This window comes from Phoenix dactylifera, unplaced genomic scaffold (assembly GCF_009389715.1).
Source record: "Phoenix dactylifera cultivar Barhee BC4 unplaced genomic scaffold, palm_55x_up_171113_PBpolish2nd_filt_p 000664F, whole genome shotgun sequence".
Taxonomy (NCBI): domain Eukaryota; kingdom Viridiplantae; phylum Streptophyta; class Magnoliopsida; order Arecales; family Arecaceae; genus Phoenix; species Phoenix dactylifera.
Window position 1 is genome coordinate 141,099 of NW_024068051.1, and position 61,141 is coordinate 202,239.

General features: G+C 39.5%; 5 protein-coding genes and 1 long non-coding RNA gene across 11 annotated transcripts; 4 read left to right on the forward strand and 2 right to left on the reverse strand.

Annotated features, from left to right (window-relative positions):
- Window positions 1-11,434: 11,434 nt before the first annotated feature.
- LOC103720314 lies at window positions 11,435-19,055 on the forward strand. Of its 3 annotated transcripts, XM_039119943.1 has the most exons (6): window positions 11,438-11,599; window positions 12,292-12,718; window positions 12,806-12,985; window positions 13,140-13,193; window positions 13,330-13,514; window positions 17,820-18,220. In XM_039119943.1, the coding sequence occupies exons 2-6, from the start codon at window positions 12,349-12,351 to the stop codon at window positions 17,904-17,906; spliced, it is 876 nt and encodes a 291-aa protein (XP_038975871.1). In that variant the 5' UTR covers window positions 11,438-11,599; window positions 12,292-12,348; the 3' UTR covers window positions 17,907-18,220. The 3 variants fall into 3 exon arrangements, with proteins under 3 accessions (XP_038975870.1, XP_038975871.1, XP_038975869.1); XM_039119942.1 differs by having other exon boundaries at window positions 11,435-11,599; window positions 12,292-12,985; window positions 17,837-19,055; XM_039119941.1 differs by having other exon boundaries at window positions 12,292-12,985.
- A 6,547-nt stretch (window positions 19,056-25,602) lies between these two features.
- LOC103720323 (probable beta-D-xylosidase 7) lies at window positions 25,603-30,697 on the forward strand. The gene is made up of 6 exons (XM_008809967.4): window positions 25,603-26,066; window positions 26,704-27,000; window positions 27,077-27,246; window positions 27,648-27,745; window positions 28,424-29,188; window positions 29,828-30,697. Exons 1-6 carry the CDS (start codon window positions 25,668-25,670, stop codon window positions 30,412-30,414), a joined length of 2,316 nt encoding a protein of 771 aa, XP_008808189.2. The 5' UTR covers window positions 25,603-25,667; the 3' UTR covers window positions 30,415-30,697.
- A 5,573-nt stretch (window positions 30,698-36,270) lies between these two features.
- On the reverse strand, window positions 36,271-36,936 carry LOC120106849. The gene has a single exon (XM_039119950.1). It carries the CDS (start codon window positions 36,934-36,936, stop codon window positions 36,271-36,273), a length of 666 nt encoding a protein of 221 aa, XP_038975878.1.
- Window positions 36,937-39,953: 3,017 nt separating this feature from the next.
- Window positions 39,954-42,440, forward strand: LOC120106844. Its single transcript, XR_005508851.1, has 3 exons — window positions 39,954-40,205; window positions 41,076-41,174; window positions 42,267-42,440. It is a non-coding gene; the product is annotated as an uncharacterized LOC120106844 (long non-coding RNA).
- A 5,488-nt stretch (window positions 42,441-47,928) lies between these two features.
- On the forward strand, window positions 47,929-52,278 carry LOC103720316 (probable beta-D-xylosidase 7). The gene is made up of 6 exons (XM_008809961.3): window positions 47,929-48,405; window positions 48,837-49,133; window positions 49,218-49,387; window positions 49,802-49,899; window positions 50,142-50,906; window positions 51,364-52,278. Exons 1-6 carry the CDS (start codon window positions 48,004-48,006, stop codon window positions 51,948-51,950), a joined length of 2,319 nt encoding a protein of 772 aa, XP_008808183.2. The 5' UTR covers window positions 47,929-48,003; the 3' UTR covers window positions 51,951-52,278.
- Window positions 52,279-52,382: 104 nt separating this feature from the next.
- LOC103720315 (annexin D7-like) lies at window positions 52,383-59,750 on the reverse strand. Of its 4 annotated transcripts, XM_039119946.1 has the most exons (7): window positions 59,325-59,750; window positions 58,497-58,921; window positions 56,117-56,199; window positions 54,355-55,743; window positions 53,488-53,639; window positions 53,187-53,405; window positions 52,383-53,105 (listed from the first exon to the last, which is right to left on the reverse strand). In XM_039119946.1, the coding sequence occupies exons 4-7, from the start codon at window positions 54,422-54,424 to the stop codon at window positions 52,569-52,571; spliced, it is 978 nt and encodes a 325-aa protein (XP_038975874.1). In that variant the 5' UTR covers window positions 54,425-55,743; window positions 56,117-56,199; window positions 58,497-58,921; window positions 59,325-59,750; the 3' UTR covers window positions 52,383-52,568. The 4 variants fall into 4 exon arrangements, with proteins under 4 accessions (XP_038975874.1, XP_038975873.1, XP_038975875.1 ...); XM_039119945.1 differs by lacking the exon at window positions 58,497-58,921; XM_039119947.1 differs by lacking the exons at window positions 58,497-58,921; window positions 59,325-59,750 and adding an exon at window positions 57,486-57,826.
- Window positions 59,751-61,141: the final 1,391 nt, after the last annotated feature.

Genomic DNA, 61,141 nt, shown 5'->3' on the forward strand with positions numbered 1-61,141 from the left:
AGTGCTCTTCCTCGTGGTTCGAGCGTCTTGGATTTGAGTTGAGAGATTTCTTTTTTTTTCTGGTTCTAATTGATATGGAATTCTTTTTATTACCCCACAAGTACGATAGTGCACTCTTCGTGCACCATCCAAGATTCATCCAAAATCCAAATCCACTAGTGCTACTATTGAAACATGCCCCAATCAACTTGTCAGGCAAAAGATTAATTCAGCAAAAAATAAAAATATGTAAAGTTAAAGTACCTATGCTTGACCCATTACTTTGTGGAACCGCAGATGAATTGAACTGCCGATAATAAGCTCGAAACGGGTTAGGACCATTCCCTATCTTGTACTATGGTTAAAATCAAGTATAGTTTTGTTGATCTGCCTATTCCTTGAGGTTCATCTATGGTAGCATACTCTAAGATTCGGTGTCCAAATAAAGTGTATACTGCATTTATAGATACAATCAATTAATTGGCAAGTGGATTATGAACCTGAGCTTCGTAAATTTGTTGTATGATTTAATATGAAAGAAAGGATAACCAGATTATGTATCGCATAAAATGGTTAACAGTTGTTATTTTTAGAATATTCTAAATCTCTTAACCATGATTTTTCTAACTCTTTTTTGACATGTTTCTCAATCACAAGTTCTACATTTAGAAACAATTTAGTAGATTAAAAAATATCTAAATCAGAGAGAAAATGACATGGAGATGCACCTAGTGCTCGTAATTAATTCCAGTAATCTGCATACTGAAAAAAAAAAAAAAGAAGAGAGAGAGAACATAAGACTTATTCTTGTGTAGATGATAAATAACTGCAAAAACACTGTCCCAACAACTAAAATGTGACTTGGTAGATTGCAACATACAAGTTTCTATTGCATAATCCATGACTTAATTGTGAATAGATCATAAAATCCATGCAAAAAAAAAAAAAAAATCAAGTGGATCTTAATGGAATAGAGAAAACCATGAATAATTGATGATTTTTAAATAGTTTGGATAGGCGTTACTTCAAGCGTGAATTTCCAAGTGGCACTGTTTGGATTTGATGTTTTACTTTCCCCGGCCATATACGGAGCTTTGGCAGGTGTGCAGAGCAACGTCCAAAAGGCTCCATGCTTCAAGGCTTACATAAAAGAAGGAAGAGGGACGCTGGTATCCACTGTACACCGAGGGTCTGAACCCCACGAGCTTATCACGAGTGACTTTTTATTTGTTGTCATGGGTGATGACAGACGAGGAGGGGGCACGTCAGGTCAAAAAAAAGTGTAAAGGGAAAAGAGAGTTGGTGGCTGCTCGATTCAGGGTCAGGTCCAGGCTTTGATCAAATATGTCTGCAACCTGCTAACCTGCTTTGCAGGACATTGCTGTGGTCATGGTTTAATATAACAGCTGTTAGAACAAGTTCAGATGTCCTCCGTTTGGTTAGACCTAAATGTTAAAAAAAAAAAAAAAAATCTAAAGATTGCTCATCATTTTACCATTATATGTAGTTGTAACATCTGATTCATAAACTTCAAAAAGTTTCCATGCTGGGATTTTTTTTTTTAATACTGTACATTGATTTCAAACAAAACTACTAATCTAATCAGAATGGAATGGAGAAAGAAGATTAGTGCAGCCAATCTTAACTAGTTTATAATTTAAGCTTAGCCACTTGAATTGAGTTTTGTTAAACTATGATTCTTAACTAATAAATTTTATATGAAAAAATTTATCATTATATTTTTTTTGATGTAGTTGGATTTGTTTTTAACTTGGATTATTGTGTTTGTTGGATAATTGTATTATTATTTTTGGTTATATTTCTTAGTTGAATTGATATATGAAAATTATAGATTATATCGTTAATTTAGTTATTTATATGTGAAAATTTTGAAATGAACAAAAAAAGTAAAACGACTTTTGGTTTTCAGTTTTGGTTTTGGAGAACAATGATGCATTTTGGGTTCAGTTTCCACTTTTTCACTGAACACATCGAATCCAGCCCGTTGGTATCCCTAATATCTCGGGATCTTGAGTCTTTTTTATAAATGAAGAATTTATGTCCTATCAAAGTTGGACTCTTTAGAGTCCGAGTTTTAGTAGGAAACTATTTTCTAGCTTTTCTTATCTAAATCAGCCCAAAAATAAGAGTCCCATTAAAATTGACCTTTTGGTGATATGAGCTTCTTTTTGTAGAATGATCTACTAGATATATCGGCTTAGATAGCTTGGTATAGCTTATTGGTCAGCCTTTTTGTTGACTTTCTAGTTGGTCTTTTGCTGGTCAACCTTTTCTAATTAGCCTGATTTTGGTCAACCTGCTTTCTAGTCAGCTTGCTAGAGGCTGGCCCCTCCAATCTTGCACATCCTTTGACCTTGTTAGATAAAGAAAGCAGTGTGAATCCGTTATGTTTGGAGCCGAAAATCAAGAAATGAGGCATAATCGTTCCTCTTTATGAACCATAACCTCCTTTCCTTAGATAGATTTTCTAAATTGTGGAGCAGTAAATGCCCGAAATTCAAATCTATTTAAAATTGGTTACCAAGTGTCAATCTTTGATAGGCAGGCTGAATATAGTCCACAGCGGTGCCTATTCTAAATTCACGTGTGCGAAATTATAAATTCCTTGTCTTGTGCCTACTTTATACCCATGTAGGAAATTGCTTGCTTAATTGGCCATTTGAAAGTGATCTTTCTTTAAGCATTGGAAAACAACTCGGTCTTGGTATTTCCAAATTGTTCATGCAGTGATTGTAAAGGCTGACAAGATCTCTTCATTTCATTGCTTCAGAATTTTGTTCGCCCGATCCACAAAATTTTCGGTTTCATTATAATGAGACCACATGCATAAAATAGAGCAAAAAACAAACTTGCTTTGGGCGAAAGGGCAGTCTTTCAATACGACAACAATTTATTCCATGAGACTTTTGCGTACTTCATGATAGTCTTCAATCTTTATATTCCTCCAGAGCACCTTCAAAAAATAAAAAAGGTCATCCGAATTTGGCACCCTCCATCCCATGCAACTCACAAGTGAGTCTCGATCTTTTGAATCCCTTTAGATTTCTAGAAAGTCTTCAAAAAGGATATAGTTATTGGAAATCCATTAATTGTTTCTCGTACTGATACTAAAATTATATTTTTTAACTTTATTTTACTTAATTATTTCAATGTTATTTTATCTAGAATAAATATTTCTGTCATTTCGTAAGCATTAAAGTTCGGTTTCAAAATTTTTTTATATCTGTTGGGGGTGGTGGAGGATGAGATTGATATCAAAATGTAAATAAAAAAGGGAAAAGAGTTTGAGTTTGGTGGTGGCCTGGGTAGGATTTAAAAAACAAAACGGGTTTTGGGGTTCGGAAGAGAAGAGTTTGTCGGTCACGGGGAGTCCTCAGTGGGAAGCGGCTTGGAGTATATTTTTTGGAGTAAAATAATAGGGGAGAAGTTAGTGACGTGAGGAGAGAGGAAGTGGTGTCAGGCGCTTCTGTTTTTTTTTTTTAACATGTGTCGGCCTCTTTTGGTTCCGTGGTTTAGCGTGGCAGCTTGAAAGAGGGAGGCGCTCGGTCAGAATCAACTTAGGAGTCGCTCTAGGTAAAACTGCTTTAGAAATCGTGCGCCCTTGAGGTTTTTTTTTTTTTGGGGCGAGCAAGTGGTGATCGGCGATGGTGGTGGACCATAAAGGCAGGCCGGAAGGGATCTTTCAGCAGTGAGGACTGGCCGGACTAGGAGCAAGGCGTGGACATCTGGACGTGGTCCGGAGTAGTGCAAGTGTCCCTCGACAACCCTAGTGGACGAATCATCGAATTTCCGAGGAGGAGATCGAAAATCTTCGTCGCTATTTTGCGGATGTTGTGGAGCTGCTAGTGGAGAGGATCGAGGCGGCGAGGCAAGCGTGGGAGACGATGGCGATCATAGCTCGAAGCCTTGGGAGGAGGGTTTCCGTTGAGTGGGTTTTTTGCAATTTCAAAACTTGAAGAAAGTTGGAGTATGATGTGGAGGACTATCCGATGGCGGAGAACTATTGTGTTCCGTTTCCGGTGCAAAGATGATTGGAACTTGGCTCTATCCGATGGGTCATGGGTTGTGGCCGGCCAACTCCTGGCGATGGAGCCATGGAGACCGAATTTTAGACTCGATGCAGACAAGGTTAAGAAGGCAACAATTTAGGTCTGTCTCCCTACTCTCCCTTGGGAATATTGGGAGAAGGACTCGATTAAGGAGAGAGTAGCAGTGGCCAGCCGACTCCTTGCTCTGCTTGGGTGAAGATCAAAATCAATGCCCTTGATCCGCTCAAACCCAAAACCCTAATCAGGGGGCGAGAGATAGTCTTTTGGCAGAGTTTTGTTTATGAGAACATCCCTACTTTTTGTTACCTTTGTGGTCAGATCGGCCACTGGAAGGATGACTGCAATCACCCACCACCAGTACCGGCCCTGGGGGAGGAGGACAGAGCAAGATCTCCCTAGCTTTGATGTTGGTGGAAACGGTGGTGACCGACCCAACAGAGGAGGGGATGGGGCCAGCGAGGAAGCTGGTGTTCGGCTTGTGGCTGGCTACGACCAGAATCCGGCAGCCGCAGGTCGTCGGGAGCATGATGCGACCGAGGAAGAAAGACGAGTCCACACCTGAGTCAACTATAGGAGGCTCGTCCTGTTAGGACCGAGATCCCCAAGGAATGAGCCGAGTTTGCTGAATTTTTCACCAGCTTCTGATGGATGGCAAAAACCATCTAAGGTGTCTCGCCGGAGCTCGCCGGAGAAGGGGGTTCTTTCCTCGGAATCGGCATCGATATGGGTGGGCGAGTCAACCTAGCTCTGACTCAGAGTTGGGGGCCGAGTTGGGTGGTGCTCTGGGCCAGGCCCAATGATGTGGCAGAGTGGACCGGGCCAGCGGGCAGCATGCTGGGGATGTGGATATGGTTGAGGCAGGCTCTGGTGTGGGCCAGAACAAGCAGGACAAGAGCCCACCTACGGATTGTTCATGGGCAAGCCGGGAGGAGATCAACCCAACCCATGTAAGGGCTTTGTCTCCCCTTCGAAGCCCACATTTCTCTCCCCCATTCCAGATCACAATGTTCTCAACTATTCTCGATCATCTCCAGAGGGGCCTCCTTGACGGAAGGTCTAAATCCCATTGTGGCCAGTGGTGGGGGGGACTGGAGGAGGCGGTGACGAGTGGGAGGGCCGATGCTATGGAGCCCAATGGGCGGCGATGCTTGGAGGGTGAGTTTGTGGATGCAATGAAGGCAATCCATCCTGGTAGAGGAGTTGCAATTGACGGTACGGGTGGGTCAGAGTGGCAGGACCAGAGAGTTAGCTCTAATGTAGGAGTCCACCAGCCAGGGTTGGGCTTATCAGCATTGGAAGGAGGGCACGACTGTTCGAAGGCTGTGCCCGAGCACGTGGAGCATGTATCTACTATGGGTGAGTCAGCCTTACTCACCTAGGAGGAGCCAACCGGTGAGCACGTCCAAGTAGTCTTGCAACTTAAGGCAGCCTTGGTGTCACAGATCCTTAGATTGGACGATGATAAGGAGGCGTAGGGAGAGGCAGCAATTGATTTATGTAAGATGAGGGCCGACAAGGAGATAGTGGGTGTAGGCCAGCCTGTGGACCCTCCTTCGTCAGCATGAAGTTGCTGCTCTGGAATTGCAGAGGTGTTGGAAAGCCTTCCTTCTTAGCCACATTTAGGAGGTTAGTTCACTTGAATGACCTAGATGTTTGTGCTCTGTTGGATATAAGATTGTCAGGTCGAAGCCTTCAGCGAGCCAGATGGTAGTTTCCTCCAACCTAAAGCTTTTATGCAATTAAGTCTCGGAGCTTGTTGGAGGGTGTAGATGTGGTGTGGAAATAGAGCTTTGCCAATTTTGATGTATTGCATAGATGTAACCAAGAAGCTATCATGGTGATTTCTAAAGGTAATAGCAGTCCTTGATTTTTGTCTGCGGTTTATGCTAGCACTGAGTATAGGGTGAGATGGGAGTTATGGAGTGAGGTGTCTTTTATAGTCCAACAAGGCTACCCCACCATTGTGATTGGCAACTTCAATTGTATTGAAGGGCTGCAGGAGAAATAGGGAAAAGGGCATTCTCTAACAAGGTTGAGGTTAGGGAGTTTCAAAATTTTATTGATGCTAATAGATTAGTTGATCTCGGGTTCACTAGGCCAAGGTTCACCTAGTGTAACAACCACCAGGGTTGAGCAAGGGTTTGAGAGAGGACTAATAGGGCATTGCCACGGCAGAGTGGATCCAATAGTTTTTGGATTACCATGTGCGTCATCTACCATGTATTGGGTCGGACAATTGTCTGATCCTTATTAGTACGTACTCCATTATCCCCTACTGGTGCCCCTTTCTATTTGAGAAGATTTGGCTTTCATACCTGAGATCCTGGGACATTATCAAGGCAGTGTGGCGTATGGCGGTGCAGAGTGATGCGATGTATCCAATAAACCACGAGCTCCAACTACTTAGACGTTGGCTTCAGAGGTGGTACAGAGTGGAGGTGGGAGACATTTCAGGAGACTAGAAGAGGCTGAAGATGCGATTGCCTCCCTCCAGTCCAAGAGGCAAACAGGGTGGCAAGTTGGGTGGCATCCTTTGTTGCTCAGCATTCCAGTAGTCTATTGTGGGATCATCTAGAGTCTTCTACCCTTGCCCTTCGCCCTTCACCCTTCTAACTTTGTTTGTTGTACTTATACTAGGATGGTACGATACTATCCATGTTATCAAATAAAAAGGCATTCGATATATTATAAAGAGACAATTTTTATATATTTTTTCCTCTTGCCTATTTTTTTATCCTTTTTTGCTCCTTGTCTTAAGTAGCGAGATTAATTCAGAGCATGTCTAGATGGTGTATAGCTTTGATTAGATTTGTTTAAAGTACAATATTTAACTTGGTTATTTATAATTTTTTATTAAAAAATACTAGACACCTCAACCTCGGGCCTGACCGACCTTCCTGTCCTTGGACATAAACTAAGATGAACAACTTTGGTTCTAATCGAGGAGTTGCTAGCCGCGGAGAACAATCGGCATATATCGAAAAGGGCTAACAACCCCAACAATCAACAACCCTACATCCCGCGTCAGACCTGCACCGCACTCTGCTCACACAAACTGACCCCCGCACCTTGGTCATACCACCAGCCCCTACCTGGCATTATTGCATATCACGTTGGCCCAAATAAAAACAAAGTTGGCTCCTTTATATAAGAGGAACAACCTGGGGGACTTGAGGTACACAATATGCTACCCTTCTTATAGAGCCCTCGCTTTGCTAAAATCTTTCTCTTCCATACTCTTGTCTCATTGTTCTGACTTAGGTATTGGAGGGTCTTCCACCGAAATTTTTTTGACAAGTGGACTTCTTGTAGGCCATCCAACGGAGGAGTCTAGCACCCAACGCCACAACTAGCCTGCTCATTTCGTCTCTAGCCGTCTTTAGGGTTCTCCGAGCTGCACTTCTACCTTGGTTCTATCTCAAGATCATGTGAACCAAAATCATCGATATATGATACATATACATAATAAAGAAATATATATAAACACACACACATATAGGTGACATGAGACAAACGATAATCTTATCCCTTGCACAACCAAAATCATCGATATGTAATACATAAATACAGACATTATATATATATATATATATATATATATATATATATATATATATATATATATATATATATATATATATATATATATTCATAAAGGTATTCATGTATGGGGGATCTTATAAATTATTTATTTTAATCATTAGAGTATGGGGTGTGTGTATATATAATATCCATAATTATGCAGGTGATCATGTATAGGAATCCTTACCTTTAGCAACAGTGAAATCCAAATAAATACTTACTGGATCCAAAGTGCACACATAACATATCCAATTAACTAAAAATCAATATTTGACATAATTAGAAAACCAACCTGCATATAACCAACCATATACAATCCTAATTTAATTATCTTTTTACTAATTTTCTAATTCGAGATTTTGATGTTGAAACTCCTCAAGCCCCAGATTTTCTTACCTTACACCGAAACATACTAATCACCAATTATATAAATAAAAAGGTGAGGGTTTTACACGAACTAAAGGACTAAAATGTACAACCTTTTGTTGGACCTCTTCTTGTTCGAATGATTACAGCCTTACACAAAATCAAGACCAATAATTAGTGGAGGTTTGCAGTGGGAATAAGGGTACAACAATGAAAAAATATGAGGAAGAGGTAAAAGAAGGGCAAGACCGACCTGATAGTGGTGTCTAGTAGCTTGAATCAGTTTGATCTAGGCAATATTCAATCAGATCGCGAAAAAATGGAGTCCAATTAGGGCAAAGATAACACAGCATGGGTTGTTAATAGTGGGATCTTGTTGGCACTCTTTCCATTTCTCACAAGCTAGATTGTGAGTGTTGGTGTGCACAAACGTGCATTGATTTGGAATTAGCCGGAAAGTGGTCGAAGGGATGATAAAAAGTAGGATGGATCCATATGCTTTGACCATCAAAGACTTTTATTATTGTTACACCATCGTTCGATAACGATGGATAGAGGATGTAGTGTTGGCTACAGTAGACGTGTAATACCGGGTTACGGTAAAAATCTAAGTTACAACTACTTTAGGATAAAAGAATAGAGTAAAACGAAGATAAGATAGAGATGCATTGGATTGATTGTCAAAAGATGCCTTACAAAGTACAATTTTCACTTATTCATACTCACAAATAATGGCTGCACACTTTGATGGTTATCACCACATTTGGCTTCCACTCTTGGCATTCTTGAAAATTGTCGCCCATTATCCTCCACCATGCATGTTCTTCAGCACAGTTGCTTTGTAACTATCAAACCAATAATCACATTTTTTTTTGACCTAAGGTACAGTTTTGTATTTGAAATTATCCCTATGACTACTTAAATCACCTCGGTCTATTTCCATATATTGTTGTTAATCTTGGTTAAGTTTTAGACTTAACCTGCTTTTAACCAAACTCTTCTTCTTCAGTCTATACTCCCAGTCATGGCCTTGACACTAGCCCTGAGCTCTGATGCTTTCGATGCCACTGCCAAATATTGTACCTTCCTTTGTGCAGCAAGACGCCCCCGTCTGCTGCTTCTCCTCAACATCTATCTTATGGCCTCACTCGACTCCATCCTACCACCATTGCCATCTACTCCACCGCTCCTCGGCCTAGCATCAAGTTCTCACTTGAGCCGCCAAGTGAGCAGTTGGAGGATGAAGTAGGGGAGAGAGAGAGAGAGAGAGAGAGAGAGAGAGAGGGCAACTCCAGTAAGGGCGATCTCAAGCGGTGAGCACAAAGAGATACGAGGTGCTACCATGCTAGGGCTGCTAAAAACCTGAACCATGTACTGATCGAAGCATAAAAGCAGTAAGTTAAAAAAAAGCCTAAATGAAACCATACCAATATTTCTAATTCAAAGATTTTTTGAGCTAAAACCAAATTAAATATAAACAATTTTGTGTTTGGCCGGTTTTCTTGCACGCTCCATCTGCTAGGGTCAACTTGGTGACACATTGAGTTAGAACGAGTGGAAGGGACCCTCTAATGGGTCCACCCAAATTATAGAGAGAGAAAGATGGGGGAGAGTAAGCGAAATAGAGATTTTTTCTCCTAATTCTTTTTTTTTTTTTTTTGTGCATGCTTCCCATTGAACGCCAAAGAAAGCACGGAGGGAAGCGAGCGAGAGAAGGAGAGGAGCGAAGGCTTAGGCTCGATGGCGGCAATGATGGGTCAAGGTTGGACGACCAGCGACAGACGGTGGTGGAAGACCAGAGAAAGAAAAAGGAAGAGAACAGGGGAGACTGAAACAGGGGTCCCCACGGGGCTCAGCGTGAGCCTCAGCTCACTCCGGCGGTGGCTAAGGTTCAGCCGAACGAGCAGTGACAGGATGTTGCAGGCTGGGGTGGGAGCCGAAAAAATAGCATGGTAATGTGAAACAAGGGAGATGGGGCCCAGGTGAACTCTGGCACTTTTATGACGGTGTATGGGCCGATGGCGATAGTTCTACCGGGATGGGCATGGGGTGTTGGTGCCTCGTGTCAGGCGAGGTTACTATAGTATTACCCATGACCCACTACCATCTATCTTGGTCGTTGTGGTAGCCTGTTCAAATATCCATGTAGACATGTTCTTCCCCTCCATCCCATCCCCCCCAAAAATAGAAATATCATACAATATCATAAATAAAATAAGAGAGTTTGATCTAGGGTTCTGAATTAATTTTAAGAGGTATTTGATATGGGTTGATCATCCTAAGATCAAGGACAATGTGGATGGAGATGATGAGATAAACATATTTAGTTACACCATGGTGATCCTATGTGACAATAATCTCAAATTACCACCAACCTCAAATCGCGGCCTAATCCAGTGATGGAATATCCGTCCTTGAGGTTAGGAATTCAATATCACCATAGGGCAGGTTTCTTGGGCTGAAAGTTGAGAATAAAAATGCTCCTCAATCCAACAAAAAATTGATATATCGATGTACCATTAATATATTATAATATATTATCGTCATATTATTATTCAATGATAATTTTAAATTATAGTAGAAATATATTATTGTATTTTATATTTATATAAATGAAAATATTTAATATATTACTTCTATTTACTTTATTTTTTCTAATCAAAATAGTTATTAGTATTAAAAATGATTATATTATAAGTATAAATAAAAATATTAAACTATAATAACAATTAATACATTGATAAATATATTATATTAATATTAATATTAAATATATTAGTATTTTAGGATAATATATTTTATATGATTAATAAAAATAATTTTATAGAATATATCAGAGATAGTTTTGGTATTATGTAGTGAGCGATTTTGGATTTCCATAAAATACCAAATAGGTTACTTGTAAATATTTAAAAAATTTTAATCTACCAAATATAATAATTTTAATTTATTCAGAATTAAATTATTTTAAAATAAAATTTATAGATAATCTAAGATCATGATCCACTGGATCACACCCCAAGTGAGGTTTCTTTGCAAGAGGCTATCAAGGCATGGGCACTGGGGGAGCCAAGTTGCCAGGTGGTGCGTGTTTGGTATTGAAATCGTGGGACCCATTTTCTCAACAATTGACACGTGATAAAAAAAAAAGGGGATTAAATCCACGCTCACAAACTCTCGAATTTTTTTCCTATCATTGTTCATTATGTCCACGTATATATCCGGACTTAATTTTTCCCATTTATTTCCTGAAGTACACGAGTCGCGACTCGTACCTGAACCTCTCACTTCTCTTCCGCGCTGTGTTGTCGCCACTCGCGTGACTCGCCAGTCTACTACTATGAATGAAAGAAGGTGTGATCCTAAGTTAGGTCACCGCGAGTGATTGTATCCCGTCATTGCTCCCTCCTAAAAATCCAATGAAAACCGCGCGCGTATCGCGTTCTCCGCGTATTCGCTGTTCTGAAAAGGCGGATCGGGGCGCCCTTTCCCTCCCACATTGCCCAGCCCAAATCTCTCTCTCTCTCTCTCTCTCTCTCTCTCTCTCTCTCTCTCTCTCTTTCTCTCTCTCTCTCCTCCAACGGAGGGCGGCTTGCGAGAAGGTTAGTGTCTGAAAGCAGAGAAGATCCTGCTGTATTTTTGGATTATGTATGATCGATTTCCTCTGACAAGTTCAAATTTTTAAGATCTCGAAGCATGCTTTTTCTAAATTGGGTGACTTTCAAACCCTAGGCTCTTGTCGTGGGTCAGGTATACGTTTGCGTCACCTTTTTTTTTTTCCGGATGTTTCGATCGATGAGGTTTCTGGCTCATATCGAGGTTCTTTGATCGGTTTCCCTTTTGTTTTCAGTGGGAATGGTCGAATCGGGCGTTGCGTTTGGATTGGCAGGCAACTGGAAAACAAAATCTTCTTTTTTTTGGGTGTTTATGCTTATTTACGTTTTTAAGTGAATCGGGCTTTGCGAAAAATGGGTTCTTTTGCGATTATTTGAAAGTCCATGCTAAAAATTGGATATTGAGGCAACTTTCTGCGCATCTGCCTTATTCAATCCTGGGTTTTTTTTTGTGGAAAATCGATTTTTTTAATGTGATAATCTCTAGATCCGTCCTAAAAATTAGATTTCGAGCCAAGAATTTTGAAATGTGATTGCTCCCTTAGCATTTCAATTTTGTGCCGTGATGGTTATATGGCCTTATTTCTTTTCTTTTATTTCTTTTTCTTTCCATGTTTTCAATAGCCAAACTGAACTCTAATGTCCTTTGTTTTCTAAAAGTACTTCTTGTGTTTTAGCAGTGTTACTGTTTTGTGGAAGAAATCTTGTATTTGAGAACCCAGAAAAAATTGTGCACAATGAGTGATGGTGGTTCCCAAGATGTGGTTCCTCGCAACCAGGCTGTTTTTGGTGATATAACCAATGTTTGTGGCAAGAGGCCGTTGTCATTGGAGTCAGAAAAAAATGATGCTGAGAACAAGATTGGGAGGTATCAGGGCACTCAGCGGACTGGTTTTAGGAATGCTGATTTTGGAAGAAAGTTACGTGAAATGGTGGAGGATGTTACTGCCAGGAAGGTCAACACTGGTCCTGCATCTGAAATGTGTGAAAATGTGGTAGACCACAAGGGCAAGGGTGTCTCCTTTGATGATGCTAAACAACCCTGTCAAGAGGGTCATAAAAGGGATGGTACAGATTCCGTGAGACATACACCTGAAATGGATCATGGTAAATCTTCTGCTTCAAATTTTAGCAATTTGAATATTGTTACTTCGAAGGGAAACAATGTTGATGGTGGTGAATGTTTGACTGAAGACCAGTCGGAAGAATCAGGCCTTTTAGAATGCTTGATGCCGTTTGGGTCATTGGATTTCAAAATGGCTAACATGGAGGGATTTTTAAATGCCAATGCTGCTTCAAATGTTGGATCAAGCATTAATGATGAAGGCAGCATGGGCTCAGAAAAATCTTGTGCTTGTTCTTTCTGTCTCAAAGGTAGGTCCATGATCCCTGCCTTTGTTAAGCAAGATCTGGGGACACTATATTAAAGTTACAATACAGTTGTAGGAGCAAAATGAATAGAATATTCAGCTTTTTGGTTTATTAAGTGTCTGACTGTATTTGTATCATGCATATGCCATTTGGGCAGCTGCTTATATGTGGACAGATCTTCATTACCAGGATACCAGAGGCCGGCTTGCTGGTAAGCTTGTGTCAGATATTGCTTGAATTCCAAAATATCTTGAGTGGTCGTCAATACTTCACAATTACTCTAGCAGGAAACGTGCATTTATGCTAATGCAGACTTTTGCTGCTTTTCATAAATTTCCTTTATTTAGCATTGAAGAAGAGCAAAAGGCTCGCTAGGTCTTTAGAAGCAAGGTGCTATGGTCATGATTATACTTCCAAAACTGCTCGAGACAACTCAAAAAAATCTACAGAGATAGAGTTTGAGCTCATGCAGCGCTGGAGATCACTTTTCCTTCATACAGAAAATGTCCTTGTGCGTGAGACTGCACATCTGGTGAGTCACTCAGATGCATCTACCTTTTGATTTGCTTTTTTGTTTATCGAGTTTTTGTTGATAATGACTTTAGGAAGTAACCCATGTAAATTTGCTGAAGGCTTTAAATAAATTAAGAGGGTTGGGTGAATCACAGACTAATTGGAAAAAGGAAGACCTACAGATTTTATATAAATTAACAAAGCCAAATGGATTCCTGGCTACTTGTATGATTGACAGCTCACTGGAATGGGAATCCAGAACTTAGCTTGCTATTCTACAACCCACTCATAAGATTTCTATTTGAACTTCTTGTAGATTGTTATCTGACAGAGTCACGAGCTTCCAGGATGTAAATTTTTGGCTGATACCCTTTGCAACATTAAGCTCTTATACCTAGCACTTCAATGCCACTAGAAAGAAAAACGAAAATGCTTTTTTAAATATACCAAATTTTTTAATTGTTGGCTACTGCTTTGTTTAACCCAAAAGTTCTCCAAGTTGTATTTGTTAAGGATGTTTTGCTGGGCATTCTCGTATATGAAGGAGTGTGCAACTATTTGTTAAACAGAAGCAAAAGAAATAAAGAGGACTTTAAGAAACATCAAACTATTTACCAGGCCCTGGTTCACAAAATAACATAGAGAATTGTTGCCTTCAGAAGTTACTTTGATAGAGAGGCTTAGTGCTGATTCTTATAATTGGAGAATAAGATGTTTGTTTAGTTTGAAAAGCATAGTTGAAGATGGTTTCTCTTAAAATTGTAGAAAATCATTAGGAGAACTGCAGGGCAATATTTGGGTTATCCCTTGTAAATTTGGAGGTTTTTAAGTACAAGTAGGCAGAGATGGACTTACAGGTTGTTGAAGAAGTCTGAAAATCTGAAATAGAAATTCATCTGGCGTTATAACATCTTCACAAAACTAATTTGGTGTCTAAAGTAAATTCTAACTCAAATAATTTTCTTGATCTGTTGATTCTGTCCATAGCTGTTACTTCCGAAAGTATTGGAATTCATATTTGTGTTGCTTTAATTGAATGGTAAGTTGGACTGATAATGGTTGAAATTAAATAACTTGAAATTATGTGTAAGTAAAACAATCATGAAATGAATTGTTTAATAACTAAAATTGGAGCATCCTATATGATGCACTAAGAATTACTTGATATGGATTTCACCACTCACTTCATCACATCCATTTTTTTGTATCAGAAGATATATGAAACACTTTCTCAATGAACTTCCTTGTGCTCTTATTTTGCTTATAAGCCTGATGTCTTTACGGTATAAGGCTAGAAGCAGCAGTCATCATATTTTTGGGGGTGTACTTGGGTTCCATATTTATATTTGCTCAGTTCTAAATAATCTCCAAAACTGTAGAGATTCTGTTCTTAGTGTTTCAAAACATTCTAGATGGTAGATGGGCCACCAAGAGGATATCCAATATCTGGTCAAGTGCCCTGAGGCTAAGGAGATCTCCAACTAAGCAATGTAAGGGGTTAGGTAAAATGAGCTTAAAGAGTAAGTTTAGGAGATTGGTTATTGTGTTATGGACATTAGATCCATGAAGTTTTTTCAGAGAATATGCTTAGTGGGTTGGGTGTAGGTGTATTGGACATTGGAGTTTGTTTGAGGCATAAGTGGCTCCGATTGCCTATGTCCCTTTCCTGGGAGTAGATAACCTATATATAGGGTTGGAAATGGATTGGGCTAGGCCTAGCCATACCCCTACCTAAGCCCGACTAGATTTTTTTTTTCGAGCTTCAGGCCGGGCTTAGGCTCCAATTTTTTTTTGAAAAACCCAAGCTTGGGGGCCTGACCTAAATTGGATTGGGCCAGCTCAAATTTGTGGAGTGGAATGTTGTCCATTGAGTCACAAATGGCTTTCTTATTGATAATTCAGAGTTTTCATCATTTTCAGATGTCTTGAATCACATCCAACTATTATGCCTTCAGAAGATTCTATTGAGGCTTGAAAACACCATTATTCAATAGTTGTGAGCCCAAAGATTTAAGGAAGGATGATGAAGGGTTTGAGACTTGTTTGGGTCTGAATTTGGGCTCCATTTCGGGCCTTGTTCGGGCTTTGGCTCGGGCCGGGCCAATGATATACCGAGCTCGGCCGGAAAAACAAATGGGCTCTATATTTAATCCCAAACATGGCCTGAAATTTCTCAGGCCTAGCCCGTAGTCGGACATGAAGTCGGCCCGGCCCGATGGGCCCATTTCTAGCCCTACCTTTATAGGCTCGTCAGGCTTTAGTTTAGGCTCTTTGGTGGCCACCTAAGTAAGGTGGAGTCTAAGTAGCTCATCTAAGTGTTTGTTGCAGTGATCTTTATTGTGAATGAAGAAAGAACTCAGTTTTCCATATGCACAACCCTTTTAAAGTAGACTTGGTTCTATTGACAAAATTTGAAGCCAATAAAGTGCCTCCTTGCCATGTGTTTTTTTTATAGTGATTTGATGGTTGTATTGTAAAAGCTGGTTATTACCTTATGAAATAATTTGGCAAAACAATGTTCTATGTTCCCTCAAATTTAAAATGAACCTATCATAATGGTTTGAACATTATTTTAGTAGTTTCCAGCCCTTGAATTATGTACAGGATGGCAGGTTGTGAAAGATTATATAGAAAGAGTTGGAGTCACTAGAGGCTCCTCGAAACTAACCCTTGTTATCCACGAAACAAAGAAAGTAAGTAAGAAAGAAAGAAAAAGGAAGGAAAGAAAGAAAAGAAAAGTAATCCTTATGATCCAAATGGAGTGGGGTGATGTGGCAAGTTTGGAAAAGAGGGAGAGAGAACAAATTTTCTTCTGTCTTTTCTCTTAGAAAAAGAGAAAAACTCTCTCTTCGACCAAGGATACCAACTGCAATGAGGGCAGGATTACAAAAGGTTGCTAGATGTGAAAGATCACGAAGTAAGAATAAGAAATAAGATAGGAGTTAAAGAATTCAACAAACCAACTTTGGCCTATAATCATTTGCAACATTTGGGTTAACTTTGACTTTGTCATCTAGTTTTCTTAATCACTATGTTAGTACCTTACTTCATCAACCTTGTCAACCTGTAAGCAATGCTGCTTTCGCGTCATTGACTAAATGGTTGACTTGGTAAGCTGTGTTATCTCTTAAGGCTTTCTTATAGGTAAACCACATTCCCATTACTTTCAATCTTGGGGTCCTTGTTTTTTAATGCAGCTTATATGGTCATGGTCAGGCCTGTGCTTTATGTGGCTCCTCTTGGTAGTCCCGTTGTTCTCTAATTTACATGCTTAAGTCACTTCCATGTGTGGTGCACATCAAGTTAGATTGACCAATTTTCTTGTTGACCCATTTGTAGTTAGGTCTGCTCAATTTTCTTGTTGAACTCAGGAACGAAAATCTTGGCATGATTCGTTCGTTTGAACCAGGTTACAGCAGTAATTTTGTTTACATGTTAGCCTGATTGTCACTATTTCTGCTATAGTTTATTATTTGTATGTATTTGCATGCATATGATATTCCAGTCTCCATTACTGTGTATTTTGTCTAGGTAAGCATGCGCATATGATGTGGTATCATTGTCTATGTATGTAAGCCAAGTCTGCTACTGTATTTACAATTAACTGTTGTATTTTAAATTGGATAATTTGTCAATAACATCCTCAGGACATGTGAGTAGTGCAATTAATCCAAAATTGACCTCTTAATTTAGGAAAGTAAATGACTTTCTTGTCCATTCCCTTTCTAATCACGAACAAAACATTTTATCTATATTCACCTCTCTGGCATCTCCCTTTCCCATGAACATCTTTTATTGCATGCTCGGTAAGGCAAAGACTAATGGGGGATGCTGGGTGAATTAAGAGTCATAAAGCAGACCCCAGAAGTTGGGATAGTGCTTGCTTATTATGGTTTGAAGAGTTGTGTTGTTTTGATTTCTTTTGAACTCTGCAGTTCTTTGTCCAAGTGCCCAAGGTTCAGTCTGGCATATGATGATGGCAATGACTGACTAAGAAATTTCACTCAAAAATGACATGCTGTGTGTATGGCAGTTGGTCTGAGAAAGGCAGCCTGTATGGTGCCAGATAATGGAGGAGCAATAGGAAACTAAGCTATGTTGGCGATTCATTTTTCTGAGTGAGATATCTTAATTATGCTAAAATTGCCGACGGATATAGTTATCATCTGCTTAATAAAGGGCAGTACTGCTAGAGTTTTTCCTTTTCTCCACTATTTGAATTATGTTTTTTTTCTTGTATTAAAGATAGAGTAGGTGACATTGGAGATTGTTTCCATCCTTAAATTCTTCACTAGATATGAATATTTTGTTTTCTGTATGACAGCATTCTGCTCTTCTTAGGCTAAAGGAACTGAGGGAGAATTGCAAGAGAAATTTGGAGGTCACTAGCATGGTACGTTCTGAGAAGTGATTACCGTACGTTGCTTCTGAGGTATCATCTGCAAGTTGTTTGTCCAGGTGTAGTTCATAGAATGCTATTTGGAAGGAGATGTTTGTTGAAAATGAGAGGGTTAATTAAGATTTAAAATTTTCCACCTGCAAATGGTACCTTCATGTGTAGAAAATTCACAGCCAGTCATTTGATATTTCCTGCAATTATGATTAGCAGATGATATTACTGAGTTGAACTAAATTCCTGTTCTTCATTTATTACACCACAACTTCTACTTTTGTAATCAATTTGGTGTTTCGATGTAAATCAGAAAAGTTCTGTTGCATGGTAAATAGTGTACCTTTTCTGATAGAATAATCACGTTCCAATATTTGAAAAGCTCTATCAGTGCCTTATCGAACTTGGAGCAATTTTTATATTTGTTAGTTTAATGATACTCTGAGCAAATCACATTCCTGGTCATTAGGTCATCAGCTGCCAGCTTAATAAAACGTAATCTTGCACTTCCACTGAAGATGATTTTCCCCAAAGAGACCTTTAACTTCTATCATGGACACAAGCTCCCATCACCTGCTGTTAGATATCTACAGCACCACCAATAAGATATATTGTAAATTCATCATAGACATCATTCCATCTAGACATCCAATATTTACCCTTGTCCACAACGAAAGCCTTACCTTGTAAAAAGCTTAAGGTTCTTGTTTGTGTCAAGATTGCTTCAGAGTTTCGTTGAATCCCAGCAGATGCTTCTGGAGGGACTGGCCTTATGAAATTGATAAATGTTTTTTCAGAACTGCCTTTTTTGTATCTACTATTTTCCACCAAGAGATGATTTTTCTTTTTTCAGATTTAATATCTTTTATAATAGGTTGATGGGTATTAAAATCTAGTATTTGTGTTCATCAATGCTGTTCCGTATTCTTTCTGCAATCATTTCTCTGCTAACTTGCTCTTTTCTCTTAATAAAAAGCATTTTAATTTATATAAGACTGCTTTATCAAGGAGCCAATGATGTGAACTCACGTATGTATGATTAGTAATGGATTGAATTTTTTGTATCTAAAACTCCATCATGTCAACTTATTGAATGGTGTCTTGGAGCAGTCTAAATCTTAATCTGTTTTTAGGAGCCTTCTGATGTTGAGCTATAGCAAATGAGTTTTAGTTCAGCAAAAAAGTGCATGTTACTATAGTGAAGAAGAGATGAAGTTGAAACGCATAAACATGAATTATACATGGAAAAGATCTCAAAATAATCAGTAATAATTTATTTATTCCATACATGTGTGGAACTGTCTTTCTATCTTGGTTGTTCAACTCTAGTTACCATGACAATCTGATTCCTGTGTTATGTTCTTGCAACTCTACAATTTCAATATTTGTTTCGAAGCTACGGGCCTGTTTCTCGGATGTAATAGGGGTGGAATAGGCAACTTATTCCACCCTATTCCTCCCAATGACACTACTGCATCCACTGGAGTGGCCTATTCTCTGACGCAGTCTTATTCCACCCTATTCCTCCCAATGACACTACTGCATCCACTGGACTAGCCTATTCTCTGATACATAGTCACATACCATATTTGTTGTTGGAGGGACTAGGCCATTCCACCTGATGAGGGGTTGAATTGCTATGCCCATGTCTAAGGCCCTTCCTTATTCCACCTGGTTTCCCTCAAGCTCTCTCCCAAGCCCTTCCTGTATTGTTGTTCCATCCTCGGTTTCAGCTCTCTTCCGGGTCCTTGACGGTTGCTGTTCTTCGTAAAAGTCACCTATTTCAGTGCTTTTAGAGCTCCAACAGTTGCCTGGGCTTCTCAGCCATCAGTTTTGACAAGGGATACACCTTGAGGGAGGCTCAAGTCGAAACCTACCTGCCCAACTTGGGTTGGGGCTTTATAAAGTTGTGTTGGGATTGTGTTCAAAAATACTAATTCAACCTCAAGAAGGGTTGGGTTAAAGTCTGACCTTCAATTCAACATGAACTGTATCCTAACGCCACATCAAACAACCTGACCTGACTGTAACCCAATGTGGCCGACATCATCTGCTATATATGTGAATAAATAATTCATATTTATGTTTCACATAAAATATTTGTTTGTTTGTGTAATCATAATTTTAATCTTGTTAAATTATGTGTAAGTTTGCTATTGAAATGAATAATTGGGGTCTCAGTTCAACAAATATTAATCCAATAAAAATATCCGAACTTTCTTTCCTATCTTAAAATTCTCATTCAATTCAATTAAATCTAGCTAACATTGCACAACCAAATTGACCCACCTGAGCCAGCTAACCAAAACCAATTGGGATTTAGTTTGAGATGTGGTCGGGTTAGGTTTGGTTAGAGAATCCTCAACCGGAGATCAGGTTGGTCTAGGTTTGGGAGAATTATACGCTAGTTTAGGTTAGAGTTTATTCCCAATCCCATCCAATTCATTTGAGTTGCAGCCCTAATTTTGACACCGCTCCTAGTGGAGACGACAAGCCCTAATACCGGCCAGACGATATACACATCGGAACCTAACTTAATTTAAAATCATAAATCATTTAAATTTTAAACTTAATTATTTATATAATTGTTTTCTCCCGCTAATTATTTCATATGAAGTTCAACCTCACACTTCATTCTTAACGAGTTGAATAAATGAAGACCTAATGAAATCACCTCTCCATTTCCCCAATCTCTCTGTGTGCGTGTGCGAGAGAGAGAGAGGGAGACTCCAAATTGTTTAAATGTCATGGTGGAGAAGCACATGACCGAATAAAGTGAAGCTACAGTGGCACCAAACTTAACTTCTTGCCAAACCTTCACAGTAGGCCCAGCCAGGACCAAATATATTACGATTAACAAAGGAAAAGAAAACAAAGGATGCACAGGAAAGAAGGGAACTGTCTCTGCGCAGTCCCATCCTAAGATTAACATGCGCAATAGTTTTTAAGATTCTCACCCACTTCCCCGGCACCAGCAGGCCCATGCACTCCCCATGCATCAAGGAAGATGTCGCTACTCATCTCCGCATCATTTTCTAAATTGGCGATATCATCGTTACCATTTCAGTAAAACCGCCAATCAAATCCACCATTAATCATTGGTCATTGAGGTGTATTCTCAAGAACTCTATATCTACCTCTATAACAATAGGAGCATGGTTTGGTAATATACCAATATAGCCACTATTAGTCGATAAAATACTTTTTCTCAATCCTAAATCCTAAATAATTCGATTAGGAGTCAGCACATAAAAATTTAAGGTCATTTCTTACGGCGTTTTGAAATTGGAACTAATAAATTATAAGACGGATCGCAGCGCAGAAAGTCATCTTAGTGCATATTGGACTTTAGGATTGGTTTACACCTGCTAAAATACTCATCGAACAAGGTTATGAGTCAAACATGTATCTCAAAGTTGGCCATTGTTTATACTCTGTTGAAGGAAAAAAAACAAAAAAAAAGGTATGACATCGTGTTATTTTCTTGTCTAAATTGCCCGCATATGTGGCATGATTTCTCGCTAAATATTTATTTCTTGGTTAACTTGGTTTCAATGAAGAAAAGTGTATCACAGATTCACAACATACATCATTTTCCAGTCCCGTGGATCCTCACCGGCGTTTGATGAATTTCGGCTCCCGTGTATCAAGGCTTGCATCAAGGCGGCCATCTTCCCTCCTGTCTATTTATTACGCTATATATATATTGGAATATCTTTGTTGCCATGCGGAGAAAAGTGGACTGGTGACTGATTTCTTGTCACATAAATTAAACTGCTTCTCCATGACTCCAAAGCAACATCTTTGTTTATATAATATTAAAGTTGGCCTGACTCTTGAAAAATGAGAAGGACCATGATAACGTTGGAAGAGGGCGAGAATTATGGGCCAAAATCTAAGTAACACATTGCTATGGCATGATGGAGAGGAATGGGGAAAGGCTCTTGGGATGGAGAAAATATTGGTTGGATCGAATCCATCAGCTTGGCGGTGGACCGGTCTAACTACAAACCGATTGTGGTCCACTGCTGAGCTGATGGATCTGCTCCAACTAATAATCTCATTTTTGGACGGGCCTGAATTTTGCGACGCCCTGCCCCTTTATGCTGGGAGTAGGCTTCGATCTGAGAACTATTCAGTTATGCGGAAAGGACATTAGTTGGTTGATTATGGTTAGGCTGTTTTTGCTTGTGAACAGGTTGCTGACCATGGATACCATATTTTTTAGCTCAAATCTCGGGGACTTTCTAAAATGATCTAAAATCCTCTGTCCCAGTTCCAGTTAGGTCAAAATTGGCCGATTATTGAGACTTATCTCTAATTATGCTGGACTTAAATTTGTTGAGTTTTGACCTAACGTAACGTAATCAAAACAAAGTCCTCATAAAATGTATCTTTATTGTGTATGATTTATGTTGGAACAAACTGTATTTGGACCTAATGTTTGTGGACCCTCATTGCATTGACTATTAACTAACAAACAGGTTAACATGTTGCCGGAAATATACCTAACTCGTTTTCTTGCTCATTTCCATTTATCACCACAAGCCAGATTTTGAAGCCTATATAGCCCCCACACTGTTTCATCGACCCTGAGACCGAATTCGAATCCCTATACCCCTAGTAAGCTTATCTCCACTTCTCCATCACCATTGAAAAAGTATTCTTAACTTTCTTTTTTTTTTTCCTGTTTTCTGATGCAAAATATGATAAGCCTTGCATTGATTAAAAAAAAAAAAATCACGCCCCAAAGCCGGGACATAACACGATCGTGCTGCCGAAGGATACAGTCCATGACAATACGAAGCCAACATTACATTTAGTTTTCAAATCTATCTCAAATATAATAGAATAAATAGGAATCTAATTTTATTATCTATTAAATGCAACCAATACCGGTTCGGAGCATCTAAAAAATCCAAATATAAATCCATAATCCTCAATATTCAGAAAATCATTAACTACAAATTCATAGTTAATTTAAAATACTATTTTTTTTATAAAATTGTCAAGCTTACTGGCACGAACTCCAAGCCTGGATCATCCTTTGTTCCTATCGACCCTATTCGTCTGAAGAAAAAAATAAAATAAAAATAGAGATATATGAGCGACACAGCTCGGTAAGTAAATTTTACTCTATTTTATCGAATGAAGCATAAGTTTTTTCATGCCAATGCATTATTTAAGAAAAATAATAGATATTACAAAATAAAATATTTCATAGTACAGTATACTAAAACAACCAATTATGTATGCATAAATTATTCAAATTTCATAAACATGGTTTCAAGTTCATTTTGCAAATAAATTTATAAATCATCCTTCTGTTATTTAGCCATATCATAATTCAAAATATTGCTCACATATATTCATGCTATGGTCATTGATCCCGTGACATGGCCTATATTCATAATCGACAAAGATTCTTCTTATGTATACCAACTTTATATTTGTTGGCGAGGGCCTATATTCGTATAGATGCTAACTCCGAATATCGATTTTCCAAATTCTAGGGATCATATAAAACTATCTTTGAGCCTTCAGAAAACTTATATTTTTTTCTTAAAACGTATATATATATAGATAAAAATAGTAAATGACATGATCGGGGTCGTCTTTCATAACAAAGCTATTTTCATTAAAACATTCATAAACTATTTTTCATAATAATTATAATTTTTATAACACTTATGCTGATCCGTAATTTTAAGAAAAAAATGATATTTTCAAAAGTAAATTTTATGCATAGAAAGCATGATATTTTGAAAAATAATAAAGAGTGTAAGATATACTAAACCTATTTAAAAATATTAAAAGCAAAATTAATCTTTATTCAATGACTTAAATAAAATTAAAATAATAAAAAAAAGATTAGCCGAAGATGGCATTCGATAATTCTGGGTGGGTCAAGCCTGAGCGACTCAATCAATAAATCATAGGAAATGGACTCGATCAGGGCCAACGTCGTTCAATAAAATTCATCAGCAATGGGTTAGATGGACACTTGACAGCGTCGGAGTAATCTATTTAGTAGGCAACCTGGGCACTAGGGCGATTTAAAGTCTCTTTGTAGGGATCAACTCAAGTTTGTAAAACAGGTCGATGGGACCTCTGGGATCCATGGAGCTATTTAGAGAGAGAAAGATGGAGAAGAGATAAAGTAGAGAGAGAATAAATAAGAGAGGAGGATGGGAGGCGAGCTAGTGGTTACTATGGTCGTGTTCTGGTGAGGTAGCAATAGACGGCGGTGGCAGGGGTGGCTGATGGTGGCAGCCGACTGGCTGAATTCAACCCATAAACAGGGCCAAATAGGATGATTCTTAGCTTGGTTGTACTCGAATGCCAGCCCCCTTATCGGCATCTGGAGGTCGGGCTCCGACCAAGGATGAAGGTAGGGATGCCAGGCAACTCAACCAAGCCCTCAGCATCAAGAAACGGTGGGATGGGTGGCCCAAAAAGAAGAAAAACTTCGGTCATAAATAGGGAAAGTTTGTCCGTGATTAGTTCGGCAATTCATCGGCCAGATTCAAGGTGGAGCAGTGGCCGAACAATTGGAGAAAGGAAGAGAGAAAGCTTGCCTTGCCTCTAGCGGGCTCTCTCGGCCGAATCGACGGCAAATCCTCTTGTATTTCCCATAGAATACTTAGAGATCTAAACCTCTAATGGAAAAACTCCCAAGGTTGATGCCAAAGGAGTAAGGAAGAAACTCTTTTATAGGTTAAGATCGGCTCAAACATAGAAGGATTTCGGTCGTCTTTAGTTTCCTCCTCCTCGTGGGATCGGAGAAAGAAGGGGACTCATGTTCGGAGTCCAATTTCTTCTGCTCCCACATGTACAGGTGGTGTGATCCATTACTCATGTGAGCTTGTAGCCCAAATCATGTGTAGGTTGGTCAATGAACTAAGCCCCCACACAAATTATGATCCTATTACTCATATTCAACAAAACTTTGCAAAATATTACATATTGTCACCAAGAGCAGTAACAATCTCTACCGCTCCTTTCCTCTCTTTTTTTTTCAACTCAAAAATTGGATGATCATTACCTTTTTATTTTTTTTTATTTTTTACTTCAAGCGACTGCCGTGGTGGTTGGTTGAATGAACAACCACCACTTTTAGAGTTCCATTAATATAAGAAGAGAAAAAAATATGTTTCATGTGTCATTATAATATGATGAGGAGTCTCTTAAACTGTTACAAGAGCTATTACTTTTAAACAGTAACAACCCTTCTATTCACAGTAACCCATCCCCCCCCCCCCCCCCCCCCCCCCCAAAAAAAATAATAATAATAATAATAAAAAATAACAAAATTCTTGTTTAATAGGAAAAAGAAAAGAATATGTTTGAGTAGAGCTCGCTTAATCTCACCGTTGGTGAGACCAGTCTGGTCAAGTTTGGACCATGGCGGGAAGCATGACATCGGTATGCAAACAAATCCATATGGGCCGTGGTCCAAACGCTCCTCCTTTTCTCCCCCTTCGGCCTTCGCCCCCAAAAGCAGGGAAAAACTTCCTCTTGATCCCCAAAAATACCCCCATTAAACTTACCCCGGGAACCTCATAATATCTCATATCCCATGGGCATTTTTGTCATTCTAATGCGGTAGCGAGACCTTCTCACAGTCCTCTCTCTCATGACTTCTACGACGACGTATTTCCGTGACTTCCTCTACCTTCTCCCTCTTCTTCCTCTCGTTGGCTATATAACTACCACCAACCTCTCATACCTCCATAGCAGCCCCTCATATCTCCATAGCACCAATAACACTAGGACTAAAGGATGGGAATTCCTAGAGAGTTTCATTGCCTTCTTTTCTCTGTTCTTCTGTTACCTTCCTTGGTCCTTTCAGTAGACCCACCATTTGCTTGTGATCTCTCAACCCCATCCACCAAGTCCTTTACCTTCTGTGAAACAACATTACCCATTGACAAAAGAGTGGATGATCTCATCTCACGCTTAACCTTGGAAGAGAAGATATCTCAACTCGGTGATAGCGCCCCTTCGATCCCCCGGCTCGGCGTGCCAGCCTATGAATGGTGGTCTGAGTCACTTCATGGGGTATCGAATTGGGGACGTGGCATGCACTTCATCGGCCCCATTCGCACTGCAACAAGCTTCCCTCAAGTCATACTCACTGCAGCATCCTTCAATCCCCAGATTTGGTATCAAATCGGGCAGGTTCGCCCTTTATACCGTTTGGTCTGATGTAGTTCTTGATCTCATGCTTTCAGTGAATGCCATTGCTATAGAGGGATCGATATCCTCATTGTCTGAATCCTATCGAAATCAAAGTCTGGTAAACTATATGATCATTAATGCAGCTTGTTGTTGCTATTGGAAGTGAAGGTACCGACTGAATTAATGTTGTTAATCAAGAAAGCTTGCAAGCAATACCGGTCTCTGTCTTGTAAACTTTGGAGGCCATTGAAAGTAGTTTAGTTCTTAATATGAATATTATTGCTTCAGATTTATAAATGTTATTGTATCAACACTTGCGCTGAAAAGAATCTGAAACTTGGTGGTGTCGAAGCATGGTTAGTTTAAAACTTGTTACTGCTATAAATCATTTCAGCACTTGCCTGCAAACAAGAATTTGATCATGAGTAATTCTATATTCTTATTGCATTTGACGTTTCCTGTTATCGAAGCTTGGACGGCTCGAAATGTTGGGTAAATTTATAACTAGTGTGAATGTTAGTTGCTGTATAAGTGCAGATGCTTGTAGTCCCTCTCACAACATTAAGAAAGATTGTCATCATGAGGGTTTTTTGCTTTTCTTTTTTGGTTTTCTCATACTGTCCTGTTACATTTCAAGGTTATCGGAACCGAGGCCCGGGCGATTTACAACAATGGCCAGGCACAAGGGTTAACATTCTGGGCGCCAAACGTCAATATATTCAGGGATCCCAGATGGGGAAGAGGCCAGGAGACTCCTGGTGAGGACCCGGTGACGGCAAGCAAGTATGCAGCCTCTTTTGTCAGGGGATTGCAGGGTGATTCCTTCGAAGGGGGAAGCTCTGCAGAGCTCAAGGCTTCAGCTTGCTGCAAGCACTACACTGCATATGACATGGATAATTGGGGTGGAAAATCTCGATTCACATTCGATGCCATCGTAAGTAGCGAGCAGTAAGGTCTGTTGTGATTGGAGGACAATTTAGTTCACTTTGATTAGTTTCTTTGATGTTCAGGTTTCAGCTCAGGATTTGGAGGACACTTACCAGCCTCCTTTCAAAAGCTGTGTTGAAGAAGGTAGAGCAAGTTGTATCATGTGCTCATACAATAGCGTCAATGGAGTCCCAACATGTGCTGATTCCAATCTCTTGTCAAAAACAGCAAGAGACTCTTGGGGGTTATATGGGTAAGACATTAAGCACAAAGATAAGAAGCTAACTCAAGCAAAATTTGGCCTCTGAGCTGATCATTACTCTGTAGCTCTGGCTTTCCATTGCCACTCATTTGTCTTCTTTATAGGTCCTAATAAGTGGGACCTTGCACCTACTTGCTTAGCTAAATATAACCTTAATATCATGAAAAATGAAGTAGCTTTATGTTTTTGTGGGAAACAAGGGTATCCTATAACGTAGCATGTTATTCTTGGGATGAGACTGAATCCTCCCCTAATGACTTCGTTGTTGGGAGGTTGAAATATTCTTTCACTTGGCTTGTTGGATGTTCCTCTCTATTGCTCTTATTGACATCTTCACAATTCCCATTACCAGCTACTAACGTTTCTTTCTTTGTTCTTTTTTTTTTGATCAGATACATTGCCTCGGACTGTGATGCAGTTGCCACCATCCGTGATGCTCATGTCTATGCTAAAACTCCAGAAGATGCAGTTGGAGATGCTCTCAAAGCTGGTACGAAGTGTTTAGAACTTATACCAGCCAAATTCAATTGAAGAAATATTTGCAACTCCTTAAAAGCAAGATCAGCTTTTGGATTTGAAAATATCTTCTTTTATTCTTGTTTTATGTATAACACTAAAGTAAATTGAAGAACACAATCTAATTAGAGAATATACCAGCCAAATTCCATCAATGATTTTGTAAAAAAAATCTTTCAGCTCCTTAAAATCAAATCATGCATTTAGATAACATATATATGTATATATATGTTTTCGTATTTACGGTTTAAGAACAGGGACTCATAAAGCTTTAATACTGGAGGTATAAGCATGCATCATAAGTTTCAGTAACCAAGTACACGGCCATAAAACAACATAATTTTCCCACACTAGCCACAGGAGAAAGGAAAGAATCCATAATGCTGCATTGGTGAAAGTAACTATATTCTTGTGGCCAGGGTAGTAAATTAGACTATGATTGTGTTGGGCAACAAATGATGATGTCAAACATTGCTTGTTTACCTTGAAACGGCCAGGTCTATCTATGAGAGTCATTTCTCAGTCATTCACTGCTCTCCCTATGAAAAAATCTCATATTTTTTCACAATTCATTAACATCAGAAACTTTTTGCAATTCATCAACATAATGGGTTACTCACTGAATAATTCAAAACTTCAAAAAAAAATTCAGGATTGGATTTGGACTGTGGCAACTACGTGCAAGAATATGCTATGTCTGCTGTCCAACAAGGAAAACTATCCGAAGAGGACATAAACCGCGCTCTCCGCAACCTGATCTCCACCAGAATGAGGCTGGGGCTCTTCAATGGAAATCCAGCATCCCAGCTCTATAGCAATATAGCTCCAAACCAAGTCTGCACACAAAAGCATCAGGACCTGGCCCTGGAAGCAGCCAGAGATGGCATCGTTCTGCTGAAGAACTCTATCAACACCCTTCCTTTGTCTAGATCGAAAGTTACATCCCTCGGCGTGATTGGCCCGAATGCGAACAGTGTTATGAAACTTATTGGTAACTATGCCGGGCCTCCATGCAAATACATCACTCCACTTCAAGTGCTGCAGAGCTATGTTAAGGACACCAGATACTTATCTGGGTGTGACACTGCTGCTTGTAATCCAAGTTCAGTCAGTGAAGCAGTCCAATTGGCAAGCTCAGTAGACTATGTGGTTATGTTCATGGGGTTGGATCAAGATCAGGAGAGGGAGGGGCTTGACAGAGTGAACTTGGTTCTCCCGGGAATGCAGCAAAGCCTCATCACCAGCGTGGCAAGAGCGGCAAAAAGGCCTGTGATCTTGGTGCTGTTATGTGGAGGTCCGGTAGATATCACATTTGCCAAGTATGAAGAGAAAATTGGAAGCATCTTGTGGGCTGGTTATCCTGGTGAGGCTGGTGGACTGGCCATTGCACAGGTTATTTTTGGAGAACATAACCCAGGTAAGACTTTCTAGTTTCTGCTTTGCTTATGCTATTCCTTAATCTTGGTAGTCATAGCTATACCACAAGAACTTCATGATTAAATTCTTGAGAGTATCCACCTGTTACCTCTGTTGAGAACATAAAATTAACTTGAGAGTACTCTTTTTTTATGGGAGAATGTGGAACTCATTCTGTACAAGATTATAGTCTGAAAATTCGACAGCAGGTTACGAATCTATGATCTCGTACACCTGTCCAGACCTCTTAGGACTATATCTTATGATCAATACCTCATGCTAACTCTAAAAAAATGCTGATTGGTTAGCTAGAATTGAGAAGAAGTTTTTTTTTTTTTTTTTTTAAAAAAAAATATGTTAAAGCCACTTGGAAGAATGGCAAGAATGCATCGTAAGCTACACAGAAGGTGAAGCATCTTTGCTGATATCCCAATAAAAATTAGAAAAAAAGGAAAATATTACAGCTTGGAGTTGATGAAAGAAAGCATTAATTTTTAAATTTTAATGGATTTTTGAGGATTACATTTAAACTTCACCCATGTTTCTAACAATCCAAACTTTTTAGACTTTTAAATATATTTTTTAGTAATTAAACTAGCTACCTCCATGTTAAGTGATTTGGTTTACTATTCTGATGCAGGGGGGAAATTGCCAGTCACTTGGTATCCACAGTCATTTACAAGTGTCCCCATGACCAACATGAGGATGAGAGCTGACCCTGCCTCTGGATATCCAGGCCGCACCTATCGATTCTACACCGGCAAAACTGTGTTCGATTTTGGTTACGGCCTCAGCTTCTCCAATTATTCTTATCAATTTAGTGCTGAATCTGAGAACACAATCTACATGAACAAATTGATCAGTCTCGGCGCATTCAAGATGTCGGATACTCTAAGTTACAACATCACAAGTATGGACTCTGAAGCATGCGAGAAACTCAAGTTCTCAACAGTTGTTGGAGTTAAAAACCATGGACCAATGGATGGAAAGCATCCAGTGTTGCTTTTCCTGCGCTGGCCTAATGTCCTGCATGGGAGACCTATGAAACAATTGATAGGATTTCAAAGCGTGCACCTGAAGGCAGGGGAAAGAACTGATGTTAAATTTGTTGTGAGCCCATGCAAGCACCTCAGCCGAACCAACATAGATGGCGCAAAGGTGTTGGACCAGGGATCTCATTTCTTGGTGACTGGAAAGAAGGAATATCAGATCAGCATCATGGCATGAACTGCTTGTGAGATGGTTCGCAAGCTCAGAGATTTGCATTCTTCTTATAAGAAGAAAAACCTTAAAAATATTTAGACCCTTCAAGGTGTAGCTCATGGAAATGCGCTAAAGAGTTCTCTTCCAAACTAGCGTCCAAATGAAAAATAAATGATGTCTTAGTGAAGCACCTCCCTTTTAGAAAAGGCTTTTTGTAGTGAGCTTTAGAGCATAGCATGTCACAGAGAGAATGTTTCTTTCAGAGATTTTAAGAAATCCATGCAGTGCACAATTAGTTTCTCTTTCAGTGTATGAGTCAATGCTTTATATCTTGTCTTGGTATTATTTTCTATTTTTAGGGGGCCTTGGCGATAAGATTGCTTCATTGTGACTTGGGTGAGCTTTTATGCTCATGGGGATAAGGCTGTGTACAACTAACCCTCCACAACCCTGCACGGATCGAAAGCCTTGTGCAATGGGGCATCCTTTTACGAGCATTGGCATACCGGGCTTCAATTGTTACGAGTCATTTTATGATTTTCTCGAAGATTTTAGTTTTCCCTTCTACATTAATGTTAACAAACTCAAAATCACTGCATGTCTTTCACAAGAAATATTCACAAGCGACAACAGGTATTGAGTATAACTCCTTTCTGAAAACCCACCTATTATTCATAATATTTGTCAAGACTTACTTTCAAATTTCAATTCTCATAAGGGTAAAAACTAAATTAATTCTCAAGAATGTTCGAGAAGGGCATGAAGGAAATGGCCAGCCAAGCTGTAAACTTTTTTGTCAAATGTTGGAACTCATTCCTTATAGAAAGCATGAAGTCTTCATGCTGAAAGCACTATTTATGTGTTTGATATCGATTCACCACAATTCGAATCAATACCTCTTGGGCATCACCTTTCTTTGATGTTCTACAGAGTTTCTTGTTAAAGTGCTTTAAGAAACTCAATGCATTGGATCACCATGCAGAGCTGCCGTCCAAACTCTTCCATATTTCTCTTTCTATTACCACTTGATGAATTCATGGCCATAGATACTACTTGTAAGAGGAAATGCTTTAACTTGGCTAGTACTTGTCTGGCTGAGAACTGTGATGATCCACTCTGATCAATTCATTTTCCATTTTCAGTTGCTTAGTAGATTGTCCTTGCATTACATATTGCCATACTCCTGTCGACTCTTCATTATAGAAGTCTAAGACTGCTAGAAGAACCTAGCAGGGCACATGATGTATTTGGTCATTCAGAGATACATAGTATTGAAATGACTTAACAAAAGAGAGCTTTATCTCTTTCAAGCTACCATTTGTTCTTGAGTAGACATCTTGTTTGAGATTGGAGTTGTACTGAGCTTGTAGGCTTGCTCACCAGATTTAGGCTCCAAAGAAGAGCAACTGCAGATGATTCCAGTGAGGGTGTTAGGGTCCAAAGTATTATCAAAGAGTGCTCCTCTCATAATATCCCCTTCTCTTCAAGGAGGTTCGCTTGCACGAAGATAAGCCAGCCTTATCTTGAGTTAAGCACATCATCAAGCCTGATGGTATGTCTACGCTTTGATCGCAATCTCTTTAAGAAATTTTTAGGGTTTCTATTTTTTTTTCTTCAAAACCTATGCTTCTATTATATATTTTGATAATTAGATCTTAAGTTTTGATCTGCTTTTCTTGCATGCAATGATGCATGATCCAGCCCAATTTTGGGTTATTATGTTTTTATAATTGAATTTTAGGCTTTGGTAAGCTTTTATTGATGGAATAATTAATCTTAAATCATACCTTGATTCGCTAAATCCATCTTGGATTGAACTCTGAGATGCGTGCGCAGCAACTGAGATTGCTCTGATCTGGACAAAGATTAGCGTGATCTGGACAGAAATTAGCGAAAGATCTTCTGGAGAGAGAGCTCTTAATGCATGTATTAGAGAAGGGGTCTGACAGGCTATTTATAGCCCTCTCCAGGGACCAAACGCCGTGATTAGTTACACCTGTGAAAAGTCACCCCCCATCAAGGCAACCTTTCACTGCCGTGCAATTACCTTAATGCCCGTGTGATTATCAGGATTTACGAAATTCAAGGGACACTTGTCAAATGTGGGTTTTAATTAAACGGGATCAGGGTTTAATTAAAACGGGATCCAACATTCTCCCACTTGGACCATATTGACGTCATTTGTCAATGTGGGCCACAACTTGACGAGATCCCAACATTCTCCCACTTGGACCATATTGACAAGTGAAATATCCTTAGCACTTGAATGTTATAATCTTTATACGCGTGTTCTTTCTATCCTGATATCAATTTGGGCAAACTTTATGTTTGATTACTTTGAGAATAATAATACGAACCATGGCGGAAATAATACTTATTTGATCGGCGTATAACCTTCCATGATCACTATATTACTAAATCATCATAACCAAACCCTTATGAATGAACTTCTCATAAAATCCATTCTTTGGTCACCATTTCTGCTACCATAATATGCATAAACCACATGAATTCATTAAAGCAGAAAATATAATAAATGTGATTTACAACCATCTGAAATGTGCACAATAATACATCAATTAATTTATACAAAAAAGGCCCATTTGACTGACATGCTCCTTATGCAATCCCGGGGTTATTGCTTTGGTCAAAGGATCTGCCAACATAAGCACAGTATTGATGTATTGAACTGAAACTTTATAGTCATCACATTTTTCTTTTATAACAAGATATTTCACCTCCATGTGCTTATTTCCATTGGATATCTTGTTATTCTTTATTGAGGAAACTGCTGCTAAATTATCACAATATAACTTTATGGGCCTTGAAATAGTGTCCACGATCTGTAGGCCTGTGATAAAGTTCCTCAACCAAATAGCCTGTGTAACTGCATCATAGCATGCTAATAACTCAGCCTCCATTGTTGAAGCAACTGTTATCTTTTGCTTCGAACTCTTCCACGAGACTGCACCACCAGCTAGTAGAAAGATATAACCTGATGTTGATTTTCTACTATCTGGACATCTCGCAAAGTCTGAGTCTGAGTATCCAACTATCTCCAAAAGATCGGATTTGTTGTATGTGAGCATATGATCTTGAGTTCCTTGAAGATATCTTAATACTTTCTTTGCAGCTTTCCAATGTTCCATTCCTGGATTAGCTTGAAATCTCCCCAGTAATCCCACAACATATGCTATATCAGGTCTGGTACAGACTTGAGCATACATTAAAGTCCCAATTAGTGAAGCATATGGAAATGCTTTCATATGCTCCCTTTCAATTTCATTCCTCGGAGATTGTGATTGGCTCAACTTTTCACCTTTAGTAATAGGCACTGGGCTTGGTTTGGAATTTTCTATACCAAATCTCTCCAACATTTTCTTAATGTAGGCTTTTTGAGATAGACAAACTTTTTTCTTAGATCTATCTCTATGAACCTCAATGCCGATGACATATGAGGCTTCACCCATATCCTTCATATCAAAATTACTGGAGAGAAATTGCTTAGTCTCTCTAAGCAATGCCAAATCACTGCTAGCAAGCAAAATGTCATCTACATATAGGACTAGAAAAATAAATCGACTCCCACTGATCTTAAGATAAATACATCTATCAACAACGTTTTCTACAAAGCCAAATGTAGAAATGACGTTATTGAACTTAAGATACCACTGTCGGGATGATTGCTTGAGTCCATATATAGACTTATTTAGCTTGCAAACTTTTTGACTCTGACCTTCTGAAACAAAACCTTCAGGTTGTTTCATGTAAACTTCTTCCTCTAAATCTCCATTAAGAAATGCAGTTCTCACATCCATTTGGTGCAGCTCTAAGTCAAAATGAGCCACCAAAGCCATAATTATCCTTAAAGAATCCTTCTTTGAAACTGGAGAGAAGGTTTCATGATAATCAATACCCTCCTTTTGAGTAAATCCTTTGGCAACAAGTCTGGCCTTATGTCGCTCTACCTTGCCTTTGGAGTCTCTTTTGGTTTTAAAAACCCATTTGCAGCGTACTGCAGTAGCTCCAGGAGGTAGTTCAACTAGATTCCAAACATTATTTTTAGCCATAGAATCTATCTCATCTTTCATAGCATCTAGCCATTTGGAGGAATTTACTGAACTTATGGCTTGTGAGAAATTTATTGGATCATCTATATTCCCTATGTCATAATCGCTTTCTTGAAGGTATACTATATAATCTGGTGGAATTGGAGATCTCCTTACCCTTGATGACCTTCTTAAAGTTGCTTCTTGATCCACTGGTTCTATAGGTGGAGGAGCAACATTCTCAGTGATAATTGGCACAGATTCAAGTGGAACATTAATAGTAGACTCATCCTCCTCCAAATCATTATCAATGATAGGTGGAGGAATCATTGGCTGCTTATTTGAATCTTGCACATCATACGGAGTTTGCTTATCCTCAAAATTAATTTCTTGAGGTTTTATACTCCCACTGATTTGGTCATTTTCAAGAAATCTAGCATTTCTTGTCTCCACAATCCTCAAAGTATGATTAGGACAGTAAAATCTGTATCCCTTGGACTTTTCTGGATAACCAATAAAATAACAACTAATGGTTCTAAAGTCCAACTTTTTCTCTTGTGGGTTGTACACCCTTGCCTCAGCTTGACACCCCCAAATGTGTAGATGTCTTAAACTAGGTTTCCTACCTGTCCAAACTTCATAGGGTGTTTTTGGGATAGCTTTAGTAGGAACCCTGTTTAGAATATACGCAGCGGTTTTTAAGGCATCACCCCACAGAGAAATTGGAAGAGTTGAGAGACTAATCATACTTCTTACCATCTCCATTAATGTTCGGTTTCTTCTTTCCGCAACTCCATTTTGATCAGGAGTACCAGGCATAGTGTATTGTGCAACTATACCTTGCTCTTGAAAAAATCGAGCAAATGGACCTAAATGTTGTCCAGTTTCAGTATACCTACCGTAGTATTCACCACCTCTATCTGATCTCACAACTTTAATCTTTTTATCAAGTTGTAACTCTACCTCTGTTTTGAAAAGCTTAAAGGCATTTAATGCCTCAGCCTTGTCATACAACAAGTAGAGATACCCATAGCGTGAGTAATCATCAATAAAGGTGATAAAAGATTTATGACCAGTAAAACATGGGGTCGAAAAGGGCCCACATATATCTGTATGTATGACATCCAATAAATATTTGCTTCTTATAGCACCTTTCTTAAACTTGTTAGTCTGCTTTCCCTTGATGCAGTCTAAACAAGTTTCAAAATCACCATAGTCAAGAGTTGGTAAAATTCCATCATTTACTAATCTCTTGATTCTTTTATGGAGATATGGCCTAATCTTCGGTGCCATAACATAGAGGAATTTTCATTTATTATGCTACGTTTTAATCCATAATGATCTTTATTTTGCAGGGATAAAAGGGATAGCTCAAAGGATGTATCAAGGTCTAATTTGAATAGACCATCCTCTAACAAGCAATTACCAACAATAATATTATTCAAGGAAAGGTTTACAAAAGACCGTCCAAATAAAATGGTATATCCAAAGGAAACAAGTTTCGAAATAGATATTAGGTTTCTAGAAAATCTAGGTACATAAAAGGTATTTTCTAGGTACAAAATATGGCCAGTCTTTAAGGTTAATTTGAACGTTCCAACAACTTCCACATGTGAACGCATCTTATTTCCCATTATGATGCTTCGCTCACTTTCCGTTGGAATTCTTTTGTTCAATAATCCCTGCAAAGTTTTACATATATGGATAGTAGCACCAGAGTCAATCCACCATGTGTTATGAGGTACATCAATAAAATTTGATTCATAACACACTAAGGAAAGAGAAGTACCTTTCTTTTCGAGCCATTTCTTGTACTTGATGCAGTCCTTTTTCAAATGTCCCTGTTTCCTACAGAAGAAGCACTTATTTGCCTTTTATCAGTCACTTTGGCTGACACTTTCATTTTCTTCTTCTTAACAGGAATATGATGACTGGTACCGCCGACCTCTTTATGTCCTTTTCCCTTATGAGAGGTGAGATAAACACTCTCTTGCCTCTCTTGTTTTATTCTCTGCTCTTCATCAACACACATGGCTAGAAGTTGATTCATAGTCCATTTTTCTGTATGTGTGTTGTATGAGATCTTAAATGGTGCATATTCCATAGGCAGAGAATTAAGAACAAAGTGTACAAGAAAAGTCTCTGACATGTCTACTTCCAATGATTTTAATTGGGCAGCGATGTCACGTAATTCCATAATGTGTTCGCGTATGCCACCATTATCATTATACTTCAAGGAAGCAAACCTTGATATTAAGGTGCTGGCTAGGGCTTTCTTTGAACTCACAAATTGCTCTTCTACTGCTGTTAAGAATTCTTTTGCAGTTTTGCAATCAAGAATTGAACCCCTTATCTTTCTGGAGATATGATTTTGTATGAGTAAAAGACTTAAGCGGTTTGACCGTTCCCACCTCTCATACAACTTTTTCTCCTCTGGCGTAGTTTCCTCTGTGGGGACAGGTGGCATGTCCTCACGAAGTGCCAGATCAATATCCATGCACCCTAAAGTAAATGTCAGTCTTTCTTTCCATTCCGAGAAATTTGAACCATTAAGTATTGGGATGCATGATGTGGATTGTGAAAAAACTGTCGGAAACAAAGCTGCAAAACATATGCTTACTATCAATATGCATGCTATAATTATGCTAAAATCTTATCTAAATCACTAACCCATATTAGCAATTTAGTGAGTGAATCAAAATTAACTTTACATGATTTACCCCTTTACGATAAAACTAATGCATTAAGTATGATATTTAATGAACTTTAATATATCTAGTTAGAAAAATCCAAAGAATAACAGCCAGATCAGCTCCAGATCGGTGGTGGAGCACTAGGCTCACTTAAGTACCAGCCTTTCTTAGGCACGTATGCCTTTTTGACAAGCTTTTCTTAGACACCGTTATTCAATGGATAAAATTTTACTAGATATTGTTCAATATTAATAAAGAATTCAAGGCCTTTGGGCAACAAAATTTCATCATAAATATCATACTAATAACATTATTTCATCCCATCATTAACTTTGTATAATGATTTTCCTTTGGGGCCAGTTCATTATATATGATGCAAATATTCAATTTCATGAGATGATGATAAAAAGACTCTTTATTGATTAAATTAAACTAAAGCATTCTAAAATTTATGGGATGCTTTGGCTCGTCACCACAAATATATAAAAATTTAATCATTTATATATCTTTTCCTACATAAGATGCTTTGGCTCGTCTCATGCATATATCATCCTTTTATCATGAAAAATATGAATAATTTAAACAATCATGTATCATCATAAGAAAGCATATAAATTGATCATTTATGTAATAAATTCATTACAGAGACCAATATGTAATAATCAGTGTACCGTTCTGTAATGAAGCCTAAGTACAGGGATCAAATAAATATACTTTAGGACCTTTCTGTAATTTAACTTTCGGCTGGGGACCATAGATGAATTTCGGAATCCCCTTGTTCAGAATAACATATTGTCAGGGGTTTCTTTGCAAAACTCACAGTTTAGTCAAAAGGATTCGGGTTTCGGGTTGTGGGTCGAAACCCAATAACCCGGAACCTGTTAATCCCTTCACCTTTTTTTTTTTTTTTAATTAACCGGATTCGGATTGCGGGTTTAGAAAACCCGAAACCCAACACTATTCATCTTCTTCCCCAAACGAAAAGAGGAGAAGGGGGCCAAAACCAGTGGCCCTTTCTCTCCTAAACGACGGCGGCGCAACCGCCGCCGCCGCCCATAGGCATGGCCGCAGGCCGCGGGGCGGCCACAAGGCGGGGCCGGAGGCCGGGGGTCGGCCGCGGGGTGCGGCCGCAGCCCGCGGTCGTGGGCCGCAGGCCGTGCTGCGGGCGCCGTGGGTGGCGCGGCTGGCGCCGTTGGCAGTGGCCGGGGCCGTTTAGCGGCGGGCCGCAGGCCATGGCGGCCGATTTTTTTTTTTTTTCCTTCGCCCGCGGTGGCCATGGCGGCCACGGCGGGTTGCAGCCGCTGCCGGCTCGCCGGGGGGCGGGTCGCAGCGGCGGCCGGGGAGGCGGCGGCTGGATGGTGGCCCTGTTGGCCACCGGTTAGGACGGGGAGGGCCGCGACCGAGACCCGCCGCAGCGGCGGCCATGGCAGCGGCTCTCCCTTCCTTATTTTCTTGAGTAAAAATGGAAGAAGGGGAAAGATGGGAAGAGTTTAGTCCCACATCGCCCAAATGAAGACAATTCATTGCTTTAAGGAATATGGAAAAAACTTCTGATTCCGAGATAAGAGTTTAGTCCCACATCGGTCAGAGAAAAATCTTTCATATGTTTAAATAACATTGGGGTCTCCATTTTTCTCACCTAACAGTTTAAACGGGTATGATTTATTTTGGAATTTAATCCACCCGCTCTGATACCATTGATGGAATAATTAATCTTAAATCATACCTTGATTCGCTAAATCTATCTTGGATTGAACTCTGAGATGCGTGCGCAGCAACTGAGATTGCTCTGATCTGGACAAAGATTAGCGTGATCTGGACAGAAATTAGAGAAAGATCTTCTGGAGAGAGAGCTCTTAATGCATGTATTAGAGAAGGGGTCTGACAGGCTATTTATAGCCCTCTCCAGGGACCAAACGCCGTGAAAAGTCACCCCCCATCAAGGCAACCTTTCACTGCCGTGCAATTACCTTAATGCCCGTGTGATTATCAGGATTTACGAAATTCAAGGGACACTTGTCAAATGTGGGTTTTAATTAAACGGGATCAGGGTTTAATTAAAACGGGATCCAACATTTATTGTATCATATAAAGAACATGATCCAAGCATGTTTCATAATTGTCTATCATGCTTCATCTGGCTAAAGTATCGATCATCATTGCCATGCAAAAATCTGATAAGATTGCCAGGCATTACAAGGCTGTGCACAAATTAGAGAAAATCTGATCTATTATTGAACTACTTGTGCGTTGTTGCGGGTTATCGAGAGGTTCTCAAAATTTTTCGAGATATAATTGCAGATCTTCGTATAGTTCTCAATGTTGTCCTTGTTAAGTGGAGCTTTTCCCCAAGAACCGTAATGTGCAATGGATTTTTCAATAATTGTTGTATACCATTACTACTATTTGGAAGGGTTTTTTTCCTGTAATTGCAATGTGCAATGGGGTTTGCCTACAAGTCAAGTTGTTTTTAGTTAGGCATTGATATTTATTTTTAAATATTAGATGCTTCATAATTAATTAAGCATGTTGGTGCATGTTATTTGAAATTAGATGTCTGATAATCACTTATCGTGTGCATGTATTATGGGCTTCTTATTGGTGCATGTTATAATACTGGAAGCTTAGTCTATAATTGTTGGTTTTGAATTCGCATTATATAGATGACAGTTCCAACAATGACATCGAATTGGTTTTGAATTCGCATTATGTAATACCCCAGAAAAGCAAAAAAAAAAAAAAAAAAAAAAAGAGGGCGGATGGGCTGGCCCGAAAAGACCGGGCCCATCCCCCTTAAAAAAAAAAAAAAAAAAAAAACGATCGTGCCTAGGGCACGATCGTGACAGAGAGGGGCACGGGAGAGAGGGCGGCGGCGTTGGAGAGGGTTCGCCGGAGGGATGTGAGCGTCGGGGAGAGGCGACCAAGAGCCGGCCGGCCGCGGAGGAAGGCCACTTCCCTTCAAGAAGATCCCCACAAATCGGTGAAGAGATCTTGGACCCGTGCGTGTTTGCTCACGGATTTCTTCCTCCGATTTCTCGCCGGAAAGGTTGCCGGAGCACGCCGTCAGACCGAGGTAAGTGGGGCTCCCTTCCTTATGCTTCTTTTTGGGTGGCGCTGGAGGGGTTTTTGGCCGGTGAATCGTCGGAGAAGAGCCGAAACAGGGTACCCCTGTTTCGGCCTCTTCTTTCCAGTTTTTGGCCGCCGCCGGCCGCCGGGATGGCCGAGATGCATGGCGGTGGGGCTGGTCGGGTTCATATGAAGGTCGGAGAAGGTTTTCTAGGATGGGTATGTGATGAGGGAGGGTGGATCCGAGGTCCTCTTCCTCGGGATCCCATCCTCTCCTCCTCTTCCCCTCGTCGGATGGCCACCGGCGACGACGACGGCGGCGGCGGCGTGGGCCACCGTGGCTGCCGTCGGGTGGGGGGGGGGAAGCCGAGCCACCATCACGGTGGCCTTTCCATGGAAGAAATGGAGGAAGGGGGAGGGGACAGTGTCGGTTTTGGGGGAAGAAGAAGAAGAAGGAGAAGAACTTTTCTTCTCTTCCTCTCTTGGTCGGCCACCATCGCCGGTGACAGCAACAGTAGCGGCCGGCGACGGTCCGACCAGTGGTGGCTGAGGGTTGGGCAGGTGGCGATTGTTGCCCTTGAATCAAAAAGATTTGAGGAAGGGAGATGTATTCCCAACCCTGAAAAGAGAGGGATCATCCCTTTCTTTTGGTTTCTTCACCGGGACCGGCCATCATCGCCGGCGTGGCAGCGGCCACGGCCGGCGACGACATAGGCCGGTGGTACAAGGGTGGGAGTCGGGCCACTCCGACTGCCCTAGATTTGGAGGGATTGAGATGTTTGGAGACCTGGTGATGGACCCCATAGTAGATGTGAATTATGGTTTAGAATATTTAAATATTAAATAATTTTGTTGTGATTTATAATTGATGTTGTAGAGGAAGAGTCGGTGGTGCCAGGAGATTTTGATCAGGGGACAGCATCCCAGCGCGCAGGTTGTGATTCGGATCCGTATTTGAGTCGGTCCATAAATTTCTGTAAGAATCCTTGTACGCCAATCCTACATGATATACATATTTTTGCACTATATATGTTTGATATGCTATGATCCAGACAAAGCAAAATAGTTTTATATTTAATTATATTTTGATCGTGTTGGCTTGTGGTTGGTAGTGTGATGGATGCTTGTATGTGTATAACTTATACCTGCATAATTGAATTTATGGATGTGGTGGTATGGACTAACACCGGTCGGTTTTGGTGTAACGGTAGCGCTTGATCCTGACAATTGGTATCAGAGCCAGAGGTCTCGAGTTCGAAACCCAGGCATCGCGTTGGGGGGGGGGGGAATGTTGGACATACTCGGCCGCTGTGCGGGCCATACCCGCGGGGTCCCTGAGCAGCACAGGGAGGGTCACTGTCAGCATGTCCTGCCGCCTGCCAACGGCGATGGCCTGGTTAGTAGGTGGGTCATACCGAGGGTCCCTGAACCCATGGCGAGGCCAGGTCAGAGTCCGGGGTTGGGCGAGGCCTTGGTCGGAGTCGACTCGTGGCGCTGTCTTTGGTGGGGTTTAAGGAAATAGAGTTGCGCCTTCACTAATACCGGTCGGTTTGGAATGGATGTGTGGATGTGAAATTTCCCTCCAACGACTAGCTCCCGTTTCTTGGATTAAATGAACATTGACTTTGGGCCGTCTCGTTATTATGGGTTTGCCCGTCACAGGCTCTAAGTGTGACAATGTTTGCCCGTCACAGGCTCTAAGTGTGACACTATTGGTTTGCCCTGTCACGGGCTGGAAACGTGACCGGGATTTGGCCCAAAGTCGGAAAGATAATTGATCCGGATCAAGTTAATATAGAATGGAAAGAAAAAGCATTGAAAACATTAATGAAGATTTATGAGCTATCGTATGCTATATCATTCTTGCGTGGTTGGACTTTCATTGATATTTGACGTGCATACTTATATTGATTATTTGAGCCTTTTGATAGTCGGTTTATGATTTCATGAAATGTGCATCGATTTATCGTGGCTTTCAAATTCATATTATTATTGTGTTGGTTCGGAAGTGTAGGGATTCTTACTGGGCTGTAAAGCTCACCCCCTTTTTCTTCTTTCTTTTTATCAGAGTTGCAGGATGCTTAGATTTGGATGGGATGGGCGCAGAGTACAAGTATCAGAGTCATTAGCTAGTTAGTTTGTTTGTCCTTCTTTGATGTCGATGAACATTTGAAGATCTTGTAATTGAACTAATTTGTTTATTTGGATATGTCGGACTTGTCTATTTGAATTATTAAATTAATCGTGGATTTATTGGAATTTTGTTAAACATAGGCCTTGCATGATCTTTAGGGCATTGCTCTAGGGCTCATGCGGCCGGTCGCGTACCGGACCCCGGGTGTTGGGTTCGGGGCGTGACACATTATATAGATGACAGTTCCAACAATGACATCGAATTGGTTCGAACAATGACATCGAATTGGTTCGTATCTTTTCAGCTGCCTTTACTATTCTTGTGGTATGTGTGGTTCTAGGTTCAGCTCACTCAGAAGGTTTAGGAACATCCCCACAGAGCCTTCTAGCTCCAGAAGTAGTATAGAAGTGAACACATGCATAAAATCGTCCATGAGGGACCTTCAAATTGTGTCCATTACCTATGTATGGAAATCGAGCCTTTCGTTAATTTAACCCAATTACTTAGGGATCGTAGGATTCTAAAGGATTCCATTCATGTAATTGAGTAGTAATTAGCAATGTTCCTATTTATCGGGTCGTAATATCAAAAAATAGGTTTTTGGGGGAGACGATGAGCAGATATTTCGATCAGGTGTTGAGAGCTATCTTTGGGATTCTGGACATTTACACCCTAGTACATCCAAAGATTGTGACAAATTCTTCTTATTACCTATAGTTCAATGTAAAATGAGCTTTCTATTGATTTGCTTTAATTTCCATGAATTTTTTGATCCCTAGATGGAAATATTTTGAAATGGTGGCCTCCTAGTGGTGGTCCATCTTGATTGTTATTTCACATATGTCTTCTCTACTGGATGAGAAGGCTCTGCGAATGATTCTACTATTTTTAACGATATACTAATATCCCGTTGGAAATAGAACATGTCAAATTTTAAATAAGCCCGGCCTGAAGTCCGACTCAAACAAGAATGTAGTTTAGGCCCAAAGCCCGGCCTATGATCAGCTCTACTCTCAAGAGCTCGTGTGTTCCATCAGGCATTACCGCTCAGCTAACGATCAGTCTCACACAATCTCTTTTCTGGTGAATGTTTGAACTTCTAAGCTAAACAATGATAGCTTGAATTGTGTCCCCATGTCACGTAATTAAAAAACAATGAAGTTAGGTGCTCATGCTACTGTCCTGCATCATAGCCCAGTGAATTATTTGGCATTGTAAATTGAATCCATTGTGCCTGAGAACATGCAGAAGGAAAGAAACAGTATCCGTTGGGGAATGCAGTATTCAAAAGATTAATGCACAGTAGCAGGCCTAGGGTGGATATAGACAATGCGAGGGCAGAAGAAAGGTGGTGGAAGAAATGAAGAACAAAGCAATGTTGATAAGGGCCATAGGGGGGAGGTTGGTGAACCAATGAAGGGAAGTTGAGTCTACAGTCACAGCAAAAGTGACCTGAAGGACCTTGACATTATGGTGGAGAGGACATTTCAAAAAGGACACTATGGTGGAGAGGTTGGTGACCCAATAAAGCGAAGTCGAGACTAAAGTCACAGCAAAACATGACCTTAACAAGGCTGCATCATGGATCAATCAAGCATGCACAGCCAGAACCATACTAACAAACAAATATAAAACAAAAGGAAGCAAGAACAAAAGAAGAAGGGAGAGGTCTCTGTCTCTGAGTGGTCCATAGTAGGAAGTAATCTATTCCTACATTATTTAAAATAATAAATTAGATTAGGTGAGGCCCGTGCAGGTAAAAATTCGAATCTCTTCAATTTCACTGATATCATAATTTTTGAATTTTTACATGGATCAAGATTGAGATTGAGAAATTTTTTTTTTCAAATCACAGACTTAGCTTTATTGTTAAACCCTATTCACTGACTCCATGGATTTTTATTGCTGAAAAAGGACTCCATGGATTTTAAATTCTGGCTGAAGACCCACTTCTCAGCACCAGCAGGGCTATCTGAAGCGGTCCCCATGCATCGAAGGAAGAGATTTGGAAGTCAAAAGTGGGTATATTAATAAAGTTAAAAAGTAGATTACAGCTATGGAGGTCGGCGCAGTACATTTAGGACTTCAAAAAATTAGTAGATGCAATGGTTCCCATGTGGCAGTTAATATATACGCCTTCAACAAGGATATGGGCCAAGCAGGAGTGCCAAGGTTCGCCATGATTGTTGCATTAGCTTGGAGGAAAAAAAACATAATATTAAATGTGGATTTCTTGTCTAGATTGCTCAAAAATATATAATTTCGTGCTAAATTAGTCTAAAAAAGAAACGTGTGTTTAATAGCTAGTCTCTTCATTGACCAAATTACAATCTCTAGTCCACGTTGATTGGGATTTTAACACCCGCCTCCATTTTCAAAATTTCTTTAATTCTTGAGCCCTAGCAGCTGTACACAATTATACCATACATTATTACAAATGACTATACATGCAATTTACACGGATGGTATAACTATGTATAAAGCTGCAAATGAGTCGAATTGACTCGTGATCCGACCCGACCCGCTTAGATCCGATCCGACCTGTTTTGGAGGACCCGTGGAGCCGAATCAGGTCCTAAAATTAGATCCATTCCATTTTCTGGTTTACTGAATTTAGACCTGATCTGACCCATTTAAAATTTGGATAATTTTAGATTTTCAATCCTACAACCTAACTCGACCCAACCCAAATCTGTAAAATTATTTGGACCCGCGGAGGTGCAAACACAAGTTCTGAAGTCATGGATGGTTGACCTGAGTTGGATTCGAACCAGATCTGATTGGGTTGGGTACCCAGTTATACATGGATTCGATCCGATTTAAATGATCCGTTGGGTCAAAAATTATAGCGGTAAACTAGACCCAACCTGCTCTTCTATTGAGTTGGATCTAAGTTTAAAATTAAGATTCGAACAAGGAACTAGGTTGGATCGAGGTTACTCATGATCCGACTCGACTCAACCCATTTGTACTTCTAATTGTGTACAAGAAATATTATAAATGTATGCAATGAAAGTATAAATGTACAAAATTTTGTATAAATATGTGCATGATTAAGAATTAAATACTCATGATCAAATGGCTGTTAAAATTTCGTCCGATGAGATACTAAGTCCCCGCCCCCCCCCCCCCCCCCCCCCCCCCTCTCAAAAAAAAAAAAACACAAATTGTATTATTTTTTAACTCTTATCAGATCTTCCGTGGATCGATTAATATGGGCTCCCATATTACCACAAAAAAAAAAAGAAAGAAAAAAAACCACGTATCAAGGTTTGCATGAAGGCAACTCTCTTTCCTCCTGTCCACTTGCTTTCTGTTTTTCTTTTTTATTTTTTGGACGAAAGGAATCTCTCTGCTGTCGTGCGGAGAAAAGTGGATGTCAGAAAAGCTCGTGCTTCGTGACTTAAATATACTGGTTTGCCATGTCTTCAAAGCAACGTCGGACTTTTCACCAAAAAAACAAAAAAGAAGCGTCGAACTTTATACGGTCATAAAGCGAATTTGCACTCCTCAAAGAATAAGGGGATAAAGCAAAGTTGGACTCGTGTCGAATTGTGGGCGAAAAAGGAATCCACAGATTCTATTTACTTTTATCATTTCATGTTCATATTGCTCTCACTCATATCAGGGAGAGGGGTCTGGCTGTATGATTCGCACAAAGAAATGATTGTTTTTTTTTTCTTTCACAATATCAATTATTGGATTATATCATATCTTGTACAGATCTCAAAATATTTTAATTTTTTTTACTCATTTCTATAGATTCGTACGAAAGATACAAAATGAGAGCCAGTTATTGAGGAATGCTAAAAGGCTCTTAGGATGGGCCCGAGTTTGTCACGATTGCATGCATTTACTAAAGGATAAGAGACGCAGTCATCTAATCATATGCCTGTGACACGATAGCTTGTTTTACTAAAGCTAGACTCAATAGCCGAGCCAATGGCTTGGTGTGACTTGGAAACCATTCAATCATGCAGAAAAGGAATTGATATGTGGATTAGAGTCAGGTAGTTGCTGCTCATAAACAGGTAGCCAACCACAAATACCAGATCTTTTAGCTCAAAAATCCTTCAGACCGAATGAACTTCCTAGGCTCAGCTTGCTTTTTTTTTTTTTTATTTTTTTTTTGATGTAGAGGGAGGGTTGATTACCCAGATTAATTATTGTTATAATAATTTAAAGCTTGCTAATTATTAATTGTGATCTTAAATCAGATTTCCCACTTTCATCTAGGCCAAAACGGGTCCATAATCTAGAACCATATATAATTGTGTTAAATCTGAACTTTTTGAGTCTCGAAGCTATGCAAAGTAATCATTGGAAGTCCTCATAGATTATATCTTTATAAGATATGATTTAGGCTGCCACTAAATATGATTACTTGAGGCTAGAATACACATTGCTTGTCGCATATTGCTTGTCGCATATCCGGACACACCGTGCATGACTATAACTCGCCACATGCCAGAATACAATGGTCCTAATGGCTCCATCCTGCATCATTGGTCCTTGTTTGTCGGTGATATATGTCACGCCTCGAATCCGGATCATGAAATATGGAAAGTTCGATCTCTATCTCCCCAGTAACCTTACCTCTACTTCTCCCTTCATCACAGCTGAATAGTATTTTCAGTATTTAGGCAAATTTTTTTGGGGGAAACTAGAAAGTGATTAGGAAGATTTCAGTAATACCAATATCCCATAACAAGAAATTCCAAATGAAGTCCATATATGTTGTCACAATTCATAAATAGAAGAAACAATCATTATTTTTTAATCAAGAAGCTACTTGCAAAAAGTAGTCTTGCATTGAATATTTGGAAATAAAATAGTGAATGCTATAACAGTCATTGTTAACCAATCTTTATTAGCTATTGCAACAAAAAAGATAAAGGACTATGAGAAAATAATGTTATCATTTGATTATGGATTATTTCATAGAATAAATTATAGTTTCTAAACTAACATGAGGATTTGAATTTTAAAAATATTACCTTAGGTGGGTGAACAATGAAACATATCATACAACCAGTGAAAAATAAGCACTATAGTTTTGCAATTCTGGATGCTATAGCAGCATAGGAGGGTTCTAAATATCCCTGGCCATTCCAAATAAAATCGACGTAGTAGCTTTGGTGATTTTCGTTGTCTGAAGAAGAGTCCGCTCCACAACACATCTCGGGGATGCTCACTTATCTTTAAAGATTCGGACGTTTCTGTCTGGCGATATATGGTATATAGGAACAAGTTAATTTGAGTTGGAGCGGTGCTCACTTAATCTCACCGGAGGTGAGGCCATTCTAGTAAAGTTCAAAGCATGTCGGGAACCATCACATCAATACAACCAACCCTGGATGGGCCGCGGTCCAGCTGCGCCGCCCCCACTTTTCTTCCTTTTACCGAAAAGATTGGTCCTCCTTTTGATCCCCAAATGACCCCTCACTAAACTTGCTCCGAAGCCGTCATAATATTTTATGACATGGGTATTTTTGTCATTCCATTACCCCGTAGTTACACCCACTCGGATTCCCTTCCGCTCTTAGCTTCATCAGCAACTATATATCCGTGAATTCTGTTTGTCTTCTTCTTCATCTACTTCTCTCCTTGGTTATATAACCCCTACCAAAGTCTCATCCTTCTTGGCAGCAGCAACGCCTGCACTAGAAGGATGAGAATTCCTAAGGAGCTCCATTTCCTTCTTTTCTATGTCCTTCTACCACAATTCTTGGTCCTTTCAGCAGACCCACCATTCTCTTGTGATCCTTCGAGTCCATCAACCAATTCCTTCACCTTCTGCAAAACAACATCATTACCCATTGACAAAAGAGTGGATGATCTCATCGCACACTTAACATTGGAAGAGAAGATAGCTCAGCTGGGTGATATCGCCCCTTCGATCCCCCGGCTTGGCATACCAGCCTACAAATGGTGGTCTGAGTCGCTTCATGGGGTCTCAGACTCAGGCCGAGGAATCCACTTCAATGGCACCATTCACTCTGCTACAAGCTTTCCTCAAGTCATACTCACTGCAGCATCCTTCAATCCCCGTATCTGGTACCAGATCGGGCAGGTTCGGTCTCAATACTTCTTAAGTCCAATGCAGTTCTCGAGCTCATGATTTCAGTAAATTGTATTGCTGGAGAGCAATTGATATCTCATTGTTTTAAGCCTATCAAACCAAACTCGGTAGTGTTTTTCTGAAGGAAAGAAAAATGGATTATAAGATTGTTATTGCTCTTGATTAATGTTGATTTGCAGTCTCTGTCTTGCAAACACCGAAGACCATTGAAAATAAATTGAATCCTAATATGAAAATTATCGCCTTAGAAGCGCAGGTACCATTGAATTATTTTAAAACTCATCTGAAATGGAATTTGATCATGAACAGAGGATATTGTTTGAGAAATGGTTTGCATTAATCTATAGCTATTGTTATAGAAGTGTCTATGCTAATAAAGAGTACAATTATGAGTTTTCTAAGCTCTCTTGTTACATTTCAAGGCTATTGGAATTGAGGCCCGGGCAGTTTACAACAACGGCCAGGCAGAAGGGTTGACATTCTGGTCACCAAACATCAATATATTCAGGGATCCCAGATGGGGCAGGGGCCAGGAAACTCCTGGTGAGGACCCGATGACTACGAGCAAGTATGCAGCCGTTTATGTCAGGGGGTTGCAGGGTGATTCCTTCAAAGGGGGAAGTTCTGCAGAGCTAAAGGCCTCAGCTTGCTGCAAGCACTTCACTGCATATGATCTGGATAATTGGAAAGGAAACATTCGATACACGTTCAATGCTCTTGTAAGCAAGCATGTAGCTAGCAGCGAGTTATATTGTGATTGGAGGACAAGATAGTTAATTTTGATTAGTTCCTTTGGTGTTCAGGTTTCAGCTCAGGATTTTGAGGACACTTACCAGCCTCCTTTCAAAAGCTGCGTTGAAGAAGGTAGGGCGAGCGGTATCATGTGCTCTTACAATCGTGTCAACGGAGTTCCGACATGCGCCGATCACAACCTCTTGTCGAAAACAGCCAGGGGGTCATGGGGATTCTATGGGTAAGATATGAAGCACAAAGAGAAGTGATCTCAAGTGAGAGTGGCCATTGAGCTGGTCATTACTCTTTAGCTGTGGCTTTGCACCACTACTCACTTGTCTTCTCCATAAGGCCTCATCATTGTAACTTTCTGCCTGCCTGCTTGTCCCAAGATAACTAATATCATCAAAATAAAGCAGCATTGTGCTTTTAACAGGAAAGAGTTATCCTATGAAGTAGCATATGATTCCTGGGATGGGTTTTTGAATCATCCCTTCATGATTTTATACTCGGGGAGTCAGAAATCTTTTTTCTGAGAAATTTGGTGGGGACACCACCACAAGGGTCAGACCCTGGATTTCTCCAAGAGTAGAGGGCTATTGAATCACAAGTTCTTGTTCTTGTCTGCTGACAACTTTGTTTTATTTTGGATCAGATACATTACCTCAGACTGTGATGCAGTTTCCATCATCCATGATTCTCAGGGTTATGCTAAAACGCCAGAAGATGCAGTTGGAGATGTTCTCAAAGCTGGTATGTATTATCCAGAAGCTACCACTCTGCTCTTACTTTTTTAAAACTAATTGATCCTTCCATAGGTCCTGACTAATTTGAGTGCATAAATTGATTAGTATCACAAGGTGGGTACGACCAATAGGCTAAAGAACAACAATAATAATGAAAAATGCTATCTTATCAGAACTTATACCAGCCAAATTCAATCATTATCTTCATAAAAGGCAATCAAGAATTATAATTCGGAACTTAAATTTCAGGAATGGATGTGAATTGTGGCAACTACGTGCAAAAATATGCCAAGTCTGCAGTCCAACAGGGAAAACTATCTGAAGGGGACATAAACCGAGCTCTGCACAACCTATTCTCCATCAGAATGAGGTTGGGTCTCTTCAATGGAAATCCAAAATACGAAGCCTATGGCAAAATAGCTCCAAGCCAAGTCTGCACGCAGAAGCACCAGAACCTGGCATTGGAAGCAGCCAGAGATGGCATTGTTCTGTTGAAGAACTCAGTCAATATCCTTCCTCTGTCTAAATCGAAAGTAAAGTCACTTGGTGTGATCGGCCTGAATGCAAACAATGCAACGAAACTACTTGGCAACTATGCCGGCCCTCCATGCAAAAGCATCACTCCACTTGAGGCATTGCAGAGCTATGTTAAGGACACCAGATACTTATCTGGGTGCGACACTGCTGCCTGTACTTCGAGTTCAACCAGTGAAGCAGTCCAATTGGCAAGATCGGTGGACTATGTGGTTATGTTCATGGGTTTGGATCTGGAGCAGGAGAGGGAGGACCTTGATAGAGTGGACTTGGTTCTCCCAGGGATGCAGCAAAGCCTTATCACTAGTGTCGCAAGAGCGGCAAAAAGGCCTGTAATCCTGGTGCTGTTATGCGGCGGTCCGGTAGATATCACATTTGCCAAGTATGAAAAGAAGATTGGAGGCATCTTGTGGGCTGGTTATCCTGGTGAAGCTGGTGGACTGGCTATTGCACAGGTTATTTTTGGAGAACATAATCCAGGTGAGACTCTCTGCTTTGCTTCAGGATCAACAAATACTTGATGATTAAATTCAGGAGACAATCCACCTGTTCATCTATCAGTTTACACATTAAGATGAGAAGTTGAACTCATTCCACATAAAGTTATAGTTTGAAATTAGTAAATTATGGAAGAAAAAAATTGATGCACATTATATCTTCCCCAAAATCTGTACTTCTAGGACTATAGCCAGTACTTCATATGAAGAGTGCTGATTCGTTAGCTAGAAAGGGGAAGGTTTTTAATGTTAAGTCACCTGGGAAGAATGATTTGCCTGGTGGAATAAAGAAACATCCTTTTTCAAACTATAATGGCTTTTACAAGATTACATTTGAACTCCACCAAGATTTCTAACAATCCAAAATTTATTTTTACATGGATTATGAATTGATCAGAAACTGCAGATGTTAAGTGGTTTGGTTTGATGTTCTAATGCAGGGGGAAGATTACCTGTCACCTGGTATCCACAGTCTTTCACAAGTGTTCCCATGACTGACATGAGGATGAGAGCTGACCCTGCCTCTGGATACCCAGGCCGCACCTATCGATTTTATACCGGTAAACCTGTATACAGTTTTGGCTTCGGTCTTAGCTACTCCACTTATTCTTATGAATTTAGTGCGGAATCTGAGAACAAAATCTACCTGAACAAATCGATCAGTCTTGATGCTTTCAAGATGTCAGGATCTTTAAGTTATGATATAACAAACATGGGCTCCGAAGCATGCAAGAAGCTCAAATTCTCAACAGTTGTTGGGGTAAAAAATCATGGACCAATGGATGGGAAACATCCAGTTTTGCTTTTTCTGCGCTGGCCTAATGCCCTGTATGGGAGGCCTATGAAACAATTGATAGGATTCCAAAGTGTGCATTTGAAGGCTGGGGAAAGAGCTGATGTCAAATTTGTTGTGAGCCCATGCAAGCACCTCGGTCGAACCAACATAGATGGTGCAAAGTTGTTGGACCAAGGATCTCATTTTTTGATGACAGGAAAAAAGGAATATCAGATCAGCATCATGGCATGAATCAGTTGTGAGAGAGTTTGAACTTTAAAGTTTGTAATTTGCATTCTTCTCAAGGGAAAAAAGAAAAAAAAAACTTGGCAATATGCAGACCCTGAAAAGTGTAGCTCATGGAAGTGCACTAGGAATTTTCTTTCAAAGTAGCATTCAAAGAAAATCTCTAATATCCTTCCTCCCTCATGTTGTCTAATAAATGCTGTCTTAAAGAAGCATCTAGCTTTCAGAAAAAGCTTTTCTATGAGAATTAAAGGAGCACTGACTGTCATTGAGAGAATGTATCTTTCAAAGATTTGAAGAAATCCATGCAGTGCACAATTAGTTTCTGTTTCAATCTATGAGTCTATAATTTATATATTGCAGCTGTACTGTGTTTTACTTTTAGGGGCAGACGAGCATGGCATGCTTGGCCTCAATCCTCGTGACTCATTTTATGAATTTCTTTAGAATTTGTTTTTCCCTTCTATAATAATGTTGAACTTCCTAACAAGCTAAAATCCCTGGACATATTTCATGATAAACATTCACAGGCAACAATTGGTGTTAACACTGATAACCAATCTCTTATCATTTTTCTCACGACTTGCATTTTAATGCTTTTCGAGACCCAGACTTGATAACTTCTCAAGAATGTTTGAGAAGGGCAATAAGGAAATCACCAGCCAAGCTGTAAACTTTGTCAGTGTTGGAGCAGCTGTTACTGTTGAATTCATTCCTTACAAGACTCTCCAGAGTCCATCCAGTCTTCATGGTAAAAGCACTATTTATGTGCTTGATATCGATTTCTGATCGAGTCACCACAGTTCGAATCAAAACCTCTCTAGCATCACCATCCTTCAGTTTTCTTCGGAGTTGCTTGGCAAAGTGCTTCTCAGGAAACTGAATGCATCGGATCACAATACGGAGCTGCCTTCCAAAGTCTCCACATTTCTCTTTTTTTAAGAACTTCATGAATTCATGACCATAGAGCTGTTTGTAGGAGGAAAGAATTGCTTTGATTTGGCTAGTGCTGCTTTGGCTGATAACCAAGATGATGCTCCTCTGATCAATGTGTTTTCCACTTTCAATTGCTTCATAGAGTGTCTTTGCATCGCACATTGCCATACTTGTATCAACTCTTCCTCCATTATAACAGTTCAAGCTTAAGATTGCTAGAAGAACCTAGCAGGAAACACAATGGTTTTTGGTCATTCAAAGATAAATACTTAATAGTAAAATAATTTAAATGAAAGAGAAGTTTACCTCCTTCAAGCTGCCAATAGTTTTTGAGGAAACATCTTGTTCAAGGTTGGAGTCGTACTGAGCTTGATAGGCTTGCTTGGCAGAACTAAGCTCCAAAGAAGAGCGAGTGCAGATAATTTCAGTGAGAGTATCAGGATCCAAACTCTGACCAAAGAGTGCTCCTCTCACAATTTCAGCATCTCTTTCAGGAGGTTCGCTTGCGCGAAGATAAGCCACCCTCTGAGTGAAACACATCATCAAGACTAATGGTGCATCGGTATGCATTACTTCTACTTGCATTTGAAAGATTAGGAAGACTTACAGCAAATGGATTGTCTCTTTGGGAGAAGCCATGGAGGAGGTCGCGGTTATAGAGAGCACGGTATGTCTGACGAATGAGCTTAAGCTCTTCCATGTTTCTTTTACTGAGGATCTCCAGAACCTTTCTTGGGTCATTTGATGCACCCTTGCCTGCTGTTATAATACATAGTTAAAGTTAGAAATATGTTTTAATAAGAAATTCTCAAGACAATGTATATAAACTAAAAGTTGATATTTGTTGTAGATATACAAAAGATGATAATATCTGAACGTTGATTGATTCAACTGATTATGTTAAAGTTCCAAGAAATACGCATATGACTGTTGTTCATGGAAGAATTAACTAGCATGCTGCAGGCAATACATTTCCACTGTAAACAAGTCAGATTGAGTACATCGCTTGGTGGCGGCCTTAGAATATGCTTCCAATGTTCTCACACTCCATAGCATCTGAGATAAGTTCTTGAAGTAGGAGTACATCTTTCATTTAACAAACAACACGTTAAAAACGTACACCAACCATTTTTGGCCCTTCGTTCGGAAAACCATTTCAATTTTTGAATATTGGAAAATAAGATTAAAGAGGGATGTCAATTGTAAAAGCTGCAAGGATCTTGACTCAAAGGGTTCTCTAGCTATTGGCAAAGTTAAAATCTAAACAACCTGAGCAAATAAACTCAAGAATTTTGGAACTTAGATGAAAGTTATTTGGAAATTGATATTTTCCTACAGATTATCTCGAACATAAAGACAATGACAAGTTGCATGGAAACCATTAGCAAGATTTTTTGGGTAACCCAATAGCTAGATAAATGAGATAAAAAGCCTCTTAACTTATTCAAAGTTTGGAGACCTATGAAATATATACCAGCAAAACAAGAGTGGAGGTATACACAATCAGCTTCATATTTCTTGGCCGTTTGTGAACTGGCTGCCATTTTAAAGAGCCTGCGGATGCTGATCTTGAACAACTTAAGGATAGAGAGGCCTGAGAGTACTATTTATTGAGTTCTCTAATGCTATACCTGGAATATTACTTTCTTTAAAGCATCCAGGAAAGGTGAGAACAGACAAAACATCATCTTAAGAACATATCCTATGTTCCAATTTTCAACCATAGCCTTCCCACAACACTTCACTTTCTTTCAGGAACTTTTGTTAAATAAAAGTCATGTTTACATCACTAATGCTCTTATCAGCATAGTCAGAATCTCTCATGAAGGGAATCATTCCATCTGATAGTGCCCGAGTCAGATCCAAATAAAATAAGAAGAAGAAAACAAAAAATAGAATCCAGAAGAGTCCCTGATGATGGGTGAAAACCTGAAAGCAGTTATCGTAGTCACCATGCAAACAGAATCCACACCTTAAATAAAATAATTCAGCATGAGAATCCGCTTGCTAAATACTTAACCACAAAGTTACCATTCAACTATTGCTGTAGTGGCGGGGAAGATCAAATAATTCTTTTATCTGTTGCCGCTCCTGAGTCAGAGAACAAAGTGGTACTCGAACTTCTTTTCGTATTCTTTATTCCTCATCTAGATTAATAGTCACCTCTGCACCTCTGTTTTAGGGTAGCATTCACATAGCAATAGAGTCCAGGAGAGAAGTAGAAGTCAGTAGCAAAAGTCAGCCAGTTTCACAAGCACAGAATAATTAGATGTTATTTATAAAAAACATTATCATCATTGGTGAATCAAGTAATTTCACATTCCTTTGTCTTCTTTATTGGTGCTTTAATTGGGAACTCTTAGGTGCTCATAAGCCCGTTTCTTTGCCAAGATGAAAGAGGACACATGTTTAAACATGATACAAATTTCTCTCTCTTCATTGAATCCTGCTTAATCAAAGAGGTCCTTTTACAACCAAGAAACGCTGCATCAGTATTACAGACATCAGAGAAGCTGTAAAATAATTATACAACAAAAATATAGTGATCGATCTCTCAAGACATTCTTTGAAATGCCCAAATCACAAGTAGAGGCAAAATTGCGGGTTTGTCATCTATGTTAAAAATGTGACAGCCTCATTAGCACTAGCATCGCTATTGACAGGATGAATATAAACAAATAGGTCATTACTAGTAATTCTGTAGCCAAAGAGCACTGGCACAGTCACTTTGTTCTGTCCAAAAGTGATGACAACAAACCCAGGTCTCCCCCAGCAGCCCATATCATGACAGGGACAGTCACCTCATTTGTCCCATCACCATGTGCGTGGTAACAAAATCTGTGGGTGTGAACACTGAACAATCCTGTGACAAGCAAGTTACTTCATAAGGATTAATTCTCTTTTTCTTCCATTCATAAGTGGCGCGAGAAAAATAAAAGTATAGAGAACTTAAACAAAATCAATTGCATGATCTCCTTTGGTTACTTATGCTGTTAGAAAGGCCCTATGGGAATATAAAGACAATTTTCAAGAAAATTTCGTTCCAGAACTGTTAATGTGCATGCTTGTGGCTTATCCAGCCAACAAGATGTCAGATACAAACTCTTATCTAATCAATGATTCCATAGGGATCATATGACATGACAGCAACTGAATTGGAATCGCCAATTATATATCTTCTGAAATTCTTATGCAGTTTCAAAGCATTGAAAGAAAACCAACTTTAGATTACAAACCTTGGCTAAGAGACGGGAAGATATATACTGTTGCATTTACAGGGAGAGTATGCTTGAACTCATATGGCCGCATATCAACATCACTGCCAGAAAAGAAGAATGAAATGAGACTTGAGAAAAATTATAAGTAGATAAATACAATCTAATCCATGATGTAGATATTAAAGTAAAAGGAAGTTTTACAGTAAGTACATATGTATCAGTTTTCCAAATGATACACATATTAAGCAGTAATGAAGATAAAGCAAGTTAATTTTGATAAGGGACTGATATAAAACAAGAACATACATTGAGAACATAAATCATGTCAGTTGATATACACATTTCTAGAAGACATAATGACATAGAATGAGAATAGTGAAATACACAATTTATGAATCTTGCTGCGAGGCTAACTTGAAAAAGAGTACAAAAAGAGACCATGACAGAGAAAACCTCATTCATCATCTAATCATGTTTCTTTAGCAGTAATGGTTCACTAAGTTCTTTTAGTTATCTTGATTAAACCTTGACATGATCAAGGTAGCGATCTACAATTTTATGAATACAGTCTTCCCATTTCCGATCATCTCAAGCTTCTCCAAATTTTTCTTGCCATTATCATCAAGAATTTATAAGACATTTCCTCTTCTTTGTACAGCCTACACCCTGAAATCAATATTCTGTCCCCACATTGTTAGGGTGGTTGAGTCTTTGTTAACATAGCAAAGCTGTCTTGCGTAGTTCTTTAACACTAACATTCAAATAATGATGCTCCTAAACTTCCTTTGGTGTACTTCCTAGTTTTAATTGTCCATCCCTCGCAATGAATCCACCCAGCATCTTTATGTTTGCTATACCGAGTTTATGAGCATTTAACATTTTTATGCTGAATACTCTAATCAACACAGCATAACTGATTTTTTTGGGATACTGTAAGTTTTCGTTCATCACTAGACAATGCTATCAAAATACCTATGCTTCTCTTAGCAATCCCTATTAAATTGGCAGCACCATCACTATTTTCAAATTTAGATGTATAATAAAGATCATGATTTTTTTTTGGTTGGAGAAGTAAAACAAAGGATATGATATGGACTTCCATATGATGATTTGGTCAAAGCTAACCCACAAGCAAACCGACATAAAAGAAAATAGGTAACACAAAGGAAAAGAAAAGAGATATGCAAGCTATCCGCGAGAACAAACTCTCAAGACAAAAGAGACTCATAGGTCCTTAAGAAAACAATCTCAGTGATATCTTTTCAAGCATCTCATCTATCTAAAAAAAATTCTTTTATTGTTGTTTTTCAATGTCTCCCACAAAATTGCTCTTGATATGACACACCAAAATGATCATTAAGTCTAAGTTAAGGTCATGGTCTTCTACCTAAACAAATTGGCAAGCCTTCACATTGCAATGAGCAAACATGTGAACCTTCCAGTGTAGAAGAGACTAACAGAGAGTTCATGTAACAATAGGTTGTCATCCAAGATACGAAGAGCATGTTTCTTATCCATGTTTGAATCCCTGCTAGGAAAGGAAATTCTGAATGAAAATTCTACCTGAATGGTTAGCCTGACAGATAGTAGGGTAGCACAAGAATTAAAGATTCACTACAGAAATACTTATGAATTTATAAAAGGAAATCCACTGGTCTTCCACTGCCACATTGTTATTTTACAAACCTTGGCCAAATAACTTTTAAAAAGGAAATGGATAGTATGCTCTTTTACCTTCATGATAATCAACCTAATCCTGAACCCCACCCACTCGGCGTGGAACCCTGCACTTCCATTGCACCAATAGCCAAATGATAACGGGTATTTATCAATACAACTACTTCAGCATGATTGTTAAATGTTGTTTGACTATCAACTTCGAAGCATCATTGTTTACTCAGTTGAACAATATGACATAACAAGATTAACACATACACACATACATACATACATAAACCTTGGTCGCTTGGGAGGGAAAAAAGCAGCTAGAAATGAACAGACTGTAATACAACAAAAAGTACGATTCTTATGAGAAACTCAGAGAAATGTGTACATAACTTTTAAAAACATGAAATATCCAATGGATTGTACATGTTGGGAACATATTTCTCCAGAAATCTAGCACATATACAGATGCAGGTCTTGTTAATCCTTTCTACCATGTGCTGAAACAAAACCTTTACCAAACATTCTCTGCTCCCTTGTTCCTTCATCATGTCAATAGGAAATCAATTACAGGTCATTATAAAATTATTTTACAAACATCACCAGGGAAATATATCCGTATCTATATAAATCCATGCAACATTTTGACTTCTCATGATATCAACAATGAGATTGAATAAAATATGTTGATTTTTGGAAGCTACAAATCATAATATCTGAGAAGTTGTAATACCTATGTTCAGGACTTCTTAAATCCTCTGCAGTATCATGCCAATGATCTTCTTCAACCACTTTGATCATCCCACTATTGCTGATTTTCCAGTGAAGAAGAAAGTGCAGTAAAAGAACAGGTTCAGAACCTGATGCCATGTCATTATCCCCCTAGGGAGAAAAACTGAAACTCGTTTTTTTCTCTCATTAGGCTCAGTAGCTTCTCCAGTTGCATCCTCCATTTGGGTTTCTAAATCAACACTTTCACTCTCTAAAGCTTTCTAAACACGAAAGCGTAACTCATTGTTGTCATAAAACGACGAAACAGCACTAAGAGAAATTTTTTCCCGATATCTAAAGCACTGCAACCTGCCGAGTCCAGTCCTGGCAAATGGCTTGCTATCTGACCAACAAACTTTTCATCTAACTTACTGCATTTCCCGATATCTGTCACCCAAAACAATATGAAGATATGAAGAGGAAGCCCCAAAAAAGGACCCAGCATACTCTCAAACTGCTGCAGTACAATTGACCACTTGCTCTTCGTCAGCATAGCTGGCTTAAACCTCCCAAAGATTTGTGCTCGGCATCTATAATTTCAGTTTAGGTGCCACCAAAAAGAAAAAAGAAAAACCGCATATCAAAGTTTCAAACTTTACGCTTCATGCGTGCAAATCAAGCTATAAAGTTTCAAATTTGATTGATTTGGAGAGTTCTTAATGCTTTTTTCCTGTTCACGAGCATTCCTAGAAAACCTAATGCTAAGAAATTCAATCCCCCACTCCGGAATTCAAAATAAGAGAGAAGCGGTAGAGATCAAACATTCTCAAGAGATAGGAATGAGAATTACCTTATAGAATTTGGATCTGAAGAGATCCCTAAGGTAGAGATCGACGAACCCTGCGTCCGGTCCCAGCAAGAGAAGATCCGCCACCATCATGGACTTCAGGTCATCTGGACGGCTCGAATCTCCGCCCGCGTGGCCGGAGATCTCGCACAAAGGCGCCGAGATCATGTCTTCCACGGCTACCAGGGCGGCGACGAGGATGAGCGGCAGCGCGGTCCTCCATGCCACCATCTCCCGCCTGGAAGGGACTTACGTCTAGGAATCGCTGAGAAGAAGAGAAATCGAGCTCATAGGTGGCTAGGATTTCGAACCGCGGCGCGGGGAGATTGTCGGTCTCAACCTCCATGGCCGCAAGACATGTAAACTTCTGATGCCCCAAAGTTGACCGCTCTCATATCCTAAATGACTTCTCGATCCAATTTCCTGCCGTAGTTGCCACGCAGTTGTTGGATTTCCAATTGCCCATGGACCAATAAATATCTAACGTGTTGTGCCCATTTGCAACTTATCCTCTAATTATATTATAACCTAGGATCTTATCCAAAAAAAAAAAAAAAGTTGGAAGGTATTATTTGAATTTTTTGACCCTATATAAGCATCCAAGATCCACTCTCGCTAGGCTAAGGGTTCAAATCCATTTAAATTTAATCACAAGCACCACAATCAGCTTGTGGTCATCTCTACGAACCTGTAACTTCTGGATCCAATTTCCTGCAGTAGTTGCAACACAGTTGTTGAATTTTCTATTGCCCATGGACCAAGAAATATCTAACATATTATGTTATTTGAGTTTTTTGGCTCTGTATAACTAATATGGAATTAAACACATGCCCACATGAATCTACTCATACTCTTTCTGTTTAAGCCCTGGCATCCTCGCTAGGCTAAAAGTTCAAATCCATTTAAATTTAATTACAAACACCACGATTAGCTCGTGGTCATCTCCATGAACCCATGCTGCAATGTCACATAGTCTATATAGACTATGGGTTGATTCCGCTCTGATATATTTGTCACAATTTAAGAGCTCACCCAAAAAAAATAGCCAAAAGATATTATTTAGATTTCTTGACGCTATAAATACCTAAGATCTACCTACCGCATAACTGATGTAGGATTAAACATACCCCATATGGATCCTCACAAATTATCACTCTGAATCATTTTTTATCAAATTGCTGGATATTGGTGTGTTGCTTGTCTATAGAACACTGTATTCAGCGAGGGTGGCAAATGCTAGATCCATGGCAGATATCTGACGATGATTCGCACCAGTGAAGTACGTCCTTGAGCAATGGGGAACCCCATCTTCTTTGAGCCAATTATATTCCCACTTACCTTTGTTACCGTGGCTCCAAAGGCAGAAGTTAGAACCTGAACCTCTGGAGTTAAACTACATCCAGGTGCAAGAAATGGCTAGGTTATAACTTATAAATCACTTGTATAAGAGATACACGTACAGCTGTTTTAAACAAGTCAATACTAACAGACAGCGAGCAACAAATATATTTCTCCTCGTATAAACAGAAGCAACAAAAGTTTCACATCCCAGGAGCAAAACTATTGAAAATGAAAGACAACGTCATTTAAAAATAACATACAGTGTAAAAACGATACCATAGATGCCGATCTTAGAACTACTACTTTTACATCAATCTTGGATGGATTTCAGGATAATGAGAATAACCAGCAGCAGTGGAGATATCCCTGCCCGTGGAGTCCTCTTTGGTAATCGAAATCGCTTGCTATTAATCCCCTCCACCTCCCTGACCACCTCCCCCATCTCCGGCCGTTTGGTCAGGCGACATCTCGATGCACGA

What these genes read in the sequence shown, in the direction of transcription:
- LOC103720314 (XM_039119941.1), top strand. Translation starts at nt 12,349, where the DNA reads ATGAGTGATGGTGGTTCCCAAGATGTGGTTCCTCGCAACCAGGCTGTT. An exon ending in TTGTTCTTTCTGTCTCAAAG is followed by an intron (nt 12,986 to 13,139) that starts GTAGGTCCATGA and finishes CCATTTGGGCAG; the next exon opens with CTGCTTATATGTGGACAGAT. An exon ending in TGCGTGAGACTGCACATCTG is followed by an intron (nt 13,515 to 17,819) that starts GTGAGTCACTCA and finishes TCTGTATGACAG; the next exon opens with CATTCTGCTCTTCTTAGGCT.
- LOC103720323 (XM_008809967.4), top strand. Translation starts at nt 25,668, where the DNA reads ATGGGAATTCCTAGAGAGTTTCATTGCCTTCTTTTCTCTGTTCTTCTG. An exon ending in GATTCACATTCGATGCCATC is followed by an intron (nt 27,001 to 27,076) that starts GTAAGTAGCGAG and finishes TTTGATGTTCAG; the next exon opens with GTTTCAGCTCAGGATTTGGA. An exon ending in TTTTGGAGAACATAACCCAG is followed by an intron (nt 29,189 to 29,827) that starts GTAAGACTTTCT and finishes ATTCTGATGCAG; the next exon opens with GGGGGAAATTGCCAGTCACT.
- LOC120106849 (XM_039119950.1), bottom strand. Translation starts at nt 36,936, where the DNA reads ATGGATATTGATCTGGCACTTCGTGAGGACATGCCACCTGTCCCCACA.
- LOC103720316 (XM_008809961.3), top strand. Translation starts at nt 48,004, where the DNA reads ATGAGAATTCCTAAGGAGCTCCATTTCCTTCTTTTCTATGTCCTTCTA. An exon ending in TCTGGTACCAGATCGGGCAG is followed by an intron (nt 48,406 to 48,836) that starts GTTCGGTCTCAA and finishes TTACATTTCAAG; the next exon opens with GCTATTGGAATTGAGGCCCG. An exon ending in GGGTCATGGGGATTCTATGG is followed by an intron (nt 49,388 to 49,801) that starts GTAAGATATGAA and finishes ATTTTGGATCAG; the next exon opens with ATACATTACCTCAGACTGTG.
- LOC103720315 (XM_039119948.1), bottom strand. Translation starts at nt 54,424, where the DNA reads ATGGCAGCCAGTTCACAAACGGCCAAGAAATATGAAGCTGATTGTGTA. An exon ending in AAAGAGACAATCCATTTGCT is followed by an intron (nt 53,406 to 53,487) that starts GTAAGTCTTCCT and finishes TGTTTCACTCAG; the next exon opens with AGGGTGGCTTATCTTCGCGC. An exon ending in CTATTGGCAGCTTGAAGGAG is followed by an intron (nt 53,106 to 53,186) that starts GTAAACTTCTCT and finishes GTTTCCTGCTAG; the next exon opens with GTTCTTCTAGCAATCTTAAG.